This window comes from Pseudorasbora parva, chromosome 15 (genome assembly GCF_024679245.1).
Source record: "Pseudorasbora parva isolate DD20220531a chromosome 15, ASM2467924v1, whole genome shotgun sequence".
Taxonomy (NCBI): Eukaryota; Metazoa; Chordata; class Actinopteri; order Cypriniformes; family Gobionidae; genus Pseudorasbora; species Pseudorasbora parva.
Genome location: NC_090186.1, coordinates 35,416,545 through 35,475,154, shown reverse-complemented (window position 1 = coordinate 35,475,154; position 58,610 = coordinate 35,416,545). Strand labels below are relative to the sequence as shown.

Sequence of the window (58,610 nt, the reverse complement as noted above, 5' to 3'; positions counted from 1 at the left end):
ACAGTCTGGAGTTACCTGTAAGTACTGTGACAGTTAGAAGACGTCTGTGTGAAGCTAATCTATTTTCAAGAATCCCCCGCAAAGTCCCTCTGTTAAAAAAAAGGCATGTGCAGAAGAGGTTACAATTTGCCAAAGAACACATCAACTGGCCTAAAGAGAAATGGAGGAACATTTTGTGGACTGATGAGAGTAAAATTGTTCTTTTTGGGTCCAAGGGCCACAGGCAGTTTGTGAGACGACCCCCAAACTCTGAATTCAAGCCACAGTACACAATGAAGACAGTGAAGCATGGAGGTGCAGGCATCATGATATGGGCATGTTTCTCCTACTATGGTGTTGGGCCTATTTATCGCATACCAGGGATCATGGATCAGTTTGCATATGTTAAAATACTTGAAGAGGTCATGTTGCCCTATGCTGAAGAGGACATGCCCTTGAAACGGTTGTTTCAACAAGACAATGACCCAAAACACACTAGTAAACGGGCAAAGTCTTGGTTCCAAACCAACAAAATTAATGCTATGGAGTGGCCAGCCCAATCTCCAGACCTTAATCCAATTGAGAACTTGTGGGGTGATATCAAAAATGCTGTTTCTGAAGCAAAACCAAGAAATGTGAATGAATTGTGGAATGTTGTTAAAGAATCATGGAGTGGAATAACAGCTGAGAGGTGCCACAAGTTGGTTGACTCCATGCCACACAGATGTCAAGCAGTTTTAAAAAACTGTGGTCATACAACTAAATATTAGTTTAGTGATTCACAGGATTGCTAAATCCCAGAAAAAAAAATGTTTGTACAAAATAGTTTTGAGTTTGTACAGTCAAAGGTAGACACTGCTATTTTTTTGAACACACCCCTTTCAACTAATTGCCCAATTGCACAGCCTTAAGAGCGTGCATATCATGAATGCTGGGTCTTGTTTGTTGTTTGTTTTCTGACAATCTACTGAACCTACTGGTAACTTGTTTGCCACGTAGCAATAAAAAATATACTAAAAACCTTGATTATTCTGGTTAGTCACATTGTACTGCTATTATTTTGAACAAGACTGTATATATATATATATATATATATATATATATATATATATATATATATATATATATATATATATACACACACACTATATACTATGTTGTTGGGACACCCCTCCAAATCATTGAATTCCGGTGTCATTGAAGTCAATCTTTGTGAAACAATGGGTCACTTTCAGGAGCTCAGTGAATTCAAGCATGGTACCGTGATAGGTTGCCACCCCGTCCATTTGTGAAATGTCCTCACTTCTAAATATTACACAGTCAATTGTTAGTGATATTATAACAAAGTGGAAGCAATTGGGAACAACAGCAGCTCGGCCACGAAGTGGTGGGCCATGTAAAATCACAGAGAGGGGTCAGCAAATGCTGAGGCGCACAGTGCGCAGAAGTTGCCAACTTGGGGGGTGGGAGATTACACAGCTCGCAGCTACAGGCACTCATTTAAACAGAGCTATGGTGAGCAATGTAAGTCTTTTAACTTCTCAAATTAATTTCTATGAAAGTTAAGCTTGCAAAAGCATGAACTGAAACGCGCCAGACTTAACTCGCATTGTGAATGTATGCCGCGAGTGTAGTCGCGATTACCTCAGCTCTCATCACGAGAGCTCAGCTCATTTATCTGACTCCTGCAGTTAGTGCTCAGTGCTGTGATACTCGCACGGTGACTCACTCATTATATTGAACAGACACGTTCAGTTTTTAATTGTAGTGTCTTCTCCGACTCAGTCACAGTAATGAAGTTGGTGGCTTTGGGAATGGCCTCACAGGGCAGCGAAGCATTCTGGGAGTTGTAGTCTTTCATCCCCATGAGACAAAAATACATTTTCTGTATTTATTTCAGTCCAGAAAGGACCAAATTCAAAAATAATTTCACATTTCTACTACATTGATGACCCAGTTTAAATACAGATTCATCTTCCAAGCGCTGAAGTACCCCTTTAACCAACTAATTTCAATCCTGAACTATTATTTTTTGAGAGCTATTGTACTGTGTGCCACCACAAACAGATTTGCCTTTTGTAAAAACCTCTCCGATACTACCTTTTAAAAACCTTGTCAAAACAAGCCAAGAGCCAAGAACCTTTTCATCCTGCTCATAAATAAGCAGTCTGAAACATAAAAAACAGATGTCAGGATATCTTACAGTTACAGCAATAAAATAACTTCACTGGCTTCACTAGCTTGAAACATGGAACCACATGAGAGGCAGTTCAGAAAACGAGCCACTAAGTAGTGCTATTGTATGTGAAATCGTTTAGTGCCCTCAACCCTCTTGTTTTGAGAGCAAAAACAACGTTTCTTCACAAAAACATGATGAAGTACATTCCAAAAGGTCTTAACACTCCCATGAGGCCAAGAGTCATCAATATGGTGTACTATTAGACTGTACTGTAAATAATTTATTTGCGAATGAAATAAAGACTGATTGTAATTTTTCTGACAAATCAATCCAACTATTATTATTCTGGAGTCCTCAGTGCAAACAGTCATAGCCACCGAATCAATCACTTTTGATGAAATGGCTCAGTCTAAAAAAAGGCCCCCACATGTATCCTGTCATGCTTAAAGGCAATTTTTCTCTGCACAAAGGATACAAGCAGCTGATAAAAGCCCAAGGAAAACAGGAATATGTACCTTTCTAAAGAGTAATGTCTGTATTTTAGACTTTCCTCAACCCCTTCCTTATCTACTTGCAGAATATCTTCTGTCAGAAACACTGTGCTGTCTTAGGAAAGTCATTTTTAATTTATGTTGTGCATTATTAACAATCTAGCATGAACCTCATATGAGAAACAGACCAGCGTCTTTCTTATCAAACCCCCGTGAACCTCCTAAACTTATCATCCATTGTGAGATGGCAACTCAATCTAGATGACCAACTCAAGACTACAATATCCTCAATCTTTAAATAAACCATGTTCATTGTTGCGTAAGTGTAGCTGATAATATACTGATGGAATGTGATCACCCTGACAAATACTGTAGCTTTTGAGCATTGCCATTGTCTCCAAATGGATATACAAAAATGAAAGACAACCTCTAAAGTATTATTTTAATATGATGTATTTAATAGTATAGTATTTATTATTTATCAATATCATGAATTAGCTTATTTTTTTAAATATATTTCTATTTTTAGTTCTTCAACTTCAGCTTATTTATTTCAGCCAGTTGCCAAGGCTAAATGTACCAAAATGTTTTTCCATCTGATATTTAATCAATTACAATCAATTTACATTTTTTTTTTAGTTAACAATAACAACACCAATGGCAAATGAGAACATGTAATATTATGGCACGTTTGCTGATCAACTGAGGAAAATGATGTGGTTGTGGTTTTGACTATCTGTAAGAAACATCTCATCTTCAAATGTTACCTTGCAAAAAAAAAATGAAAGAAAAAAAAGCCACAACACAAAAATCCCTCTGCCCCCATTTTGTTTAATCAGAATGTGATTGCTAAACAAAGACAACTATGCCAGAAAAATGCTATGCGCTGGGATGAATTCAAGAGGAGAAGAGACTGGTAAACAACTCCATATGCATTTTGTCACTGGCCAACTGTGCAGAGAATTTATTGATTTATCACACTGATAAACAATAGACCAAAATGGTTCAAATTAAGCTCAAATTTAGTTTCAGGTGTTTTGGAGGAGTGATTTAAAAAATAAATATCTTGATATTTCGTTGCTTTCAGCTTATTTTAATTTCTGTTTTGTGCTTGTTTTGTCCTGAGAACATGGGACAGATAATAGTCATTAGTCACTCTATTGAGAGAATGATAATGACCGTACATTTACATTTATGGATTTAGCACACGTTTTTATCTAAAGTGACTTACAACTGAGGAGTACAGGAAAAGATCTGACTTAATTAAAACATTTGAATATTACTCAGCGTATATAGCAAAACCAGAAAAGGGAGGGAAAAGAGAAAAAAGTAGAGGAGGAATAGTTCAAATTTTCAAAAAATTATTATAAGATTAAGTGCTCATGGATGAGATGAGTTTTTACCTGTCTTTTGAATAAAGTGAGTGATTCTGTCGTGCGTATGGAGGACTGAAGATCGTTCCACCAACAAGGAAACAATGAATGAAAAGTTCAGGAGAGGGATTTCATGCCACAAGCCACAAGCCTACAAGGGTACCACAAGCCTCCACTCGTTTGCTCCCCCCAAAAATGAAAATTCTGTCATTAATTACTTACTCTAATGTCGTTCAACACCCGTAAGACCTCCCTTCATCTTCAGAACACAAATGAAGATATTATTGTTGAAATTCAAAAGGCTCAGACAGGCTTTCATTGACACCAATGTCATTTCCTCTCTCAAGACCCAGAAAAGACACTAAAGACGTCGTTACAAAGCCCATCTCACGACAGTAATTTTATGAATTTTATGTAATTTTATGAATAATTACAATAATTTTATGAAGCGACAAGAATAGTTTTCATAAAAAAAGAAAATAACTTGGGATGGGCCGATTTCAGAACAAAGATTTGAATGGTTATGACCTTGCTGCTCAACATTCAAATACTTGGCTATCTTACCAAATACTCTTGTCTAATGTCTCTAGTCTCTGGACAGAAATAACATAATAAATTCAAGGACAAGAACAACATTTTTCAACCTAATAGGAAAACTGTATGAATTTGTACATTGTGAATTGTACAAAAACTTATGATTATTAGAAAACCGTTAGCATGAAGGTCCACCCCTAACCCCAATCCTAACTGCATATTCGTTATGGGTGTAAGCAGACTGTACATCATTTGTACATACAATCGTAAATAAAATAAAATAAAATAGTACATAAAATAGTTGCATCTGTTAGGGGTTAACAGCTTATGACCCAGGACCAGTAGTGAAGAAATGAAGACAGAGTCAGGATTGCAATTAATTAAAAGAAAAATTTACTTAGAATAGTTTGCAGTTTCAAAAGCAGAAGCCAGCTTCAAGTCTCACAAGGAGTTCGTAGGCCGCGCTCCCTCTCTCACCGTCTCGTTGCCTCGCCCTATCGTACATACAATTGTCCCAACAGTTATACCGTTTTCAAGGTCTTATCCACGTCATTACTGCAATGTGGATGGTTCTGATTGGCTCAGAGACAATGCAGAGTCATGGTAAATTTCCACTCGAGTCAGTTAATCTAATGCACGTTTGCACTGACGTGTCACTTGTTGATGCTTTCACCCAGAATTAGGCCCGTAGTGACCTTCCAGATCTGGAGCAGGCGCCAGCTTGCCCAGAACAACAAGTCCACCCATCGCTTAGGGTGCCCATTGAACACCATTCTGATCTGTAACACAGAATATTGCGCACATACACAGATGCACAGTCTCTCCAAGGTTGGAGCTGATTAAGCTCCAGTTCTTACCAAAACATACTGATAACATGTGCTTTCTTTCAGTGAGAGGAACACACAATATAGTACAGGCAATATTCATCTTGAGTCTTTAGTGTTTCAGTAAAAGGAAATATAAAAGGAATAAAACATAAATTAAATGAAAGACAAATCCATATTTCATATCTGGAAGCCGGGCTAAGTGAGCAAACCCTGTTGCTGCACTCCTGACATGTTAGGGGTGTGTGATACCTCCAAAATCCAAACACATGACCTTGTTGCCAGTGTTTAGTGACACATCACACATCTCTAGGCCAGACCCTCAGTCACTCCTCAGAGACCAAATACACACTTTAGAAAACAAGAAACAAAGAAAAATCACAACTGGATAGAATCATTATAATAATATAGGATAAATATTGATTAAAGTTTTGATTATGAAGTTAATTAGGATATAAATATATACAGGTATATTGAAGCGGCAGTGGATTTCAAAATCCCCCCTTCACTCCCTCCTAAAGGCCAATTTTGGGGTCCCAATGACCCCCTAAAGTTGGTCTACCAATTTTAGGCCGCTTCATAATGTTCAATGCCCTCCCCTTTTTAGTTTATAATCTTTGAAAAAAAAAAAAAAAAATCTCTTTTCCCCTCAGGGATTTAACTTCAACCATTATTAATCTCATTTAATCTCATCTAATTTGGTTTTATCAATGGCTTGATTGATTACAATAAGCACACATTCATCCTCAAGAGGACATACTACATTAGCACCCCATGTTAAATACCACCCCATTAGAAATACCAAGATATCTCATCTAAAATTAGGGATTTTAAATACACTTCTTTCAAACACAGACCTTTTTCATCTTCAAAACAATAGTGGTCCGAAATAAAAATAAACAAAATAAATAGGCATCATAATCCATCCAATTACATTCAGTCTCTGCATAAAACATCCTTCAGTTTACAGTCTACATACATGTACCATCTTAATTACACATCCTATTAATTTCTTTCTCAAACATGTACATAACATCCATTTCAATCGCTTTCCCTGATTTTACTCAAGAACCTTCTTGTTAAACCCATTTTCATAACACATCTTTTTCTTTTCCACATAGATTTCCACATACTCAAACCTTTTTGTTACACTTGCTTTTTCCATCAAATCCAGTTTTCACTCATGATAGCCCACATCATTTTTAACTTAAATGAACATAACCATAAAATTGTTAATGTTGAAAACTTCATCAAAACGACATAATTATCCATTTGTATTACATTCAACCACCTTGTTCACATCTTTATCTTGTGACATTGTGCTTAATCATACTCAATACCAATTATTTTTCAAAATAACTTTTCCAACCCATGTTATTTAGTAAACCATTCAAAATCAATTCATTAGGGTTTCCTTTAAAGTAACATTTTTCCTTTCAATGTCTTGTCCATTAAAACTCTTTAGGCGTAAGCTCCAAATGACCAAAATCTTAACCCTGTTGATTTATGTCATCTGGCAGTGATACTTCTCATCAAATCCTCACTAGCCTTCCTTTGCCACTTACACCAAAATTGTTATAATTTTACCAAGAACTTACAAATTTCCTTAATCTCCCATATTACTTTATAAAGTATTCAAATTTGTACTGTCATCATCAATTTATTTAAAACTGTTTTAAAACAATCTGTATTTTGAAAAGCATTCATAGTTCAATTTATATTAACTTAATTTGACTTAAAGTGTTCATAAATTCTGTCAGAAGTTTTATTTTCACAACATTAATCTTTAGGGCTATGTCTCTCTCATTTTAACTTGTCAGATTATTCTTTATCAAAATAGTCTCCAGTGCAGATGCACCATGTGATCATTATTGTTTCAGTCTTATCTCTACTGCTCTACAGAAACCAAAATATTATTTTATTCATCTTTCAATCCCAGTCACACCGAAAAACTTAAAGTCACTTGCTCCTTTAACATTAATTAGACATTATTACTAGACATCTAATGTCCTGCATCCATTTAAGGGATGAAAAATAAAAATAAAACTTTTTCTTTTAGAAGTTATCTTTTTGGTCGCCCTTCTGCCTTCAGAAATATGAGGGAATCTCTGGATAATTTAGATAGTGACTTCAGCCAATTTGTCACTTTGTCTCTGTCACATCTGTTTAGTGTCTGGCACTCTGTGGGACTTTTATGTTGAAGGTATCTGTGCAATTTTCTGTGTCCTCTTTCCTGTGTAGTTTGTAGTTCTTGTAGTTTTTTATGTTGATTAGTTTTCCCAGGTGTTTCCCATTTACCACTCCCCTTGTTATCTTATTAGCCTTGTTCCCTGGTGTGTATTTATACCTCTGTGAATCAGTTGTTCTCTGTCGGTCATTGTTTGCTGTTATGCAGGTATTTCGCAGTTCTCTGTTCCCCGTGTTTTCTTTTCGTTTGCTCAGTGTTATTTTGTTCCTGATTTTTGATTGTTTTGGTTATTAAATTTCCCTGCATTTGGATCCCGCTTCTCTGCCTGCCGTCTGTTTATTCCCCGTTCCCTGACAGAATGACCGACCCACTTAGGGATCCAGCGGGGAGATTAGTGCGGCTCCAGCAAGGAGAGCTCAGCACCAAGGACTTTGTGTGTGAGTTCATCAGGTTGGCTCGTCTGACTCAGATGGGCGAGGCATGCCTGATGATCCTCTTTCGGAGGGGATTGTCAGAGCCCCTCCGGTCATGCATGCCTGACTGGGATTCTGATGGGTCTTTGGAAAGCTACGCGGCTCATGCTCTTAAGCTATGGGACTGGATGGCGGGATTCACCAAGTCGGAGATCCCGGTGGCCAGGGTCTCGGTGGAGGAGGTCCCAAGTCCAGTGGTCCCGAGTCCGGTGGTCCCGAGTCCGGTGGTCCCTGTGCCGGTGGTCCCTGTGCCGGTGGTCCCTGTGCCGGGGGTCCCAGTTCGGGTGGTTCGTGGTCAGGTGGACCCTGTGCCGGTGGTCCCAGTTCCGGTGGTCCCGAGTCTGGAGATCCCGAGTCCTGACACAGCCAGGAGGGCTGTGCTGGGATTCTTTGTGGCAGCGGTACTACGTGCTTGGGAGAAACACAGGATCTCCTCTGGGGACTCAGGGCTTGTTTCTGAGCAGCCTGCGGTAGTCTTGGAGGAGTGTCCTGAGCTGACCAAGTGCATTCCCTTGCCGTGGCCGGCCCGCGCACAGAGTCCGGAGAGGGCTCCGGCCCGAGCACAGAGTCCGGAGAGGGCTCCGGCCCGAGCACAGAGTCCGGAGAGGGCTCCGGCCCGAGCACAGAGTCCGGAGAGGGCTCCGGCCCGAGCACAGAGTCCGGAGAGGGCTCCGGCCCGAGCACAGAGTCCGGAGAGGGCTCCGGCCCGAGCACAGAGTCCGGAGAGGGCTCCGGCCCGAGCACAGAGTCCGGAGAGGGCTCCGGCCCGAGCACAGAGTCCGGAGAGGGCTCCGGCCCGAGCACAGAGTCCGGAGAGGGCTCCGGCCCGAGCACAGAGTCCGGAGAGGGCTCCGGCCCGAGCACAGAGTCCGGAGAGGGCTCCGGCCCGAGCACAGAGTCCGGAGAATTCACAAGCCGACTACCAGTCTTTGCCCCAGCCCAGCAGCCTGCTGTATGCACAGACCTATGACCAGCCTGTGCCGCCCTGGCCTCCTGAACTGTTTGGGCTGCCCTGGCCTGTCCCTCCAGTCCCGCCCGATCCGCCCCAGGTCCTATCCTGCTTCCAGTGTCCGTTCCTGACCCTCCAACCCTCCCCCTGTTCCGCCACCGCTTCACCTCCCTCCGTGACTGCTTCTGGAGTGTCTGGAAGCCACTCCTTTGAGGGGGGGTAATGTCACATCTGTTTAGTGTCTGGCACTCTGTGGGACTTTTATGTTGAAGGTATCTGTGCAATTTTCTGTGTCCTCTTTCCTGTGTAGTTTGTAGTTCTTGTAGTTTTTTATGTTGATTAGTTTTCCCAGGTGTTTCCCATTTACCACTCCCCTTGTTATCTTATTAGCCTTGTTCCCTGGTGTGTATTTATACCTCTGTGAATCAGTTGTTCTCTGTCGGTCATTGTTTGCTGTTATGCAGGTATTTCGCAGTTCTCTGTTCCCCGTGTTTTCTTTTCGTTTGCTCAGTGTTATTTTGTTCCTGATTTTTGATTGTTTTGGTTATTAAATTTCCCTGCATTTGGATCCCGCTTCTCTGCCTGCCGTCTGTTTATTCCCCATTCCCTGACAGTCTCTGCTGTCAAGTTTCTAACATTTATGTTTACCATTTCTAATCAATTGACATTATTTCAATTTAAACCCTCAGTTAAATTTGGACACGGGTGTTTAACCCATTAAGAAACGGCAATCTTTAACTTTATAATTCCACTTCAACTAATCCAGAGATTAATTCAAATCAGCATCATAAATGACAAAATTAGTCATAATTACCAGTAACGGACAGAGCTGGATACCAGTCCACTTAAAGCTCGTCCCATGTTCTGGATCATCTTTCCCAGAAATTTCCTTCAGAATTAGCAGTTTCTTTAAAGGTTGTAATTTGCCTTAACCCATCTGTAATGATAAACACTCATTCCAGAGGTTAATGACCCCATACACACCATCAGGACAGAACAGTTACACAAACCAACACGTACAAAACATAAAGTGCAGTCATCAACAAACATATGCACATTAAACATATAACTATGAATTGCTCATTCTCAAAATTTGTTTTTAGTGTTTAACTAAAAATTATTTAATCTCAGTTCTTACATGGTTTCTTAACCAATTTCAAATCATGTCTGTTCATTATTCCTTCATTTTTAGAGAAGTCAGCTGGGTTGTTTTGGTTCTGATATCATTGCTTTTGTTTTGTTTCAGCTTTAGCAGGACGATAACAGACAGAGCACCATTCCTCCTTCTCAAGCAGTCTCTCTCTCTCTCTCTTACACGGATAGTCTCTTATATTCAATTCATTAACCTTTAACCTTTACAAAGTTTTAGAAATGTAAATGTTTAACTTTCAAATTAGAGCTATATAATCATCACAAAATAAGTTATGCTATGAATCTTTTTCTTCAAGTTACTTTAGTTAAATACCTTTTGTTATCCAGACCTCCTGTTTAAACTTCAACAGCTGTCCTTATCTTTAGACACCACCATGCCTTCAAATTCTCCTCTGCCATATCTAATGACCTGCAGGATTAAACTCATGATATGGAAATATTAGTTCAATATCACAGTTTTACTGATTCAATTAATACATTTTTTTTCTGGTCTCCACAAAAGTTAATGACAATCACCTCATGGTCTCAGCTGGCTCTTGAATGACCTTTACCATCATAATTTTCACTCAGGGTCATCCCTGGCATTCACAAACAGTGCGGTACTTGAGTGAGCGGTATGGAGGAGCCATTATTAGGGCAGGCCCTGCTGTGTCCTGTCTGGACTCTCGGCCCCTACAACCACAGCATCCCCCCTTACTGATGCTGCTGGCCTCACAGACATCGGTTCAACTCTCATACACACCTCACATAAAAACACCTCCCTTCTTGGAAGTGCCCAATGCCGGTGACCCCCATGTCTTAGGTTGTCCCCCACTGGCCAAAAGAGGATCTTACCCGTCTTAGGCGAATCACCCTCATTCACATTGGTCATCGCTTGAGATCTTTGACCCTTAAAATGGATCAGATGTTTTTCTGGAGCCTTGGGGAAAGTGCATTCAAGAGTCACCAGAGCCATTTAGTCTGCTGACTAAAGGTAAAACATGGAGACAGGTTAATCATAACACTACTTAATCACTTATACCATTTTACATCCTTCAAACCGCAACATATTAGTGCGTAGATTATACTCAGTGAATTTAGCCTTAACAACTGTCCATTCAATTTTATGTCCTGCATGTTGACTCTGACCTGATCCATTGGTCCTGTGCATGGTGGTGGCTAAGATTAGACAAAGATGTCACTGGTCATGGGATGATTTATTTAAAAATTGCAGTTCATTAAAAATCTGTATTTAAAAACATCTTATACCTTTATTATTGCCCTCCTAATGGCACTCTCACTCTTTTTAACAAATCACTGTCTCTATGATTTTCAACTGTTGCACTGTGCTTTTACTATAAATCTCTTATCACCTCTGACACAGGCTCAGATAACAGCATTGAGCTGATTTTGAATGAGAGAGAGACTCTGAGTTATTCAGGATGGTTCACTGTGTTTTCATAAACTTTATACTACTCACACTAGCTCAGCATAAGGTCTGGCTAGAAATTAAAATTGTTTTCAAATAAGACATCAAACATTTCCTTTAAACTCTATCCTTAGACAGAGATCACATTTTCAATTAATTAATTTTATATTTGTCTTTTTCCCGTACAATTAATTTAGAAACTACACATTTCTCAGATGAAGTCTCTGTTACTGTAGCAAGTTCGGCCCTAGCACCAGAAATGGTGGGGGCCAAATTCAGATAAGCGAATTGTTTTATTACAGCTCTGCACCAGCTTATCTTTTTGAAACCAAAACACCAGCATCTAGGGTTTTTAACATATTAACCCCAATTTATCGTACAAACCGTTTTTACCAACATTTAATAACATTATCATAATTTTTCAAGAGTTAGAGTAACAGGAACCAACTTTTTCATAAATTTGTCATTTAACCTTCTACGTTACTATTTATACATTTTCTTGCCTCACGTTTTTCAGTCAGTGTCTTTAATTTTACCTCAAAATTTTAATTAATTTTCATAGATCTTTCCTTCAAAAATACTTCTGGGATTTTTCTTTCAGGGGTTAAACCCCACCCATTTTATAAATTCATTAATAAGCGCTCTTTGTTTGTAGCAAGTCCGGTTGCTATTTAACTTTTCAATCAGAATTAAAACCTTGCTGCCATGTTTTAATTTTTATATAAATATGTTCTGCAAATTTCTTTTAAGTGAAGGCTTCAGAGCAAAGCTAGTTACAGCGTTTGCTCTCTTTCATTTCAATATATATTATCAAGACTGATCAAGTTACTGATCATGTCACAATTTATCAGCCATATTTTAGTCAAAGTTCATACTCACCGAAACAGCAAGAGATGGAGGCGGCGATCTTTACCCAACACAGCTGTGGCTTCTGCGTGATGAAACTGCAAAGGACACTTGTACGAAAACGTCACACATACTGGTCCGTGCCAATTTGGGTCACAATTTTTATTTTACTCGGGATCGTTCCAGATGCATCCCTGGCAAACAACTCCTGAATCTATTTTTATTTTGTTTAACTAATAACTAATATTTTATTCCCTGACTGCCTGATTCTCTAAGTTCTAAACTCTAAGTTCGGGGTACCCCTGTCTGAGATGGAAGAGATGGAGCAGGTTCACAATGTCTCCTGGACCTTACCAGTTGATCCAAGACGGCTCCTGTAGAGGATGTTACCTCTGCCCCGCAGGGCCTCCCCTTTATTGAGTCCGCTTCTTTGCACTGTCTGCTACCGTTTTTACCTATGCCTTCAGCACGTCACGATGCTCTCAGCGACTTCTTATACTATTACCCTTTAGTATAAATATGCCTCACTCTCCACCAGTGGAATGAAGCGAAGCACACTGCTCTCCTTCTCCAATCTCTTCCATTCAGACAACCCTAACCAAATAATTAAAGCTTTCTACTACCTTATTTGTTGTTTTGCCAGGGGTGTCACCAAGGAATGATTGCCCGCATCCTCCACCAAAACTGTTAGGGGTTAACAGCTTATGACCCAGGACCAGTAGTGAAGAAATGAAGACAGAGTCAGGATTGCAATTAATTAAAAGAAAAATTTACTTAGAATAGTTTGCAGTTTCAAAAGCAGAAGCCAGCTTCAAGTCTCACAAGGAGTTCGTAGGCCGCGCTCCCTCTCTCACCGTCTCGTTGCCTCGCCCTATCGTACATACAATTGTCCCAACAGTTATACCGTTTTCAAGGTCTTATCCACGTCATTACTGCAATGTGGATGGTTCTGATTGGCTCAGAGACAATGCAGAGTCATGGTAAATTTCCACTCGAGTCAGTTAATCTGATGCACGTTTCCACTGACGTGTCACTTGTTGATGCTTTCACCCAGAATTAGGCCCGTAGTGACCTTCCAGATCTGGAGCAGGCGCCAGCTTGCCCAGAACAACAAGTCCACCCATCGCTTAGGGTGCCCATTGAACACCATTCTGATCTGTAACACAGAATATTGCGCACATACACAGATGCACAGTCTCTCCAAGGTTGGAGCTGATTAAGCTCCAGTTCTTACCAAAACATACTGATAACATGTGCTTTCTTTCAGTGAGAGGAACACACAATATAGTACAGGCAATATTCATCTTGAGTCTTTAGTGTTTCAGTAAAAGGAAATATAAAAGGAATAAAACATAATAAATTAAATGAAAGACAAATCCATATTTCATATCTGGAAGCCGGGCTAAGTGAGCAAACCCTGTTGCTGCACTCCTGACATGTTAGGGGTGTGTGATACCTCCAAAATCCAAACACATGACCTTGTTGCCAGTGTTTAGTGACACATCACACATCTCTAGGCCAGACCCTCAGTCACTCCTCAGAGACCAAATACACACTTTAGAAAACAAGAAACAAAGAAAAATCATAACTGGATAGAATCATTATAATAATATAGGATAAATATTGATTAAAGTTTTGATTATGAAGTTAATTAGGATATAAATATATACAGGTATATTGAAGCGGCAGTGGATTTCAAAATCCCCCCTTCACATCGTACTTACGTAGATAGTGCTGAATTTTTACAAGGAATAGTTCAACCAAAAATGAAAACTCTCATTATGTACTCAATAATTTTGTTATTCCACAGACCAAAACCTCATATTTGTTTGGAATGACATAAAGGGGAGTAAATAATGAGATAGTCTTGTGGGTGAACTATTGCGTTAAAGTTCTCATTTTGTTTTGTCCAAACACACAAATCAGTAAGTCTTGAAACTCTCCCGATAACGGGGCAGGGGCTCTGACCCAGGAGAGCACAGCTGGGACTCCTTTCAACGGGGTTTGGGAAAATTCAAAAAGAAGTAAACGAACCCGGGCAAGAGCACCCACAAGATGTTTCAATTTCATTTCAACAATATTATGACCAATGCAAACTAGTTGTATTCTTTGCTTTAGATAAAGTATTGTAGATATACAGCAGAAAGATAAAACCCAGAGGAATTTCAACCTGTGTGTTTCTGACTACACATCAACAATCCTGTATCTAATTATGGGCTTTTAGAGGTACATGTTGTGACAATGACCCTGGAGATTTGAGAAGTACTCAAAGCACAGCAGCAGTTGTTCACAATTCTTTCCATCTCTCTCAGACCAATCAGATTACTCCTCCAAAAACATATTTTCAATATTTTTTCTTGATTTATCCCTCTTGAGTTTATCACCTAATTGGTTTTCTCAAGCTGTAAATCTGCCAAGCGAAAAATCACGTGTTGAACTTTGCCCATATACGCGGGACTTTTTTGATTATTCCTATACATCCTCCACACATGCCCTCACCTCAAAGGTCAAAGGTCAGTCTTTCAGTGCATTACATCTCTGTGTGAGCTCAGCTATAAAATTGCACATCTAGTAGAAATTCCTCTTTGACATTTCATGGAAGAGGGCTTTGAACATTATGAGTATCCAATGTTTTGGTTAGCTATTGAGGGAAGACAGCTCTTAAAACAGATATTCACTCAAACTGACACACGTGATGTAGTGATGGGTAAGACAGTGCCAGGTACAGTTTCAAATACGGTATGTACACAGTGCATACTTTTCTAATCAGACTATTTAATACACCATAATAGTAAAAAAATCCCAAACACTTACATTTATAAGGGAACTGAGCCCTTTCTATGGACGAACAATATAATAAAAAACTGACTTGGGCTAGTAAATAACCGCTTTTAGCTATTCAGAACAACCAAGCAGCCACAGCAATACTCTAACATCATGAAAGTCAATCGAAAGAACAGTGACTTGCATTTTTGATCAAAATACATAAAAATGTTTAGTATTTAAAATTAATAATACAACTAAAGGTTTAGTTCACCCAAAAATAAAAATGATGTCATTGTTCAACACCTGTAAGACCTGCATTAATCTTAAAAACACAAATTAAGATATTTTTGTTGAAAGACCGGCCTTCATTGACACCAATGTCATTTCCTTTTTTAAGACCCATAAAAGGCTCTTAAGACGTTTTTTAAAAGTAGAATTATACAATAATTTTATGAAGCGACAAGAACAGTTTTTGTATGCAATAAAAAAAAAAAAAAGACTTGTATAGTAATGTGCCGATTTCAAAACATCCATGAATCAATGCGCTGATTCATAACGCTTCAAAGCTTTGTTTTAAAATTGGCCTATCACTATATAAGTCATTATTTCGTTTTTTGTTTTGTTTTTTTTGCACACAAATACTATTCTCATCGCTTTTAGAACTACTGTAGTAAAATGGAGTATGATGTCTTTAGTGCCTTTTATGGGTCTTGAGAGAGGAAATGAATTGGTGTCAATAAAGGCCTTTCTGAGCCATCAGATTTCAACACAAATATCTTCATTTGTGTTCCGAAGATGAACAAAGGTCTTATCAAATTCGACATACTTACATTAAGGGTAATTAATTAATGACAGAATTTTCATTTTTGGGTGAACTAACCCTTTATTATTCAAACAACATGTTTTCTAGCAGGACATTTTTATTTTTTCTATTCACAATTTAGCACATATTCCGCATATTACTCCAAAACAACATCGCACAAAAACAGTAGGAACAGTACAGCTATATATGTTTTTTTATATTCCAAAAGAAATCAGAGAAATGTCTAGGCTAAAAAGGTACAAATGTAAAAGTTAAAATACCACTGTTTAGGCTTTACAACAACAATGTCAAGTGATTCCCATAAGGCCACAAGCTATCATCTATAATAAAACAGGAAATGTGTAGAAATGCACAAAAAACAAACAAACAAAACAAATCTTTGTGTGTCCTTCACCCATGCAAAAGAGAGAAGTTCAAGACTTGGCCATGGACAGACAAGATTCATCCACTCTTCCCATAGTGATATTGCTTCCGGCTCACTCAGATAGATAGATTTTCATTGCATCCTGTTTTCCATTTTAAACACTTGGGAAAGAGAACAACTGCATACAGTACAGTGTATCCGGAATGTATTTACAGTGCTTCACTTTTTCAAAAAAAATTTTTATTACAGCCTTATTAATTAAAATCATTATTTCCCTCAATTCTACAAACAATATCCCATAATCCCAATGTGAAAGAAGTTGGTTTAAAATCTTTGCATGTGTGTGTGTGCGTGTGTATATATATATATATATATATATATATATATATATATATATATATATATATATATATATATATATATATATATATATATACGTGCACACGCACACACACACACATATATATATATATATATATATATATATATATATATATATATATATATACATATATATATATATATATATATATATATATATATATATATATATATATATATATATATATATATTAACTGAAAAAAAAGGTGTGTTGGATTTACGTGATTTAAACATGTACATCAGATCCACATGGAATGTGAAAGTATTTTCCAAGTAACCCAATTGCGTAATCAATTTTTTTTTTTTTTAAATTTGCCTTCCTAACAACAGTGGTATGCACAGGGGGGCTTGAGTCGAATCACACACTGATTTTGTTTTTGTATATTTTTATGGTCACTTCATGGATTTATAAGACTGTACTGACTAGCTTTCATTCTGTTAGTCAGCAATAGCACATGATGAACATGATGAAGAACTATGAAATGCTCTTTAATGACATGTGCTGTCTCAAGCCACAGCCTAAGCAATCGCTCCACTCTTCTCCACTATGGTAACACAATGTTATTTAAATGGTTCTAATTATTCCAACATAATTAAACATTAAACACTATTTAACAATATAAAGTCTCCCCCTTATCCAATTTTGCCCCCCAAAAACATAAAATAACACTTAAGTTCAACAATTTTACTCTTCTTGTCAAGTCCCAAGCAAAGCATAATAATAAATAATGTGTTCGATTTATATAGCGCTTTTCAAGGCACTCAAAGCGCTTTACATTGAAGGGGTGAATCTCCTCAACCACCACCAGTGTGCAGCACCCACCTGGATGATGCGACGGCAGCCATATTGCGCCAGAACACTCACCACACACCAGCTGATTGGTGGAGAGGAGACCAAGTGATGAAGCCAATCAGGAGAGGGGGATCATTAGGAGGCCATGAAGGACAGAGGCCAATGGGCAAATTTGGCCATGATGCCGGGGTTACACCCCTACTCTTTATCGAAGGACATCTTGGGATTTTTAAAGGGGTACTTCAGCGCTGGGAAGATGAATCTGTATTTAAACTGGGTCATCAATGTAGTAGAAATGTGAAATTATTTTTGAATTTGGTGTCTTCTAGACTGAGAAAAGACAGAAAATGTATTTTTGTCTCATGGGGATGAAAGACTACAATTCCCAGAATGCTTCGTTGCCCTGTTAGGCCATTCCCAAAGCCACCTAAGTTACTGGATTACTGTGACTGAGTTGAAGACACTAGAATTAAAAACTGAACGTGTCTGTTAAATATAATGAGTGAGTCACCGCGAGTGTCACAGCACTGAGCACTAACTGCAGGAGTGAGAGAAATGAGCTCGTGATGAGAGCTGAGGTAATCGCGACTACACTCGCGGCATACATTCACAACGCGAGTTCAGTCTGGCGCTTTTCAGTTCATGCCTTTGCAAGCTTAACTTTCATAGAAATTAATTTGAGAAGTTAAAACACTTACATTGCTCACCATAGCGCCGTTTAAATGAGTGCCTGCAGCTGCCTGCTGAGCTCTCCCTGCGAGCTGAGTGTAACCCATGAGTGTAATCTCCCATCCCCCATGCGCGAGTTCAAAACATGCGGAAATGGCTCCCTCTGCTGGCTGTAGTCTTTAGCCTTATTCCAAACATTTTTCCTATGATGCAAATATCGTCGATTTGCATCATAGGAGGAATTTTTCCAGAATCAAAATGCATAAATCTCTTGTCTCAGGGGGATATAAGGGGGGAAAGCACAATCATTTGAATATACTTGAGGGTTTCTACTGATACAAAGACATTTGCTAATCGCTGAAGTAACCCTTTAACAACCACAGAGATTCAGGACCTCGGTTTAACGTTTATCCGAAAGAAGGTGCTCTTTGTCAGTATAGTGTCCCCATCACTATACTGGGGCATTAGGACCCACGCAGACTACAGGGTGAGCACCCCCTGCTGGCCTCACTAACACCTCTACCAGCAGCAACGGGGCGTGTTTCAACTGAACCAGGAAAGACCTCAATTGGATAGACCTACAACCAATAAGAGCAACGTAGTGACGATGTTAGTTGTCAAATGTCAACAGAACTCAACTGCACTATGTTGACAAGTCTGCGGTTTTCCCGAGGGTTGTTTCCCATGTTTTTCCATACACACAGGGTACTTACCAACATGATCATCATTTCTGAGAGAAAAAGTGAAGGTGAATGCATACGAACAAGTTCTATGTTTAGGATTTGAACAAATTCAACCCATTTTTGAATCACCCACTTTGATGACTTGGATGATTACGTTACTTTTTATCATCTGTCCATCATTGTCTAAAGCCCGCCCTAACAATTTTATTGGTCCAAACAGTTTCTGTTCAGGCATAATTACTCCTCTATGGATCAAGTCCAGACCAAACCGCCCGAGTCAAATGTTGTGGGCGCGGCTAAGTTCGGCTGGCATCCAGGCTACCGAATAGTAGCCTGTTCAATGTAAAATTAGTTGCAAAAGTCAGGTGGCGCAACCAGGAAGTCAGGTGGTGCAAATGCAATAAACCTTATTTAAGCAAAATAAATAATACATTTAAGCCAAGCTTGTCTATTATTACTCTATTTTTTAAATTCTTGCGTCACTCTCGCTGTACACCGATCGGTCTGTGCAGTGCCACTTTAAAGGTGCAATATGTAGCCTTGTCTTTATGTCTTTATTATTTTAAAGAGGTTAGCAACCCTTAGCGGCGAAAAAGTACACATATTGTAACTTTAAGTCGAGCACACTTACCTTCTCTTTAAAGCCCCATCCCCAAAGACATGTCAGCAAATCTATCTTTGGCAGAAATAGTAAGAGTATTGTGCTAGTATGTGATTCCGAAATTAGCAAGAGTTTCTGAATTATTAGTTTCTGACAGAAAAAAGAAAGAAAGAGCGATCCGCTCTCCTGACTTTTCCACTAACACAGCCGGCTGCTGCAGAGACAGGTGTGATTTCCAAAAACACCTATGTCAATTATATGTCAGTATTGTTAGTTATATGTCAATTATGGAACCTTAGGAACATTTTATGTGTGGTAAAGAAAAAAAAAAACTTAAAGCATCATTAATCTTTTGTAATCAAAGCTTGCTTTACATGTGCTACTCATTGTTGTGCGTTAGGGGGAGACAAATACTCACAAAAATCTCCAGTTACGAGTCACATCATAGGTGTTAGTGGGTGACACCATTTTTGTAAAGAATGACGCAGATCTCTTTTCTTCAAAACCAAACAAACAGACTAACATCAACATGCATGTGATAAACACACTCTACTATGGAAACATCAGAGCGTAAAGCAGCATATAGACATTTCTTGTGACCAGGTTAAATTTCAGCAGACACACCAAATACTATACAAAACTCAGCATGGAGATGTTAATCAGGTTTGCTGCATACTTAGAGACATTCTCCTCACATACTTGAGAGTGTTTTCAGGTCCAAGCGCTGAGTAACATACTTGTGAGGCCTCATGCCCTGGGTTCAGCACTTCTCTGCATTGCTGTCAGCCAGCTCATCTTCAGCTCTGTCAACCAAGGGCTCTTCATGTCTGAAACAATTAGCAACTTTATGTGAGCTTTCATGAGTGCAACAGTCTAACCTTGACACTTGTGACACAGTCTTTCATTTTGGCAAAGGGGAATGTGAACAGCACTCTCCACAGAATCTACTTTGATTTACAATTACTTTAAAAAAACACACAAAAAAAACAGATATTGTATTCTTTTTGGTTTGTAAAAATGATTAGATATTTTAGATACATTTTTTAGTTTTGAATTGTTTTCCCTTTCTCTGCATTTATGCATGCAGCTCAACCATTCAACCCTGTTATTGTAAATTATAAAGCAACATTTTCTATAGATATATTATTGATTCAATACAATTCCATGTGATTTTTTTTCTCCACAAACTTTGAGGGGGCTTATTTATTTACCAGTTGAAAATTAGGCTAACCTGCAACATTACCTTTAATAACTGAACGCATTACAGACTCAAAAAAGGATCCTAGTTTAAAAGTCCTAATGAAATCAAAATGGACCCTATTTACTTTGTTAGCACATATTAAAGGTGTTAGGTGAAAAATGTATCTGTGCAAGTTAATACACAGAAAAGAAAAAAAAAATTGACGCAGTAATCTTTAATCAAAATCTGAGAAGTAACTTCCAGTCTGGAAACGGCCTTTCTTCTCAGATGATGTCAGTTTGACGGCTTAGGTTTGAAAATGCTTAACCGATCCCCTCCAACTGTTAGTCTGCTATGAGCGAGAGGATCGCTGAGGTAAAACTCTGCCCTCCGTTCAATATTACGTTTCACATACGTCACAGCACTGAAGAAAACTTGCTTGCTACTTCCGGTTCACTGGGACTCTAAACCCGATGACCCTGAAAAAACACATTCACAATAATGCAGTTTCCGTTTCTCTAGTGTAAAACACACTTTAGAATGTGATAACTTGATATGACAGATCAAAATGTGTTGTTGGGTTGCCAAAAAGGTTACATGGAACCAGTTGCATAATGTGGGATAATTGTGAACAGAACTGAGAGCTGTTTCAAAGTTGTTTTGAAGTTCATCTTTACTTATCTTAGAAGAAAAGGTTCTATGTAGAACCTTAAAAGGTTCTTTCGGCACTACGTATTTGGAACCCCTAAAAGGTTCTTCTATATAGAACCCTTTTTAAGTGCCAAAGTTGTCATTATAGAATCTTTTTGGCATAAAAAGTTATTTGTAGTTGAGAATACTTCATTAGGTTCATTGGGGTTCTATATAGAACCATAGGGTTCTTTACTTAACTCCAAAGAACCTTTTATGCTAAAAAGGTATAATGACAAGAAAAGAACCATTTTGGCACTAGGGTTCTGTATAGAACATTTTAGTGCTTCCAAACACGTAGCACTTTTAAGGTTCTATATAGAACCTTTTCTTCTAAGAGTGTATATCTTCCACTATCTGTGTTCAGACAATCTTAACAGCTACATTCCTTTCAGCCATGGAAGATCTTATCAGCATCATTAATAAAGCATGTATTTGATAGCAAGCGCTCACATTTCTTTACAGTATATCCCCCTCTCTGATATCCTTATCTTGAAAACCATATTCAAAATTAAAATGATTGAATTCCTGCAGCTATTTACACTGTCCTCTATCTCCCTGAGAACACTGAATATTTTATCATATTGCCTTCTCTTTCAATCTGGAAATTCAAGTCTACAATAACTCTAGTGTATACCCAGTCTTTTTAAAAGTGTTTTTTCTTTTCCTTCTTCTTTTTTTTTTTTTTTTAAATTTATGTAATGTAAACACTTGTAGAATCTTATGCATCTAAATGTCACAACCTCAAACATCCCACTCACTGTTTCACATGTACACATAGCATACATATAGGCCTATATACATACATACATTCACGTGGTGTGTGTCCCTAACCAGTCCAGCTGTGATGGAGTCATCCTCTTCCTGAGGGATTTATCTAGAGCGCCGGAAGTTTAAGAGCTTTTGAATGAATTCCCTTCCTCTCATGGGTTTAACGTGGGAATGACTCAAGGTCAGCAGATATGAATATATTACGAAATACGGCATTTTATTTTATTATCCTTATTTTGAGTGACTAGGTACGTAACTTTTTGGCCTTCTATTGGTTAAAAAGCACAACTGCAACCAGTTTGCGCAAGGCCATTGTTTTAGTTACGCCTCGGCTCTGCGTGACTGTGTGGTTGAATATGGTTATCCTATTGCTCATAAAACATAGCTCTGAAAGAAAAAAAAAAAAAAAAAAAAGAGACCACTTGACATTGAGAAATCAATGTTAAGTGGTCTCGTAATTTTTTCCAGAGCTAACCAGTTTAGGTTGAAACTAAGGTTCTTAAGCTTCTCAAGCTGAATAGTTGACTGTAGTAAGCTATAGCCTATACCCACCATAAAAGGCCAATTCTTCCTTGAAAATAAATTCCAGCACAGCAACAAATAAATTACCCTCAGATAGCCTAATTCAAACTGAACGGTTAGAGAGCTACATTATACTTATCTGTTCAATAAAATACTCACCTGTCGAGCAATAAAAACACCTTCCGCGTAGCCTTTACATATTAAATCCCTCAGTTTCACCATCTCAGAAAAAGCCAAGCCAATGTTGATCCTGTTCCTCTTCATGACTCTCATCTTTTCAGCTTTAGGTTAAAGATTTAGCGTGCTCCATGTCAACATTTCTCGTTGTGACAATAATTAACCTATGCTATGCCATTCCCACGCCATACACGCATTAAAGTAACCGGAGCAGCTATTTCCTACACATGTAGGCTACAAAGTTTCCCGCGAAAACCAACCCGTCAGCTCTAAAATATAACTTATGTTTACTAAATTGAATCAGGGTAAGACAAAAGCACTTTTTGGAAGAAGGATTGATTTATATACAGGCTCATTATTTCAATTTAGTTCATTTTGGGGGGAAAATAAGAGAGAAAAGGTTAGGTGTAGAGCCCCAAATATAAACAAAGTGGCATGTTCAGTAGCAGTTAGCCTTTTATGCATACCAGTGGCACAACCAAATCTATTTATTTATTTGCTTGTTGTGACTTTTTAATATATTTTTTTTCTTTTGTTATTTTGACGGGTAAACAAAGGTTTCAGTATTTGTTTGTTTGTTTATGAAATAATGCATTTTATTTTTATTATTTGTAGTGACTCTTAAAGGATTCAGTCAGATGTAATCTTTAATTTTTTTATCACATGACAAGTTTATCAATGGAGCAATCAAATCTATTTGTTTTTCCATTAGGACTTTTTCCATTTTATTTTTTATTATTGGTTATTTTGATTCTTAATTTGTGTTATCACAGAAAACATCAGCGGTGCAACAGAGTTCCTACTGATTTGATTTCACATGCCCATTTTAACTTGTTTACCATGAGTAAGGCAAAAGCATTCTTTCTTGTATTTGTTTAACAAAAGTCTTACTGTAAAAACTTCTGCTGTGGAAAAATGTAGTTAAGCCTTGACTTGATCATTTCATAACCCTTAATTTCTTCATATTGAGCTATCATTTGTGGCTTTTCTCGAGTGTTTTGGCCATTGTCTTGTTATTGCAATGTCCACTTGTGGTTCAGCCCCAGCTTTTAGACAGATGGTCTCACTTTCCCCTCAAGTACTCAATGGTTCAGTGTGGAATTCTTGGTTGACTATGTGATGGCAAGCTGGCCAGACCTTGAGGCACAACTGCAGCCCAAAACCATAATGCTTCCATCACCAAGCATTACAGATGGCCTGAGGTGCTTTTACCCAACGGCAATTGTTGTTTTTTGCCAAACATGTCAGATTTTGCTGCCAGTTAGCTCTAACTCTGCCTCATCTGTCCACAACACACTGTTCCAACACTCCTTAGATGTTGCTTGGCAAACATGCCAGATGAATCTCCAGTATATTTATGAGAACATAAATCTTGTAATCTCATAGGTTTGCTGGTCATTTCCAGCAGCTGTTATTGATCAACTCTGGCGGGATCACCTGGCCTGAATAGATAACCTTGGAGTCAGTATGATTTACTTTTATTCAGCAAGGACACATCAAATTGATAAAACATTACAATAATACATTACAATAACTTTATATTAATCAAAGAATTTGTAAAGGTGTATCACAGAAATATTAGAAAGCTGTTTTCAAGATTGCTTATAAAAAGAAATGTTTCTTGAGCACATAATCAGCATTATAATGATTTCTGAAGAATCGTGTGACACTGAAGACTTTAATACTGGCTGCTGAAAATTCAGCTTTGCCATAAAAAGGAATAAATTGTATATTAAAATAAAAAAAACATTTACTGTATTTTTGATTAATGCAGCCTTGTTGAGTAATACATATTTCATAATCATTAAAAATCATTACCAAACCCCACATTTTTTAACAGTAGCGGATGTAATTTTCAGTACTGTGGTTTGAACAATAACATTAAAAAAGCAGTTTTATTATCGTGTACATACTTTCCCCACACCCCTGTAGCTTGTCCTTTAAAGTCCATTTTCCATCACTTGGAGAGAATATTCCGTGACCGGTAGTGAGGAGGGGTCAGGTGTTCCCTGCTTATCATATCCTGCTGTCAAGAACATGTCCAGATGAGAATCCACCCTGTGCTTGCGTTTCCTAGGACATACAATACATGATGCAACAAACAGGAAGTCATCATTCACTCAGATGGCCCTGTTAATGCAGGACGAGGATCTGCAGAAAACATTATGTTCCGTCTCCATCGGGAGTTCCTGTGTTTAGCATGATTACTAATGTTTTTTCCCCTATGTATGCTGTACATCCATCTGACCTGTCTTTCCCATTTCTAGATGGAGACTGACTTGAACTGAAAGAACGTCATTACTGCAGGTGCAAGTATAACTTTGTTTTGTGAATTAAAACTGTTAACTCTATTTTTTAATTGATTTCGTTTAAAGTGCTACTATTATGCACTTTCAAATGTTACCTTTTATGTAGTGTGTAATATAGCTGTTTGTGAAGGTAAAAGCTGTGTGAAGTTATTGCCTCCTAAAAGAAAATCGATTCTGTCTTGCACTTTATAAATCACCAACCATGAAGCCAGATGCTAAAATACATTCAACCAGATGAATCAGACAAGAGAGTTGTTGTTTTACTCAGGAATAAGTTAGGTCGACATGTAACAATGCTTCAAACAAGAAACCTGAACACAAAAGACCTTTAAATGAGTTTGATCTTTATTAGTTGAATAATGTCCACCTCCCTGAACAGTAGTGTCTCACATAGTTTGTCTGCACTGGTTAAAACACAATGAGCAACAGAGCATCTGTGCTTCACACAAGCACACATACACAAACTACTTCACAATACATTTGCAAAACCATATTGCACCCATATACATGTACATACTTGGTCAAACACACAAATACACAACCCTACATTATGACCCAAAAAAAATCTGATGTGCAAAACTTCTGGAATTTTTTCACTTGAGACTCACATCAAACTGTAAATGGAGCATTAATGAAAGTCTTTAAATGTCAGTTTATTTTGTTAGCATGTAATGAATGGTATTGTAGAATACGACAATGTGCTTTATACATCTCTAGTGTCATAAATCTGATTGAGGCGGGTGTGTCTCAAGGCACCGAGGCAGATTTTAGGTTTAATTCCTCAAACTAAACAGGCTTGGAGGTTTAGTTTGTGGAGATACTTCACATAAGCAACTGGGCAGTCAAATCAAAGCAGATCCGATTTAAAAGAACAGTACACAAAGTAAATATCCTTTCATTATTCCTTCATTATTACAGTCATGGCCATCAAAATGTGTACGATTCAGCAGAAAAAACAAAAATTGTCATCATTTTTTCACTTGCATGCATCTCTTTATTCTGCTGAACACAAAAGACGAAATTTTGAAGAAAGCTGATAAACAACCAGTTTTGGTTCGCATTGACTTACATATTTTTGTCTATATACAATGGAAGTCAATGGCAACCAGAAATGTTTATTAACCAACATTCTTCAAAATATCATCATCTGTGTTCCACAGAAGAGAGCAAGTCATGCAGGTTTGAATAGACAAGAGGGTGAGTAATTGATGACAATTTTTGTATGTCTGTGATGCCAAACGTCAGCGTGTCTCATAACCAATCATGAAATGCCAAATGTACATAATATGGCGATTTTAAGTAAATAATCACTTCAATTTGAGTCTTAAGACAACATGGAATCTAGTGTAAAGCTGCGTCAAACATCTTTTATGACACTATATAGTGCTTTTTTTGAGCTTGTATAGAAACAAAGCAGAGGGACTATTCAGCGAAACATCTTTTGTCGTCCAAAAACCATATCAATACCTTGAAATCCTAAAAATCTGTGGGAAAAGATGGTACAGCTCTAGATAACTACTTTTCAAGGGTGGATAGAGAGGTAAAGAGTTCATTAAATGCTCATATAATAAAGTAATAGGACTCGATACATATTCGATTCAAAGCCGCTGCTCTTTCAATAAGCATATGAACGTAGAAACGCTCAAAGAGAGGTTCATATCATTTGAATTAAGTGTAACAGCTGTTTTGCTGCGTCATTCTATTTTTTTCTTCTTCTTTGGATATTAGACCGGAATTATATAAACACTCCGAAAACTCAAGTTAGTTTAGATATGTTAGGCATTAACACAGTATACAATTGACAAAGATACTAGCTCTACGGGTCCATCAAAACACTAAACATTGAGTCTTCTGACATGACAGCTATACAGTTTTAACAGTCTCTTGGTCAGGCTAGAAAGGACTCGCATTCATTACGATGCCGCCTTAACAAGAAGAGAACAATTACATCTAGTTATAAAAGGAATTTTGCTTTACTCATTAGATTTTACCAGTTGTGCACGTAAAACAACAACTGATTCAAGATTCAGAATAATATTCACTTTGTTCTGCAGTAATTGATGTCTCACACCCCACCTGAGACACAGATCAGTCTGATATACACCACGTTCAAAAGTTTGGGGTCAGTAAGATTTGTTTTATTATTATTCAGCAAGGATGCATTAAATTTATATAAAAAAGTGACAGTAAAGACATTTATAATGTCACAAAAGGCTTCAATTTTAATGCTGTTCTTCTGAACTGTTTTTTTTTTTTTTTTTTAATAGTCCTGAAATATGTATCTCGCTATTCCCAAAAATGTTAACCAACTCGGCTGTTTTCAAACTTCAAACATTGATAATAAGAAATGTTTCTTGAATCAGCATATCAGAACGATTTAAAGGATCATGTGACACTGAAGACTAGAGTATTGAGAGTAAAGATGCTGAAAATTAAAATATTCAAGTTATTAGTTATTATTATAAGCTGTAATACTTAACAATAATATGTTTTTATGTTTTTATACTACATTTTTGGTGAACATGAGCTACTTTCAAAAACATATTATTGACCCCAAACCTTTGAACAGTAGTGTAAATTGAATGTGAAAGTGAAATATATTGATAAAGCATCTTAGCACGTCCTAACCAGGTGCAATGCAACAAGTAATTTGTCTGAACGTGAAATTGCTATGCAACATGACACAATGACAACCAATCAGAAGATATTGATGTTTAATGTGGCTACGTGAAGTGGGACCAATGAGATTCCACTGTGGGCGAAACTAGCAAACACTACTTCGCAGAAATGGAACCAAGCGATCGACAAAGTGTGCTGTTTTACATGTAATATATTTTATCGCAACACATCTGGTGGTTAGGACACAGTGTTAGAGTCATGATAGCTGAACAGATGACATTGAAATTATGGCATAGAAATTTAACTAAACTCTGAAAGCACACATAAAATGACTTTAAGCACTGCAGACAGTACGACTTGTTCATAAAAAACTAAACATAAAAACATACACAGGTCAAAATAGTTGAAAAGGTGGATAATTTTCAAATCCATACTTGCTAGTGAAGCATAAGCCACACATTTCAAAGAAGTCACAGTTTTTCTATAATAATGGTTGTCCAGCCATAAACAATTCAACTGCAACCTAAATTACACTATTCGCTTTTTCTAAAATCCTTTCCGATTCAAAGCCGCTTCAATCTTATTCTGTAACTTTTCTCTTGGAGGGCGGCACAAGATGAGACGGCAGTTCGCTTGGAAGCTCGTGACCTTCTAGTTTGACCTTGATCAGGTGGTTAGCCAAGGCAAACTCCTCATCATCGAGCATCCCATCTTTATCAATGTCAGCCAGCTTCCAGATCTTACCCAGCACAGTGTTTGGCAGCTTGGACTTCACCATCTCCCTCTTGGCATTGGCCCCAGTCACTTTGCCATTGACGGGTGAGAGAGTGTAGAAGATTTCATCATACATGGGTTTGTCACGTGCCACCACCCATTCGACTTCATCGATGCCCTCGCCAGCTCCCTCGCCATATCCGTGTCCGAATGGCCCGTTCATGGTGCCCTCGAAGGCGCCGCCCTTAACTATCTGATTGGGCCGTTGCGTCTCCTCCTGGCGCACCAGAACCATAAGCTGGGCGATGTCGTGAGCCAGCATGTCATCCACACTGTCCAATAGTTTCATTTTCAGAGGCTGGAACTTGTTCAGATCATGTGACTGAAGCTGCTCCTATTTAGCGTAAAGAAAGAAAGAAAAAAAAAACTTGTAGGATGCAACAAAAGATCATGTCAACATCTGTTGATTATTTCTTGGGTAAAACAGCTCCATACTCTGTTCCAGACAGACGGTTGCTGTTTGGCAATATAAAAAACTCTTGACGTTTTTTTTTTTTTTTAAATAGTTGTGTGTTGGAAGAGAGAAACATACAAACTAACTGGCCTAATTACTCAATATTCATGTGTTTGTAGAACTGTTAAAAAAAAAAAACATTATATAAACAGCATTCTTAAGTGATTGTTTATTAAAAATCACATGGACTTTTCAATGTGACTCTAGTAAAAGACCTTTTAAAAGTCTCAGTGAAGCATTCTTGAATCAGTCTCTGTTGTTTAAATCGACCATACCTGCATTTTCTTAAGATTAGGGAAGTCTCCCGGGGAAATCTGGTGTTCCCTCTCAATGCGGCTGTAGATCTCACCCAAGCTGTTAATCAACTCCTTCTTTTTGTTGTCCTTCCCAAAGACCGTGGGCATTTCTTTCTTCAAGGAGCTAATGATGTATGCATGGACCTGTTAGAGCAAAACAAAGCTCCTTGTAAGTTTATAAATCAAGCATCAGTAGACTACAGTTACAAAGAGCATGTCTGGTTTATATTTCTCACTAATAAAAAGCATAAAATATAACTGACTGAAACATTTGAGTTACTCAAAAAACCTACTGTATAAAAAAAATCCTTATAAATAAATAGCATTAGGAAACAGAATTTTTTTGTGACATTTTCAAGGTAATTATCATTTTTACACAATTATACTTGTTCTCTAGAATGCATGATTCATGATGACATTCTGTAATTATTTTATATGCGGAATGTGGTTAATCATCATGGACAATTCTTAATATTAAAACATTAATTCATTTTCCTTTATCTTTTATAGTAACAAAAACAGCCCTTAAATCCAGCTAAATCAACCTCAAATTCAAAATGACTGTGAATGGTCAATCCAAATATAACTAAAACAGGCTTACATTTTTTTCTTGACTTTAGACTGAAAAATGAGCTGAACACATTTTTAACTCATTCATTAGATTGTATAGCCTTTTCAGACACTGTCAAACTGTTTCAGTTTGTTCAAACCTTTCAGACACTGTTCACATTACCACATTATCATTATGTTTATTCGCTAGATTTTTTGAAAAAGGTAATTAAACTGTCAGAAAAAATCTTGATAATGTCAGAAAACTTTGCTAGAAAAGTATGTAATGGATTGCAATCAACACAATCAGCTGTCAGCAGTTAAATTTAAGTACACAACTTGATAATACCAATTTACAATGCTTTATTTTGTTCAGTCTGGTGTGTATGGTCGGTCACATGAGTAATTATAGAAAAAAACCCCTCTTCAAATCAAAGTAATTTTGGTCCAAAATTATCAAAAATTGTAGTGGTAGTCCACTGTATGAAGAATTTTATGGGTATAATATGTCAGTTTACTTTACTTGGCTATTCTCACTTAGATAAATGAACTATAGTGTCCTGCACCCACTAGAAAAATATATTATATCTGGTGTCTGAATCATTTTTGGTTTGACTGTATATATGAAAAATTATGTAGCTGCCCAATGTATTTAGCCCAAACGTGTTAAAACATTCTTTACGAGGCGGAATATTAGCAATAATACACAAGCTACTAAATAAATCGTCAGGTGCGGCAGAGAGACGTCTGGCCCCTGTGTGGAAGGAAGGTGACTGTATAAATGATGACAGCAGGGGAAGCACATCTGTATGATCAGGGTGAGGGACAGGGAGAGAACTTAAATGCACTTTTTAATGCATCCGGCAGGACCTGGAGATCTAAATTGAGTTTGATAAGTGACTAGTACTGACAGTCCCCAACATTTCCTCTACCAGAGCGGGTCCCTTTTGCCCAGCCCTTGTTTTTTGAGCAACATTTGTACTGATGGGGATGATAAAGGATATCAGACGTAAATGCACCGACATAAGAGAGTTTCAGTTTCCTTTTAAATGACAGTTTGACTACCCAAGCTGCAAAAACTGCTAAAAACTGTTTAAGTGTGGAATCTGGCCATTACAGCAGCAGACAAAAGATTATAAAAACATAAGACTGTCTTTTGTGTTCCTTTTGAAGATAAAAAGGTCAGGTTTTGAACAACATGACGATAAGTAAATGATTACGGCATTCTTTACTTTAAATAAACGTGCTATGTTATAATTTGTAATTAAAGCAAGGGCGACTTTTAAATCACTCAAGGGCATTTATAATTATGTCTTTGTGGGGAATGACATTTTGACTCATGATCCCTCAGTATCTTTCAGCACATCTAACAATCCTGAACTAATCACTGACCCCTGAGTCAAAGTCAAGGACTTTCTTAGCATTTTCTGGTCTCGTTTTTTTCAGATGTAGCTGATTTCCTGCACAACCAGGATCTTTTATGACTCTGAGTTCAGTCTTGTTCAAAAAAAAAGTAGCCAAACATTGAGAAGCCACATCAGCAGACTGTACAGTTTGGAAAATGGCCTCATTACTGTGCAAAGTCTGCAAGATCAGACAGACAAAATGCCTGTAAACACAAAGTGCATGTATACAACCGCTATTACTTTTACACTAGCGCTATATGCTGGACCACATCAAAAACATGTTGGAACAGCAACATGTCAACTGAATAAATGGAGAAACAGACCTTTTATTCTGAATCACACACACACACCATTTTCCCTTTGAACATCAACATATAAAAGCATAAGCATTGAGACTCAGACTCTTGTTTTTTGTCCAGACAACATTTCCTTGCCAAACTTTGTGCAGTTTGTTAGCCATATCCAGATTTTGGTTTTAGTGGTGGTTTGGTTCAGACAACTTTAAGGATTAGTTCACCCAAAAATGAACATTCTGGCATTGTCTAACGTTCCAAATGCAGTTATTTTTTCTGTTGAACACAAAAGGAAAATCTTCCCATATACAAGAAGAGTTCATAGTGCTGTGCAGTTTTCATAGCCATGGTCACTAATTGAAACTATTGTATGAAAGATAGCTATATTAAAATATTCTTCAAATGTATTCAAGCACCAAAGAAAAATAACAGCTAATGGGTTTGGAGTGCGAATAAGTAAAGGCTTGATCATGTAACTTCCAGAAAATACTAATGGTCATATTATAGTGCTTTCATCAGTGTTTAAATGCAGGTTTCAGTGTCTTGCTTATAAAACCTCAGGTGGGTTATTTTTTTGCTGGATTACATGGCAATCTTCATAGGTTCAAGTAAAAGAAGTTTACCTTAGCAAGACGAGCTCTCTTGATCAGATCGTTGAGCTTGCGAAGAGCAGCATTGCGTGGCAGCGATTGGATATCCTTGAACAGGTCTTGCTCTTCTGCCTCAAACAGCTTGCGATTGTCTGGAATCAACAATGGATGCGACCAAAAGGAGCCAATGTAGACACGAATCACCTCAGGTGTGTTGACGATCTTCCCCAGCGACCACATGAGGGCGCCGTAGACGCGCATCAACTGCTGCGTCTCGATCTGGTCGGCTTTGTTGAGCACTACACGGATCTTGTCCTCGTGGTTCTTCAGGGCCTTGATGACCTCCGAGAACTCGTCCGAGATGTCCAGCTTGTGCGCATCGAACAGCAGGATGATGCGGTCCACGCGCTCGGCAAACCACTCCAATACCGCAGCGAAGTCATAGCCTGAAGGAGAGATTGGAAAAGAGATTGATACCCTGTCCAGTGTTTACGGTTCACAAAGCTTCCGCACCACATGAATGCTCGCATGACAGCAGAGAGGCAGCCGGCCAATCAAAACGGGCAAAATGACCTTGTTAGACGGTAGAAACGTTTGACTCTTTTCCAAGTATCGTTAAAATGCTCAGGCCTGTTGTGGTTTTTATGATCTAATGTCTGCTAGCTAATGGCTTCTGCAGCTCAACTTCACCCCCCACCCCCCATCTGGGGATGCAGCAAGTCAAACAGCAAGTCCACCATTCAAGAGGACAGCAAGATGATGATTCATTTCAAACCAAAGCTGCATTATGTACAATATTTGGGAAATATTTTAAGTAGATTATGCATTTATATGCATTAAGCAATATTAGTAAATGCCTTTTATATTTAGTCTAAATAATAATAATTATTATATCCACATTATATACAGTATTTTTTAAAGGTAATGTAAATTCCCTATATGCATTTTCAGGCATTGGTGTATATACTTCTAAGTAAAGTCTACGTCAAGTACTGAAGATGTTTATGGCAATAGCCCATTTGTATGATTCAGAACGACCCTTTTTAAGTCAGGCTCATTTTAAAGAGCTGCAGACTCTAATGGAGGAGTGTAAAACTAGCTTTTACATTATCTGGGAGACTGCACGTCCAACTTCCTAGCTGCTGAGCTTTTGAAAGGGGTCAGAATCCTTCAAATGAAACCTAATGCTGCGGTCTAATTAGTCTTGTAATGCACGATACGATATCTCCAAATCCATTGCTGCAATGGAACAGAGGATAAAAAAAGACTTCTAGGATGATTTGATGACTAAAAAAAAGGTTGTGTCAATGCAATACAGTTAAAATAAATCAGAAACCACACCATTGTGTCCTAATCAGCCTTAACAGGAGATTGTTATTGCGCAGTGTTTGCTTTTAGTGGAGACAGACAAAATACTATCCCATTGCAACCGGCTAGGACACTGTGTGCTAGTGACAAGAAAATCATAATATTATTAGAGAAAAAGACAGCAGAAAAACCTTGAAAAGATAATATTCATAAACTGGAATTTTAATTTGATTTTTGTCCTCTCGCTCCACCTCAATGCTACATGCTAAAACTGAAATACAAAAATTAAGCCATGTAGAAATCATTAAAAAAAGACAAACTAAAATGAAACCATAAAATAAAAGCTTATTGAAAACATAAATACATATTGTAATATTATATAGATCCTTTTAATGTTCTTAAAGGCCCACTGAAGTGCTTTGAAACGTGCCACATTATTCAATGTGTTGACGTAATTTCCCCTGAAACGGCTCCAGCTGTTAGCTCCTCCCCTTTTTTGAAACACCCAACAGAGTTGAGTTAATATACAGTTTGATTAAACCGGACCTTTCTGTTTGGTAAAGCCAGTTTTTATGTTTATATTTTACAGTTTTAGCTCTGCTATTTAAATTACTACCATTTAGGACACAGATGTTGGGAAAACAATATGAATGTTTTTGTAATATATCCCACCCTGGAATGCTAAATTGAAAGGCGATGATGATTCTGACAAAGCTCTGCTTTTGCAAAAGCTCTGAGTTAGGTCAATCTGTCATTGTTTTTGTTCTTACGTATAACTTCTGTAACATTAATTACACCGTCACTTGCACTACCTTTATACCCAAAGGGTTTTGGCATGACCTTAATAGAAAAGGAGTATATATCAAAGTTGGCGAGGAATTAGTGTGTTAATATTTCAAATCAGTGACATGGAATATGGCTGACAAAACCATTTCTTCCAAAGGAAGATCCCATGCCTACTGGAATGGGGTGGACCATCCCTTCCGATTTGGCAGTTTCACATGGAGAGGCTTTATTGTCATCTGCAGTAGTACAGTTTGTCTTTTCAACAAACTTCCAAGATCTCTATCCAGTATTGTTGTAACTTCAGACTGAGACTAGCAAACTCAAAGATCTAGAAAAGACAAAATCTACAGTAACAGACACATGAGACAGTGTCATTGAGAGCAGGACAATAACAGCGGTGAAACTGGGCTTGGCATTACAGCTGTGATTATATTGTTGAAGAGGGACAGATCTGAGTGTTAATATCAGGAGGCCCTGTGATTTCACAGCACGTCTGGAGGCGAGCGGTGCTGGAACGTCATTGGCGTAATAAGCTGCAGGTGTTAACAGTAGTTTGGCAATATCTACAATACCTCCGTACGGACATTTATGCAGGCAGCTATAACCAAAGCCATCTTCTGTAGCAACTGTTCATGGGAAGAAAAAGATACAAAGATGTCAACTTGCAGTAACACAGGGGGAAAAATGTAATTTGAAATGTCTGAAATTCTTCCTTAAATGACAAAAGTTAAAGTTTAGGTAGTTCATGGCACTAAAAAGAGAAATGTAGTCTGGAAGGAATAGATAAAAAAAATATTCAAATACATGGAAAAAGGAAATAAAAGAAAATGGTTTTGGTTGAGCTGCATTTCTACACTGAAACATCCTAAATTGGTGACCATTCTAAAAAATATGATCATAATTTCAATAGACAATGTAATCTCCAGAGTATTTCAGTGGCAAATACACTACTTCCCGGATAAGCACGTCACGAGTCGAAACAGCAGGCGGTGAGTGAAACTGCTTTCAAATGTCTGTTTTGTTGGAAATCGGCACATAAGTGCATATAAATGTAAACCTGATCATATAGTGAATCAAAAATAATGAGTGAGTTGTCGCCAAGTGTCACAGCACTAACGTTGCAGGAGTCAATTACATTCACCGTCATGAATAAGCTGAATGTGCTCTCGTGATGAGAGCTGAGGTAATCGCGACCATGCTCGCGGCATACATTCACAACTCGTGTTCAGTCTGCCGCGTTCTCAGTTCATGCTTTTGGAAGCTTAACTTTCATAGAAATTTATTTGAGAAGATAAAACACTTACATTGCTCAGCATAGCTCCGTTTAAATTAACTCTTTCCCCACCAAACACGGAAATTTCCGTTATTTGTGAGAAAACGCTTCCAGGCCAATAACGGTATTTTCCGGGTTTCCGGGTTTTCATTGACGGGCACTAGGGGGCGCTATTGCGCATCTTCTGAATGAGTACTGAATCTCCTGATCAAAACACACGTGAGGAAGACGCAGTGAAACGAGCGATCGCATGTAATCATATGCATATTAAAAATAACGTGATCATCCTCATTAAACAGCATATGAATCAAAACTGCCTAATGTTACTGAATGAAATGTGGACTCAGGATGAGCTACAGGACTGTGTAAGCATTAGGGGTGTTGATGGACTCGATCTACTCCATCTGTGTTTGATCATCGCTCTGAATCTGATCTGGAAACAGTCTTTCACAAAAATTTGATTTTCTCAGCTTTTTGTTCAAAATGTTGCTTTTTTTATGAAACCTACCCATATTCAAGTGTTGATAAAAAAGGAATGCATGAAGCTAGAATAAAACGATTTTTTTGTTTAAAAGAAGAGGGTCAGATCTTTATTTTGATATATTGCATTCTCAGATATTCATTTAACAACATATTCTATGGGCTATTAAATTTTGGTGAAAATTGTCAAAAACCCTGGCGGTGGCTGGCAACTTTTTTTTTAAACGCTGGCGGGGAAAGAGTTAATGCCTGCAGCTGCGAGTTGAGCTGAGTGCGATCTCCCATCCCCCATGCTCGGGTTGAAAACATGCGGAAGTGGCTCCCTCGGCTGGCTGTAGTCTTTAGCCTTTGGCCAAAAATTCCTCCGATGACGCAAATATCGTCAATTTGCATCATCGGAGGAATTTTTCCAGAAATAAAATTCATAAATCTCTTGTCTCAGGGGGATATGAGGGGAGGAAGCACAATCATTTGAATATACTTGAGGGTTTCTACTGATACAAATCCATATGCTAATCGCTGAAGTAACCCTTTAAATTATGCAATATTGATGTCCAGGGCCCGTAGTTGTATCCCTGAACTCTTTCACTGTGATGGACGTAGTGTGATGACATCACCGTTTCACAAAATATACAGATTGGCTGTACACACAAAAACGCAAGATTGTCGTTTTCAGATTTATCCACTCTGGGACCCGGTTTCAGAAAATATCGGATTCATGCTTCCAAAACGCCGGATCCGTGTGGACGAAACGCTGATACGGTACACGATGTATACGTACACAGCTAAACCCGTCTCCGTGTGGACGGGGCCCAAGTCTGAAGCCACTAAATGATCAAAACATATTCACAGCAAGTTTAACACAGAATTTGTGTCATTCAATAATTAAGTCAATAGGATTTAAAAATGCTTGTCAAACTACAATCAATTAAGACATTTTTTTATTTCAAAGTAGACTACAAGGTGTTTCACATACTGTTGCAATCTGAGCCCCTAACCTTTTTGTAATTAAAGACAAACAACATCAGGTGTGTGGTTTTGAGCTCTGTGTGGTTCAGAGCCAAGGCATTATTTAACACAGCATTCTACTACAACACTAAAGCCATTAAATGAACCTTAACCACAAATAGAGCAATTTAATTGACTACTGTGTATCTACAAACCTACACCAGAGCCACTCTCATCTGTTACACAGTCAGCTGAACATATAATACGACATAACCACTCTAGTGATTGGATTTGGCAGGAACTATTTCCTGAACGAAGGTCTATTTCACAGCACCTGACTGTGGTGGAGGTAGAGGAGAGCTGGGAATGATAAAGCTGCTCTTGGGAGCAGTGCTGGCACGCAGTCAATAGAGCCTTACAGCTGCAGGCTCAGAAACATGCTGCACTGCCAAACACTTGGAGAAGAAGAGAGGGAGAAGAGGATAAGGGGTCCTATAGTATTACAGCGATGAAAAGTTGAATGATGAAGCTTTAATGGCCATTCTCTACTAATTACTCCATGCAATGGAGTTACTAGGATCATATGGACCCAGTTACAAAAAAAGATAGAATAGTCAAAAGTATTGAAATCATTGAATTCAGCTGTTCCAATCACTTTAATGGCCACAGGTATATAAAATCAAGCACCTAGGCAGACTGCTTCTCCAAACATTTATGAAAGAATGAGCAGCTCAGTGAATTCAAGCGTGGTACTGTGATAGGTTGCCATTCATAAAATGTACAAAATATTCCACGGTCAATGGTTATTGGTATTATAACAAAATGAAAGCAATTGGGAACAACATAAACTCAGCTACGAAGTGCCACGTAGAGCGGGGTCAACACATGCTGAGGTGCACAGTGCGCAGAAGTGACCAACTTGCATAGTCAATAGCTACAGACCTCCAAACTTCATGTGGCCTTCAGATTAGCTCAAGAACAGTGCGTAGAGAGCTTCACCGCTCAGTGTAGCAGGCATGTGCATCCAAGCCATACATCACCAAGTGCAATGCAAAGCGTTGGATGTAGTGGTGTAAAGCACGCCACCACTGAGACATGTTCTCTGGAGTGGCAAATCACGCTTATCTGTCTCGCAATCTGATGGATAAGTCTGGGTTTGACATTTGCCAGAAGAACAATACTTGCCTGACTGCATTGTGCCAAGTGTATAGTTTGGTGGTGGGGGGATTATGGTGTGGGGTGTTTCTTAGGGGTTGGGCTTGGTCCTTTAGTTCAAGTAAATAGAAACTCTTAATGCTTCAGCATACCAAGACTTTTTGGAAAATTTCATGCTCCCAACTTTGTAGAAACAGTTTGGGGATGGCCTCTTTCTGTTCCAACATGACTGCGCACCAGTGCACAAAGCAAGGTCCATAAAGATGTAGATGAGCGAGTCTGGTGTGGAGGAACTTGACTGGCCTGCACAAAGTCCTGACCGAGCCATGCCTTCTTGTCCAACACCAGTGCCTGACATCAGAAATGCCTAATATATACATATACACGCACACATACGCCTTCTTGCTGTGAGATAGCATTTAATTAATCTGCTTTAAACAATACCTATTTATAGAATATTACATATTTTTATGCTAATATGCAATAAAAGCAAAAAAAAAGCTCACAAGGCTATATTGCAAATATGCTGTGTCGATCTATGTCAGACAAAGTTTATAATGCTTCCTCTAAAATGCCATTCTGGTAATGGATGCATGAAAAACTGCTGATGGGTGTCAGAACCGTCTAGAAGTTATAAATGGAGTGATCTGGGTGAGGAAGCATCTTTCAGTGCTAGTGCTCCATACATCTTTAGATCGGTCAGGTTACTCTGACAGTGATGCATGTAGGTAGCCTGGATTCCAGCCGAACTCAGCCCTGCCCACAACATTTTTTTTTTATAAAGAAATTACTACTTCAGCAGGAATGCATAAAGTTGATCAAAAGTAGCAGTAAAGACTTACATAGTTACAAAAGAAATAGGTCTTTTGAACTTTCAATTTAAAAAAAATCCAGAAAAAAGTATCACCGTTTTCCACATTGATAATAATAAAGTTTTTATAGCAGCAAATCAGCATATATTAGAATGATTTGTGAAGGACCATGACACTGAAGACTGGAGTAATGATGCAGAAAATGCCCGGAATAAATACAATTTTATAACAAAGCGTTTTAAAATTTAAAAGATTTATTTTAATTTGTAGTAATATTTCGCAATATCACTATGTAAATGTTTCTCTAGTCCAGAAGTCTTAAGATCACAAGTGAAAATGCATTTTGCATTTTTTATGTTATAAATTTTTTCCCATTACCAATAATAATAATAATAATAATAATAATAATAATAATAGCATAATAAGTCAAAATGAAAAAAAAAGGTTAATTATAAATTGCCCATTTTATTAATTAGTGTTGAATCTTCTTATGTTTCTTTTTTTTCCATTTTTGTATCAATTTAGTTTGTTGTCATGTTAAATATTTCAAAATTTAAATGTAGTCCCAGACACGGGACCCACTGTATGTTTTCTGAAAAGCTCTTTATAAACACTACAGAACTGAGGGCAAGTAAGCCAATCAGACTGTGACGGTTTCAGTTTTTACGTTATGTATGTTTGCAATATGCATCAAATTCTTTTGTCAAAGAATCATCGCTAGTAACAATAATGCACCTTTGTCGAGTAACTCATTTCATGATTCTGACAGTTTCTACTATTGAAATGACTGGGAAAAAGGGTCTCAACCAACCCGAATTCACCCCATACTATGTTAATGCACTTTTTTTTATAAATTTGAATTCTGTAAAAAGTGGCTGGTCAAAAATATAAGTGACTGGTAAAATTCTGGATCCACCAGCCACTGTGGCTAGTTAGCAAAAAAGTTAATTTCCCACCCTGCTTGGCGTACTGATTTAATTAAGTTCATATGAACAACCGTCTACTGAAAGAAACAAAATGAGCTGCTTGTAGTAATGAATATGAGAGAGAATGTTCCTCCCTGTCATCTCATGTGACTGCTGTTGAAATTCCACAGTCATGCTTGACAATCAAAGAACAGAGCACATGACAGACATTTTCTCATTACGTCCTGCTAAATACAACTATCACACTGACGTGTAAATGAGACTTCTGGAGAGAAAAGATGACGGTAGGGATGCTAATTTAACAAATCTGTTTCTGACTGTTTCTTTAAAAGGTTATTTACAAAAACGATTTTTTTTAACCAATGACTCACCCTAATGTAATTCCAAATGTACGTAAGACTTTGCTCATCTTCAAAAAGACAAATTATGATATTTTAATGAAATCTAAGAGATCTCTGTCGCTCCATTTGCAGCTACGCAACTACCCAAGTTCCCGAAGAGATCGTAAAACAAATCCATATGAATAGAGCAGGTTAGTCAATTTTCGAACAGTTGCATAAATATAGCCCTTATGTTAAAGGTGCCCTAGAATGAAAAAAATAATTAACCTTGCCATAGTGAAATAATAAGAGTTCAGTAAATGGACATCACATACTGTGAGTCTCAAACACCATTGCCTTCTACTTCTTATGTAAATCTTGTGCTTGAAAAACACCACAGAAAAATAAGTGATCCTCTACATAACGCCACCGGTGACGCAATCGTTGGGGATCATTTATATGTACGCCCCCAACATTTGCATCTGTCTGAACATGTTCATTGTCAGGCGGAAATGGCCGAGCCGAATCATCGGAACTGCAGGTAAACAAGCAATACTTGAGGATAGTGAAAACAACAGCTCTCATGGACACAAATGTCATGTTCCAGGCTGTGCAGGGGACGTGAGGACTTTTCATACCCTTCCCACAGATAAAAAATGTCAACAGTCATGGTTATAATCGGATACCACAACAATTTAATTCAAGATTGTTCATTTGTTCAGCCCATTTCAAGCAAGCTTCGCTCAGCGTCTTAAACTGAAGAGAGGGGCAACTGTATTCCTGCAACCAGTAAGTAGCAATTTTATCCACTTATTGACTGTTTAAATAATTTCTGATTAAATTGAAAGTTTCTTAGACAGTATCTGAGACAGTATTGTCTGGATAACGCAAGATGCTAGTACAGTAACAATAGGAAACTCCAAGTACCATAAAACTAAATAGTGTGTCTAATGACAAAGGTTAATATTATTACAAAATACAACTGTAGATACGTTGCTTACAGATCGCTCACTCGATCCTTCTAGTGTCTCAAGATCTAGTTTGAACCACTAGCAGTTAGTCAAGGGGCATACAGTCTTACTTTTCGATGTAAAAAAGAAAAAGTAAAAAGTTGTCTAACTTGTGAGACTAGTCTTATAGCGTTTATGCAACCAGACCCAGTTCTTGATTCCCATTCCTTTTAAAAAAAGAGACTGAGAGAAAGTGACCGAGATAACCATTCTAGCAGCACATGCTTAGATCCAGTGTTCAAGCAGGAAGAAGACTACAAGATTAAAGCTGAATGTAGTAATCCAGTTCGGTGTGAAGGTGCCATTAGTCGTCAAGAAACTGCTCGCTCTTATCACTTGCACTCGTGTGAGAGAACACTCCAAATGAATCAATCCACAATTCAATGGAAACTTTAAAAGCTCACAAATAACGTGTTCACTGCAAATCAATAGCTCTCTAAAGCCAGAGCTACACAGACTAGCACACACCAAAGTCATTATCGTTGTATTTAAAAACCAAGAAGAGTCCAGTCTAGTGATGTTATTTTTTTTAACAACAACAGAAATATAATTATTTTGAAAAAGATTTCATTACCCTGAAAAAGACAACTTAGTGTAAACACCGTGGATAAGAAGTCTTGTGCTCATCAAAAACACAGTAAAACAGTAATATAGTAAAATATTATTATATTATAAATAACTTTTCTATTTTAAAATATTTTAAAATGTGACCTATGATACTCAAGAAATACGTATTTTTTTTTTACTATTAAAGCTACACTATACATTTTTATTTTACCTTCCTCAAAACATAAACAAAGGTGTAGATTGATGAGGCAGTGAATTAGCGTGGAATCATGGAACTTTTTGACTAACTATTCTTACAGGTCAGTTTATTTGACAAATTAAAATTGTGAGGAAACACGATGCTGTTCACTTGGTCTGCACTATCTAAACTGCATTTGAAAGTCTTGAAAGTTATAATGTTATTCTGTGTGTTAGTTTGTTGGCTGAATGAGAGCAGTAAGCTACATCAACATTAAAATATATTATAGATAATATTCTAATATTTCATCGTGTTGAGATAACATTGATTTGTTTTATGTATATTTGCTCATCTGTCTAATAAAGCAATGCAAGAATGGCATCTCTGTCAAGATGTTATAAGCTCTCGCCATCTCGAAAACGCCAAGCCACACCTTTTTTTGATTTCTCATTTTGTTCCAAAGTCTGCTTGCCATGGGCCATAATGGTTAAACGAAACTACAAGAGCGCTAGACATTATGCAGTTGTCCACATCTGTTGCCATGTAACGCAGATATGACAGGCGACTTCCTCACACGTCCTGGTTCTTTTGTTAAAATAGCCATTTTTCTCACTATTTACAAATAGTAAATAAGCTGGAGTAAATATGCTGAATATGTTAAGTATTCAACCAAAGCACACTACATTGGTCACTGTATCCCACAATGCAATGTGCCAGATCTTCCTTTTCCATTAAACTATTAACAGTACATTTTTATTGACTCATTATTTGATCGACTAAAAGTTAAGGTTGACCTTTACACAGAACATTTTGTTTTGTTTTCTTGCTGATTCAGAGACGCCAAATGTAATATGACAACATTGTAGCATACTGCTTATTGAGATGATTATCATTGCATAATGCATACCGTTTCACATTATATTTTGAAAAATAGTGCACACACAGTATATGTAAGCACTAGTATTCTAGTGTGCATCTATTTAATGCCTCTATTGGCACAGAAACGTAAGTATGTTTTAGAGAGGCTCAAGTATCAGATGACGGCTAATTTCCCTGTCAAACTTAAGTGTCTACCTTGAAACCTACATTTACTACTTTCTGTGCAAATGTGAGCTGCTAAATATTTGTTCTTTGAAATCATATCTGAAATGACCTTGGGGAGTCCGGCTCTTGGCTCTGGCCTCAGAAACATGAGTGGCTGTAATCCTCTGGCCGTATCAGTTCGGTCTGCGAGGCTCAGTGAGGGAGGGAGTGACTGGGTAAAATAAAAAAAAGTGCTGATGCCAGGAAGCCCAGCGGTAATACTATGGCCTTTCAGCTGCATTGGAGTTTTCTGAATGAGCAATGAGGTAACCATGGTGTTAAATGCTTATTTTTACAACACCATCTGTACAGAAATTCAACTAGAAGTTACTGTAAAGCAACTTTTGTATCACTGAAATGTCACAGCATTTATTGTAGAGACGTACCCAAATGAACATTCTGGGCCGAAACCGAAAATTTAGGATGCACTACAAAACCTAAACTGAAAATAAATAATAAAATCATCATCAATTAATTCATCAAACATTTAAACTGCACATTTTATATCAACTTTTAATAGCCAATTGTTTCTTTGAAAATATATAAACATTTAAAAAACAAACTGTTAAAAACAAACTTGTTTTCATGACAAACATATTTAATTAAATAATGAAGACATCCCTAACAGGTTAAGGAAAAATATAATGAATATGTAATACAGTGGAAATATTTAGCAAAATTCTCATCTCTAGAGTAATTTTTTTTCCATCTAACTATTGAGTTTTAGCTTGCTTGAGGTAAATGTAATTTTAAGTGACATTGTATATCCTACAAGCTGTCTTATTAACATCTTTCCCTCGCTGAAACACTGAGCGATTACATGAGACTGGATTCATTTTGGTAAGCTGTAATGTATATTTCAGCATTCTTTATGCTTATTTCATGCTGTAACTTGTAGTAAAGAGGAAGAGATGCTCGGTTCATGTGCGCTTTATCCATGCTGAACTGAGGAGGCCACAGTGATCTGTCATGCTGTATTAAAGTGTCTCAAAATTACATTCACTAGAATATAGCAATAAATATAAAATAAATCAACAGAATTTTAAAGTGAAGGCTTTGCTTCATATTAAATTTAACAAAGGTTTTTTCAATTAATTGTTGGCAGGTGTGGTACAAAGGTTTAGGGAAGTTGCTCATACTGCACATCAACAGAAAACAGCACAGACTAAAATATTTTAGATTTAAGAAGCTATATCATTACTATTGTAATTCATGTTGTCAATCCAGAGCTAGTGTCCACACAGATGGCATGTTTAAAGGTCCCGTTCTTCTCATGTTTTCGAAGCTTTGATTATGTTAACAGTGTGCAATATAACATGAGTTCATGTTTCACGTGTAAAAAAACACAGTATTTTTCACACAATTTACTTATCTGTATACCGTTGTTTCCTCTGTCCTAATAACGGCCTGATGATTTCCTTGTTCTATGAAGTCTCTCCTTCAGAAATACGTAACGAGTTCTGATTAGGCCAGCGCTTCCCGTGTTGTGATTGGACAGCAGCTTAGCGCACTTTGCCCGGAAAGGTCCCGCCTCTTATCATAACGGGTAGATACGCGTGCTCAATGTTATTGCAAAAATGTCTATATTGCCTTAATAATTTGAGCCGGAATCAGACACGGAGAATATCGAAGAGGATCGATTACAAACTGCTCAGCAAAGACTTTTGCTGGATGTTTCAGAATGGTAAGCTGTCTATTCAGTAGTTTAAACTGATCATTACAAACACCAACAATCGATGGTGTCTGAATGAATTACTACACTTTTATATGCTGAGTTTTTCGGATTAGTTTCAATTACCATCTAACGTTAGTTAACAAAGCTAAACAGCGTTGCACTTTGTGTAATGAGTTACATAAACTGTTAAACGGACCAACTTAAATAATAAAATAAACTTACCGGTTGTGGTCCATAAACAACGCTTTCTCCAGGCAAAGAGGGAACTGCGTCATCTTTTATGAATAATCTTTCTGCGAATCCGGCATTAAACTGATTGAGATTGAGGAAGCAGTCCTCATCAAAATGTGCTGCACATAGTTGTAAATTGTGATTATAATTTTCCGGAACCGAGTTAACCATAAACTGTAGCCATTGATCTCTACGTGCATCGTCCGTGGGAAGGCCAAACAAAGGTGATTTGACTCCGGGATGAAAATAACAGCGTTTCAATGGCATGGCGACAAACACACTCTACAAAAACAACGCTTCCTATTCTCGACCTGCGAGAGCAAAAGGACCCCGCCCCCGAATTTGCATGTTCTTGTGGGCGGAGGGTTCGTCAACAGACGGTTTTAGTTGCGTCATTAAAGCAGGAAGTGCAGAGGTGTAGTCCAAACCGACCGTTCGTAGGCTTTGAAAGGGAACTTCTGTTAAATAAAATATCTCGCTTGGCATTGAACTTTGAGCTTTATAATTTTACAGGTATTATTTATGCTCTAACAGCAACATTACACACTAACTAAAGTTTGAAAGATGGAATTGCAAAGAATGGGACCTTTAACTATTGTAACATCCACATAGTGTGCACAAAATAGTCGCGGAGCAGTCAAAAGGTGCAATTGGAGGACCGCTAATAAAATGTCTGTTTCGATCACTGATTTCGGCCCTCCAAAATCATTCAGCCTAAAAATAGTCCTTTCAGCCAGAAATTGTCAGTAGCCAAAATTTCGGTGCATCATTATATGGAAGTTCGACTATGCATTAATTGTAATGGAAGGTTGAAATTCATATATAGACACACACAATATATATATATATATATATATATATATATATATATATATATATATATATATATATATATATATATATACACACACACAATCACCTAAAGGATTATTAGGAACACCATACTAATACTGTGTTTTGACCCCCTTTTGCCTTCAGAAGTGCCTTAATTTTACGTGGCATTGATTCAACAAGGTGCTGAAAGCATTCTTTAGAAATGTTGGCCCATATTGATAGGATAGCATCTTGCAGTTGATGGAGATTTGTGGGATGCACATCCAGGGCACGAAGCTCCCGTTCCACCACATCCCAAAGATGCTCTATTGGGTTGAGATCTGGTGACTGTGGGGGCCATTTTAGTACAGTGAACTCATTATCATGTTCAAGAAACCAATTTGAAATGATTCAAGCTTTGTGACATGGTGCATTATCCAGCTGGAAGTAGCCATCAGAGGATGGGTACATGGTGGGCATAAAGGGACGGACATGGTCAGAAACAGTGCTCAGGTAGGCTGTGGCATTTAAATGGTGCCCAATTTGCACTAAGGGGCCTAAAGTGTGCCAAGAAAACATCCCCAACACCATACCACCACCACCAGCCTGCACAGTGGTAACAAGGCATGATGGATCTATGTTCAAATTCTGTTTATGCCAAAATCTGAATGTCTCAATAGAAATCGAGATTCATCAGACCATGCAACATTTTTCCAGTCTTCAACTGTCCAATTTTGGTGAGCTCGTACAAATTGTAGCCTCTTTTTCCTATTTGTAGCGGAGATGAGTGGTACCCGGATGGGTCTTCTGCTGTTGTAGCTCATCCGCCTCAAGGTTATGCATGTTGTGGCTTCACAAATGCTTTGCTGCATACCTCGGTTGTAACAAGTGGTTATTTCCGTTTACATTAATGCCTGCAGCTGCGAGCTGAGCTGTGAGTGTGATCTCCCATCCCCCATGCCCACCTCTGGCCAATTTTTTTTACAGATGACGCAAATTGATGATATTTACGTCATCTGAGTAATTTTTCTAGAAATAAAATGCATAAATCTCTCGTCTCAGGGGGATATGAGGGGATGGAGCACGATCATTCGAATATACTCCCGGGTTTCTACTGATAGAAAGCCATATGCTAATTGCTGAAATAACCCTGTAAGAATGTGCATGTAAACACATTCAAAGTATTATTTTCCTCTCTAGGCAGGTATTCTTTTTGGGTTTTTATATATATATATATATATATATATATATATATATATATATATATATATATATATATATATATATATATATATATATATATATATATATATATATATATATATATATGGGCTGTCAAAGTTAACACATTAATAACGCGTTAACGCAAATTAATTTTAACAGCACTAAATTTATTAACGCACATTTTCTGTTTGATCCGTGGCATAGCCCGTAGTTGGAAAAAGTGAGAGCAGTCAGATGCAAAGGATGCAGCAGCAAACATTAATAGGGAAAGAAAACGGTTGACATTAACATTAATATTCTAAACCAAAAGTGCAGTTATTGCCTACATAAGCTACCATATTTTCTGTTTAACTTTTATTAGACTCCAGAAAGAAAAGTGCGTTTTTTCACTGAGCACATTCTTTGCAGTCTGAGCGCGATGCACTGAAGCTCACTCTCGCTCATGTCTGAGGTAAATCATTAACACCATCACCTTACAGTACATGTGTTTTATTGAACTAAATACATTACAATCGGCTAAAACGAATGCACAGGTTACTTCCAGAACAAGCGCACTCCCGAGTCCGTGTTCTTCACACTGTCCACGTGAATCGTGGCCCAGTTCGGCCCGCACACGCAAAATACTAGCAGTTCAATAGGGAATGCGGATCTCTTAAAGGGGCCGCACTATATTCCTACTCGTGGAATATGGACCTCCTCCAGGTATGGTGTGGTTCTGGAGCGCTCACTGGTATACATTACAAATTTTTCATACGAACTGTGCCCTGCTCTGAATTAAACTGCTAGTGTAAAGACTCCCTTTATATTCTTAAAATGAGAAATCACTACTTATTCTTAATTTTTAAGTTTAGGCTTAGGAGACATGAACAATTTCTTAGATAAACATCTATGACCTTTGATGCATCTAGTCTTCATGCTGTATTGATTATTATTGAATAAGTATGGTTTCATTAATAATAAATGTGTATATTTGCATAAAGCATGCATATTTGTCCATACCCATGTTGATTAGAGTATTAAAAACTTAATTTAAACTTAATTTAAGATATATTTACAATTGCTAAAAATGTGCGATTAAATTGCGATTAATCGCGAGTTAACTCATGACAATCATGCGATTAATCACAATTAAATATTTTAATCGATTGAGAGCCCTAATATATATGTATATATGTGTGATGTTCTGTATTTCGATCACGGCTTTAAAATGGTATGAGAAAACGTTTTACTAATGTTTATCCACCATATTACCTTTTATTTAAACCTAAATAAGAAAGCCATTGTCAGTTCGTCTGTCAGTTGGCAGGCAGTTTTGGTCGCTTTATTAAAAGTTGTTGCTGTGTGCAGTGTGTAAAGGAAAATAAAACTAGTTTTACCCTTCTGCTGACTAGTGTTGTGCCTCTCCCAGCTCATCTACATACACATAGATGATTCGACTATCAGTCGACCCTAGAGATATATATAATATATATATAATTTCACTTTTGGTGCAAAATCTATTTGTTTGTCCATTGTGTTTAACAAAAATGTTTCACACCAGACCACACACTATTGACTTTTGTATCTGTCCTTATTGTTTACAAGCCAAAGAACACCACCCTTCTTGATAAAACCTGATCTTGCCATGTTCTAAGACTTACAACACATCACAATTAAAAACAGATTGAAACTTCAGTTACACAATACACCATCACATGCTGTTACTTTTCATGAAAAAAAGATCATGAAGACAAATACTGAAAAAAATTCAATAATAAAGTCTTGTGGTTAGAATTCCCAAAGTAAAATCTTTTTCAGTTGACGCCACAGGGAATGAGCACTTGTATTCAAATTTGAAATTTGCGATCACTTGATATCCTGTTGCACTATGAAAAGTAAGACTGGTATAACCAAACAAAACAATGCTAATCTAGGTATGCTAATGTATAAAATGAGTTACTTTATAACTTCAACCCTTAATATTTAATTATTTCCTGCAAAATATTAGACATTAAATGTAGAAACCCAAACAGGACCAACATGTATAATGAAATAAATGTTAGGCAAATCCTACTACTTAATTAGATTTGAGACATTTTGGGGAAGCCAAGAAGAAACTGCTTATGCATCTCACATTATGGCCACTGCAGTTCAAAGGTTTGGAGTCAGTATGATTCTTTTTAAAACCTTATATTCAGCAAGGACACAGTACATTGGTCTAAAAACTTTTACATTGTTACAAAAGATTTCTATTTCAAATGAATGCTGTACTTTTGAACATTCCATTCATCAAAGAATACTGAAAAAAATGTGTCACTGTTTCCATAAAAATATTAAGCAACCTACTTTTAACATGGATAATAATAGGACATATTTCTTGAGCATCAAATCAGCATATTAGAATAATTTTGTAAGGGATCATGACGCCACCATCACAATGTTTTGTTATACTGTTTTTTTTTAAATTCAAATAAATGCAGCCTTGGTGACTATAAGAGACTTCTTTCAAAAACATTAAAAAGCATACCGACCCCAAACTTTTGAACAGTAGTGTATATACAATGGTTCCTGCAAATGTGCGTTTATGTATTTTGGATGTCGGTTACCTCTGCTGATCCTTTGTTTCTCTCCGCTCAGGATTCCTGGAGTGTCAATCACACTGATGCTCTCCAGAACAGGATTGGGCAGCTGGGCACACACAAACCTGAAGGCCAACCCAAACAAACAGGGGTCACACTCAAGGACACTGCCAACTTACTTCATCCCACTTTCTACACTTTTAAGCTTCTTTCTTGATTTGAGCTTTAAAGTGAAAATATACATGCGTCACTGGAGTAAAACAAGCTCTCTACTAAAAAGTCCTAAATATCCAAAACTGGGAAATAGCAGTAAGTCTGTGAAGTTGAGTGCCATAAAATCATTATTTTGTTTCGATCTATGCCTGTAGTTTGACCAAGGTGAAACATAAAAAGCAAGAAAGACTTAACATTTATATAGCCTGAGAAAAAATGTCTGCCCTGAGATGCTTTAAAAACTAGCCAAAATGTTGTGCATGGCTTTTGTGGCTTATAGTGTGTGTGAACTAGGCCCAGAAAGAGTGTGTCATGTTTTGGAGTGAATCGCTAAGGTCCTCTGGCAAGAGAAACTTTTTCCTAACATCATTTACTCTTCTTTTGACAGTTTCTATTAAAACATGTTGGACACAAACAACTCAAGAGCACATTCTAACATGTGCATTTACAGAACATCTGGCACCAGACCACACACTAGTACAAAATACCAAGTGGTTTAGGCCAAATATGAATGTTTTAAGCAGGAGAGTGTTTTTCTAATATGAGAAAATACTCAAAATAACAAAAAGATCTAATTACAAAATAACCATATTTGTAGCTGCCTTGCTTGTATGGAGTAGTTTGCACGGTGTACACTGAGCTTCTGCTATTTGTGCATTAATAAAGTGTATACATATCTAAAAATATATCTGAAAACCAGGGCAGTTGTCTCAAGCATTTCAAATTACATAATCCCCCAGCCAAAAAGAGTGCATGACAAGTAATACCTCATGAGCATGTTTACAACCTCCTTGCATAAAAAGTGTGAAGAGAACATTTATTTGCAGAAAAAGAACATTAACATTACATTGCAGATGTTAAAGAGGAGTTCCATCCAAAAAGGAAAATTCTGTAGCCATTTACCCAACCTCATGTTGTTCCTTTCTTCTGTGGAACACAAAGAAGATATTTTTGTCTTACGGGCTTGGACTGACATGAGGGTGCCTAAACGATGTCAGTACTTTCATTTATGGGTAAACTATTCGTTAAAGTCTGTGTTGCAAGTCTTCTGACAGAATTGCATGAGACCATTTCAAAAATATGCAAGCTTTGCGATTGCAAAAGACAAAGAGACAATTTTCTCAAGTGTTTTTCTGCTGATTTGCACAACAAGCAGCGCAGCCTGCCAAACCCTCAGACTACTACGTGGAGCACAGACCACCTGCACAAATAATCACGATGGTATGCGATTGCATCCTTAGGGATGTTTCATAAAGGACTGCCTGCCACTCTATGCACACTTTGATTGTTGTGTAATTTTCAAACTGTGAATGACAGCCTGCTTAATGTGTTGGTGAGCTTGATGGTATGATTTGTCTGTGGCTTAATCATGTGACGGGAGGTCAGTGGATCAGACAGCATGAGGAAACTCGATCAAGAGAAGGAATGAGGCACCAGCCCCCTCTGTGATGTCACGAGTCAGGAAGACTGTTACTTTTGCCAAAAATATTTAGTTGAAGATAAGAGCATTTATGACCAGTGTCCATTGGAGGTCTTGAAACACTCCAGACACATGGTTTCCACAAATGGTGACAGACACATCAGAATTCTAATGTCCTTGCGTTATTCAACCTGAGGGTGGCGCTCTAATGATGACTGACAGACTTTGGTACACATGAAAAAAATGCCATCTTAGAATTGCATAAAGGTATTTATTGTGTCAAATGTTGTTTAATCCACATAGGAAGGAACTGACATGCCAACTAGTTCCTACCCTGATGCAGACAAACAGTCTGGGGCGGACTGATATTGTATTGGTTTGGAGCGAGGTTACATAAGGTGTGTTTACCTAACATGAAAATAAGCAGGGTAGCCAGAAATCTGCCCCAATGGCTCTCTATGTGAGTGCGCTGCGGTTCCATTTTTTTTCACAACTGATTTACACCACACACTGTATAAAGCAATGGATGTAGTGTCTGGGACGTCACCCATAGGTTTGTGAAAAGCATTTTTGAAACCCAACGTGAGCAGATCCGGCTGTCGCCATCTTGGCACCATGTCACTGTGCATCACTGCGGATAACGGAAAATGGGCAGAGACATGGGTGGATTAACAGCGCCAGTTGGACAGCAGCGCCAATCCACCTGTCACCTTAATTATGCAGAACTTTAAAGGGTTACTTCAGCGATAAGCATATGGCTTTCTATAAGTAGAAACCCTGGAATATATTCGAATGATTGTGCTCCCCCATTTTAATCTGGAAAAATTACTCCGGTGACGCAAATTGACGATATTTGCGTCATCGGTAAATTTTTTGGCCAAGGGCTTAAGACTAAAGCCAGCAGAGGGAGCCATTTCTGCATGTTTTCAACTCGCACATGGGGAGTGGGATCGCACTCACAGTTCAGCTCGCAGCTGCAGGCATTCATGTAAACGGTGCGGTCGGCGGAGCAAAGTGCTTTGTGTTTTAACTTCTCAAATGAATTCCGATTAAAAGTTAAGCTTCCAAAGGCATGAACTGAAAATGGGCCAGACTGAACACGCGCTGAGAACTACTACTGCGAGCACGGATGCGTTTACCTCAGCTCTCATCATGAGAGCTCTTACCTCAGCTCATTCACGATGAGTGTAATCTTACTCCTGCTGCGTTTGTGACTTTCATTCAGCGGCTAAATATATATACATATATATATATACACATTTTATAAAATGTACATTTTCATTAACAGTACCCAATTTAAATAAAAAAATTACTAATTAGTTACTTATGACACTAAAAAACAATAATAAAAAGTGTCAAAACTGAGAAATTGTGACTTGAATCTAACGTAGTTTGATTAATTCCCTCTCCATATTTAATTTTGTATATTTTAAAATGCTGAAATCAATTGTTAATTTACTTAATTGTTCAAGATTTTTTGTATTATATGTTTTTTACACAGAACATTTCAACCCCCCCCCCCCCCCCCCCCCATTACCACATGCTCATTTAAATAAACACGAGAACTAAAATAAAAGATTGTTTTAATCACACCTGTTCAGGAAGGCATTGCCAAAGGCATTGAGTTTCCGAAAAGGTTTTTTGGGATCCACAACCAGTGCATTTCCTGGTATTAGTCCTTCCATGTCGCCATGCATCACTGCTATGAAGGAGTCGGTTGTGGGTTCTGGACCAATCCGCATACCAGGGAAGTCCTGCTCCAGGAGATATCTATAAAAAGACATTCATTTAGATTAAAACACTTCTAATGAAACATTATCATGTGAAAAATAAATATGACAACTATGTTGCTGATTCGAGACAGTTATGGTTAATTAAGTTTTCAAATAACAATATAATTTGATTGCAAATCGAAAAATTTTTTTTTTTTTACTTAAAAACAGTGCAGAATCTTAAATATTAAGTATATATGCATTTTAGGTGATACATTTTCTTTAAAAAATTTCAAAATTCGAAAACTTGGATTACTTCCATGTTTAAACGGGGGCAAAAAATGTGTTCTCAGGCTTGGGACCTATAATGGACACCTCATGTAAGACCATGTTCACATGAATCAGATGATTTCTGCTGCCGTTAAAGGAATACTGCTAAGATCAAACTCAAATAAAGAATGTGAGTTTGCTAAGATAATGTTTATTCTTCTCAGCACAGAGTCATTCAAACAATCCCTGCTGTGGACATGTGACGGCATCGGGACTGTTTGGATTACAGTTCAGGTCAAAATGACAGTTTGAGGAACTACAGGACACTTGGCCTCAGCTGAGAGCTTATTAGCTGCAGTTTATGCCAGTAACACAAGAGTGTAAACTGAACACTGGCGTCATTTGGATGTTTTGCCAAGGCCGGTCCATCTAATACAGAGGAAGTTATCTATTGCTTTTCTGTAACCCTGTAAAATAAAAAAACAAACAAAATTAAATCAAATCTGTCCCCGGCTCACAATATATGAATACTTTTATTCAGCAAGGATGCATTCATTTGATCAAAAATATTAAAGCGATAGATCACCCCAAATTTTTTATTCTGTCATTAATTACTCTCATGTTATTCAAAACCCATAAGACTTTCACTCATCTTCAGAACACAAATGAAGATCTTTTTGATGAAATCTGTGAGCTTGCGGTCCCTCCATTGACAGCTACACAATTACCACTTTGATGCTTCAAACTTCATAAAGAGAACCATGAATTGAGTGGTTTAGTCAAAACTTTCTGAAGAGACACAATCATTTTACATGATGAACAGACTGAATTTAGGCTTTTATTCACATATAAACAATCATCAACTCGCATATCACTTGTGGTAAACAGAAGCTCAAGCATGTTTGCTTGATGTGTGAGAACCGATGAGGTTCATTCTTGTGTTATGCACCATGATTGAGCTTCCGCAAAAACCAATGAGATCTTCATTTGTGTTCCAAAGATGAACAAAAGTCTTATGGGTTGGGAATGACATGTGGGTGAGTAATTAATGACAGAATCTTTGTTCTTAGATGAACTAACCCTTTAATGTGCACAACTGATACTAATAATAATAATACATGTTTCTTGTGCTCCAAATCAGCATATTAGAATCATTTCTGAAGGAACATGTGGCACTGAAGACTAGAGTAATGATGCTGAAAATGTAGATTTGTCAGCCTTTTACAAAACAGTTATTTTTAAGTTAGAATAATATTTGCCAATATTAGTGTTTTTGAGCTTTAGATTAAAAAATATATATTGCCTAAACTTTTGGTAGTGTACACGCACTGATCCACACCTGTTATTTTAGGTTACATATGGTGCTCAAAGAAAAACTGTTTCCACGGTTCAAAAAGTTATACCACTTTATTGATTACTTGCTAATCTATCCGTTTGTCCACTGACATACAAAGAGCCAGGAACAACAGTGATGGATGTAGGGATGAAATGACATGTTTGAGCACTTGAACCGGTCAGCAAAGACTGCTCCCTCATATAACTGTGTAAAATGGTTGTTCAAATGTTTACATTTTAAATTGTAATGTTGTCATTGACATTTTAATTTGAAAATATAAAATATTCAGATAAAGATTTGATCTCCTGCTCTATACATCACAATGTATATTCAAACCATTAAAACAGTAAAACTTCACTTTAAATATTTGTGCATTATCTAATGAACATTCATGAGCTAGACCTTTACAATTTTGTGATGTCAAAACCAGGCCACCACTTTAAACAAAAAACTAAATGCGAAGTTGAATCAGAGCACCACTTTTGAATTATGCAACCATGTTGAAAAGATTCAATGTTAAGCATGAAACTTCTCATGACATTATAATGAAGTGTTTCATGGGCTCTCACACATACAGGAAACATATAGAGAGAGTTGAGCTTATTTTCTTTCTTAGTTGTGTGCAGTCAGCAGAACAGACACTGTGTCTACTGAGGCTCTCACGACCCTTATGAATAATGCACAGGAGGAAAGAGAGCCAGAGCCAAATGAGAAGGCACATTTGTTACTGCTAGAGCAGGACAATACCTCACATTTAAGGCTCACCTCGAGTACAAACATGGCCCAGTTATCCAAAAGCAATCCCAGATAATGTTATTACAATTAACTACAGTCAATGACGTGACATTTTATGAAACAGAAAATACATACACTGACATTCGGAAGTTTAAGAGGTTGGGGTTATGCTTTTGAAAGGAGTTTATGGTCAGCATAACAAGGCTGCATTTATTTAATAGAAATTACAGTAAAACAGTAATAGTTTGATTTAGATATTATTATTACAATGTAAAATAACTGTTTTCTATTTGAATACATTTAAAAATGGATTTATTCCTTATTACGGCAGTCTTCAGTGACACATGATTCTTCAGAAATCTTTCTAATATGCTGATTTGGCATTTAAGAAACATTTATTATTCAAAAGTTGTGCACCTTAATATTTTTGTGGAAACCGTAATACGTTTGTTTAGAATTTTTAGATGATTAGAAATTTCAAAAGAGCAGCATTTATTTGATTTTTTTGTAACATTGCAAAAGTGTATGCTGTTACTTTGAATTAATTTTTTAATGCATTTTTGCTGAATAAATGTTTTTTTTTTTTACGGACCCTAATTTTGAATAGTAGTATAATTTACAGTTTAAAGAACATTTAATTCAAATACATTTTTAGCATTATAAAATTGTTAAAATTCTACAACTTGCTGATGAATTCAGAATGTTTCCATAGACCTACAACAAGGTTCAAATAACTTACCATCACACTTACAAATCACTAACGTTAAGCTATTTAACTTATCAGTCAGAAATAATCTTAAATGTTGGAATGAGTACGATTTTTTAAAATGGATAATTGGTATGTCTCCATTCACATTCACATCTCTTAACTTGTCTACTCTGGAACCTATTAGTGACAACGAGTTACTATGGCAATGCTTGAGTCATTGGAAGTGTCTCTTGTTGCCTGGTGATCTTTAGTAGTTTTTTACCTTTCATTTTGGACCCGAAAGCCTTAAATAACCCTGTAGACAAGCATCACCACAGCAGCGACATTGTGTCACACAGATACATCTTAGAGCTGGAGCCAGGCCTGTTCTGTTTACAGGTTAACCGTCTTGACAGCTAAAATTATAGTACTATGTTAAACTTTGTTTAGCATGTAACATCAAGATCTGTATTCAATGTTTACACAGACATGTTGACATGTAAACAGGTGAATGATAAATCTGTATCACTGAAGTCATTAAATATTGTAGCTTTTAGGATTGTGAGGAATCTCACATGGAACTGTAAAAACTGGTTTTGGATGTTGCAAATGGGATTGCGACAGTTATTCAAAAATATACAAAATATTGAAAAGGTGGTGTTTAAGATGACTATTTTAATAAATCATAAATGAGGGAATATTGACTGATTTTTCTGAAATGTTCTGTTGCAAGCTCTCAGTCCTGAATAAATATTTCTTCAAAAAAAAAAATGTGTGTGACAAAATATTACATGTATCCAGTTAAATAATATATTATTAGAATATATTCTCATTAATAACCTGCATAAAAAATTACATTAAACACTCCTTAAAACAGCATTATTTCATGTACATTAAGATAGAAATGAAAAACAACGTATTAATATACATCCATTACATCTTATTCATGTACTCACAATATAATGTTTATGCATGAATTACTTATTCATAAAATATTTATGAAGTGCTTGATTATAAAGTTTTCTGACTGACGTTTCTAAGTTCTAAGGGCACAAGCACCTGTTCAGCAGGAGCCAAAACTCACATCATACCTTATAAAGCTGGTTTTGCCAGTGGAATATTGTCCCACCAGGAGAACCATGGGTTTATTGTCAAAATCGGCATCCTCCAAAGCGGGTGAATGAAACTCGTGGAATTTGTAGTGCTCCTCCAGTGGAAGCAGTTTGGTTTTGTAGAGCTTCTTGAGTCCTTCACTGACAGTCTGGAAGACTTCTGGATCTTTCTTCCTCCTGTCATCGGTTCCCAACCAGCTGAACATGATGCAAATCGAGGATAGGGAACCTTTACACGGTTATTTCTGTTTTTCTTGGACAATTACTTCACAATATGCACCAACTAGCAGTATTAAACTGAATTACTTTTTTTTCTGACGTAGCTGTATTTAGGAGTCCATTGAAAAGGTACCCTCGTCTCTAGGCCACTCACGACACAAATGCACAAGAGACTAGACCATAATTAAAAAATATGATGCATTACATAATATTCTGCGTATGTCACGGTCTAAAACATAGCCAAACAGGCAGCCTTTCATTCAGGCTTTGTTGGAATAAAAGCGCGCGCCGCTAGATGCAAGAATGTAACACTCAACGACCGCAAGAGACACAATGTTGGAAATATGAAAGAAAAAAGAAAACGAGCGCGAAATCCTGCAGCAGTGCAGATTCACTCACGATGACAGGCGTACTCGGGCTTTCCACTGCAGCAGATTTAAATGCCAGTGCGCCTGGAGAAACCCGACACTGGAGGAAATGCCCCACTGCTGGCAAAGCCCCACCCAGAGCAGAGGAGCTCAGTCAGGGATGCAGCGCCATGGTAGGGGATGGTGATGGTTGGTACTGCTGGTGATTTCCTTTTTAAAAGAGAATTGTATTTACACCATTTAAATGAAATTCAAGGATATAATTAATATAATATAATATAATATAATATAATATAATATAATATAATATAATATAATATAATATAATATAATATAATATAATATAATATAATATAATATAATAATGTATTTTTTGCCGCTAGGGGTCGCTACCTTTAAAACAACGACAAAGGTGTAGATTGATGACGCAGTGAATGAGCGTGGAACTTGTTTATGGATCATAAAAAATGGAGTGAATGCATGTTTTTAACGCGATTACTTGTAATATTAGTATAATATTCTAACATTTGATGGTATTGATTAGTTTCATGTACATTTATTCATCTGTCTAATAAAGCACATGCAAGAATCTCTATTAGTCGAATCTCTCGCCTTCTTGAAAATGCCACACCGATACTCATCCTCGTTTGATTTATCATTTTGTTCCAAAGAATGCTTGCCATGGGCCATGTTTGAACAAAACTATAACAGCGTGCCGCTAGAAGTTATGCAGTTGTCATGGTTTCTACATAGTGTCCGTAACGTCACCCATAGGATTCCGATAACCCGTTCTAAAGCTTAAAGTAGGGGCGAGCTGGGCGTTGCCATCTTGTGAATGCGGCATCGTGTGTCACTCCCGGATAAAAGAAAATGGGCAAAAAGGCAGGATGTGGGCTGAGCTTAGGTGACGCAGTGACTATAGACAAAATTCACCCCCCACACAGTTGTCATGAAGGGCAAAATTAGCCGTATAGGTCAAAATTGTTCTGTTTTTGTTTTTGTTTTTTACACAACATGTAAAGTTGGGAATTTTAACATGGGGCTCAATGAGATTCTGCTCCCTTCTGGAGCCTGTCCCTAGTG

General features: G+C 37.4%; 1 protein-coding gene across 1 annotated transcript; it reads right to left on the bottom strand.

The window, feature by feature from the left end:
* Positions 1-25,449: 25,449 nt before the first annotated feature.
* On the bottom strand, positions 25,450-57,656 carry ehd3 (EH-domain containing 3). The gene is made up of 6 exons (XM_067417903.1): positions 56,920-57,656; positions 52,681-52,857; positions 49,482-49,579; positions 32,141-32,553; positions 29,249-29,413; positions 25,450-28,853 (listed from the first exon to the last, which is right to left on the bottom strand). Exons 1-6 carry the CDS (start codon positions 57,144-57,146, stop codon positions 28,326-28,328), a joined length of 1,608 nt encoding a protein of 535 aa, XP_067274004.1. The 5' UTR covers positions 57,147-57,656; the 3' UTR covers positions 25,450-28,325.
* Positions 57,657-58,610: the final 954 nt, after the last annotated feature.

Bases quoted from the DNA above. Each gene is read 5' to 3' on its own strand.
- ehd3 (XM_067417903.1), bottom strand. From the start codon at position 57,146: ATGTTCAGCTGGTTGGGAACCGATGACAGGAGGAAGAAAGATCCAGAA. The intron at 52,858-56,919 runs GTATGATGTGAG...GTCTTTTTATAG, and splicing joins GGCAAAACCAGCTTTATAAG to ATATCTCCTGGAGCAGGACT. The intron at 32,554-49,481 runs GTAACCGACATC...TCTCTCCTTCAG, and splicing joins GAAACAAAGGATCAGCAGAG to GCTATGACTTCGCTGCGGTA.